Raw genomic sequence first — 69,525 nt, 5'->3', positions numbered from 1 at the left:
TGGCGGAAGAGTACGGAGCCAGCATCAAGCAGTACTCGGACGACACTGCTATTTACCTCGAATTTGCTCGCGGGACTGTCTCGACCAGTTTGACGCACTTACGATCTTGTCAATGTGCGCTGGCGACTTTATCGACTAGTTTTCAAACAACTGGGTCAAATTAAACCCACAAAAGAGCGAAGTCCTCTACTTTGCCCCCTTTGAACTCGCCAACAGGCTAATCTCGCTTCCCCTACGTTTCGGTGTTAACCTCTTCGAACCTTTAACACCAGCCAGAGTCCTAGGCGTTCAGCTTAGCTCTGCCCTGACAATGGATCGACAGATTTCCGCCATCGTGAGGGCCGCCAACTTCAATCTCTATCGGTTGGGCAAGGTAAGAGGTCACCTGACAACCGAAGCCACCAAGATTCTCGTTCACTCCCTTGTCATCACTCACCTGGACTATGCCAACTCCTTGTTGGCCGGCCTTCCACAGAAGAAACTAAGACCACTTCAATCAGTACAGGACTCTGCTGCCCATCTCATCTACCGTGGCGCAATATCCACAGAGGTATCAAGATTCCTCCTTCATTGGCTCCCCATTAAATTCAGGGTCCTCTTCAAGATCCTACTCCTCGTCTTCGACTGCCAGCAAGGAACAGCACTAGGTTAACTACGGAAGTGCATTAAACTCCACGTCCCTGGTCATTCTGGCATTCGCATCGGGGCCAGAAGCCTTGGCGTTATGTCTTCAACCACGAGAAGAAGGAAGAAGAAGAGCACCACACCAAAGCCGGCCTACCAGAAGAGGTCTTTCACAACTTACGCCCCGCACCACTGGAAAAAACTGCCACCGGCCATTCGCTCCACAAACATCAGACTATATTTCAAGAAACTCCTCAAGACACACCTTTTTACTTTGTCATATCCTGCTTTACTGCACGTCACTGAGTCATAGCTCCCCTTGTTTAACCGTCATTTGAACGTATTTTAGTAAATGAGAAAATGCGGTATTTAGTGACTCCCAATTAAATAACACATTTACTACTTTGTGATCAGAAATTTTTATTTTTATATAGAGGAAAGACAAAATATTGACTCTGGCGAGTGTGCTGATCTTGAAAATTCACACGAAAATTTCGATGGAAAAATAAATAATTTTGAAAGTTCAAACGACAACGAAAACGCTACGGTAGTCGATGGAACCACGGAAACTGTACTTCATGCAGGGACAAATAATTGTGGTACGCTAAATTTCTTCTCCCTTGTATCCTATTGAAATATTGACACTATTACTGATTATTTTTGCGTTGTGTGTACAAATCGTTACTTTTTATTTGCAATGATATTCTTAGGCAAAGATGACGACGAAATGCAGAACATTCTGATCAGCAGCAGAATCATTTTTGTGAGGAAGAAAATGCTAACGTTCACCCAAATTTAGCATGCACTGAAGGTCAGCTATTTTCTGTGGTCATTGTGTTCTTCCTTTTCCATAATTTAAAAGAAGCTGCGCTTCAGAAATTGCATTTCGTGTTAAACATTCTTGTTCCAAACTTTATTTCTCGGACAAAATACTTCATAGAACGTTACTTTTTTTAATGAGAATTTGAATTGCGATGCTCATTTCTACTGTCCAGAATGTGAAAATTATTACGGAGTCAAATCAAAAGAAACAACTAGTTATCTCTGCTCAATCTGTAGCAAGGAAGTTAGAGTCGAAACTTGCTTTGCAACCGCGAAATTCTTTCTTTCTATTAAGATAAAAGTCCAGCTCGTCAACTTTTTATAAAATGTGAATTTATTTGATCGCATTTAGGCAAACAAATCGAAACCAGCGAATAGAAATGTAAAAGGAGAATTTTTCTCTGGTGATTCCTATTTCAAAGAAAAAGTTCGTTCATTTTTAATCCAAAGTGAAAATAATTTTACAATGGGATATGTACGGATGGCATAAATGTATATGAATCTTCTCCTTTTTCTATTTGGCCAATTTTTTGTTCTATAAATGAACTTGATTTCTATGAAATTTCAGTGAGTTTAAACTACAGCTTGACAATATTGTTCCCGCTCGCTCAGCTTGACAGAAATTTGGATGTGGAGCTTTGACCCCCATTTCATAGGTGTCGTACTGATAAGAGTAACTTTCCCTTACCCACCCTCCCTATCGCTACGACAAGTAGCTTTAGGCCTAATAATGGCGCCTTCGAGGGTGTGTGTGAGCTGCTTCGCCAAGCTGATTAGGACTCCCGTTAGTGGACGATGATTTGAGCTACTCTCCCCGATTTTTTCTCGTGTTTAAGTGTTTATTGTCCCTAAACTTGCGTGTCAATCAAATTGCTTTGAGTGAAATAAAATAGTTAAACCTGAAAGAAAGTGATGTCATATTCATGCTCGCGAGAATGAACAAATATATACACGATATTTACATATAATACAGATCAGTAAAGGGAACTTGGGCATATCAGACGATTAATTTAGCGTCAGTACAGACAAGCCTCGTGGTTGCCTATACAATACTTCTTTTGCCTGCCAAAATTGGTTGCACCTTCGAGCCTTCGCTTAGACCTTCAGATGAGGGACTTAGGTATAGCCACAAATCAGCCTTCAGAAAAGTCAGTAGGTTAAATGTAAGAGATACAGAAAACTTAAGTCAAGAAAGCAGCATCACATACCACCACACCGCCTAATCTTTATGAAACACATCATGTTTCCCCATATAGATCCCCATATAGATTCAAAATATGGCCATCGCGATGGGTTGGTTCGTTCTACTGAAGCAAGTCAAATGACTACGTAAGGAAAAATTCTGCCAGATTTTATCCAATTTCTCATAAAAATGAAGTCCAAAACAATCATCGATCGCGATTTGGCCCAAAGTAAAATTTCAAGACAGTTTGCGACTGAATACCTTAACTGAACTGAAGCATTCTGGGCGGTTTCCATGAAACACTGGAGAGCTTCAAATGCGGCTAAAAGCTCAAGGAACTTTTAATGTTCTGATCCGGAATCTTTCACGTGTTTTTATCAAAGTTTGCCTGTCTGGCTAAGGTAATCTAACCTTAGGTCCTGGCAAACTGCGTTTATTGTATGCATAGTGAAAATTAAGCCAAACGTCCTTTCTATAAATCATTCAATTGACTTTGGGTCCGAATAAATCTCGGTGTGAATAATCTTGAACTCGCATGGTTGCGTGTGTGTGTGGTGTCGGGAGGGGGGTGTAAAGTGCCTTGCAGTGGTTGATAAATAACAACGGATCGCTTCCGGCCACTGAATTTGAAGCGTGCAAGTGGAATAAAATAGAAATGTGAGTTTTCCCCCCTAACGGATTAGGAATCTCATGGAGATGAGCCCAATGAATTAATGAAAGCTTATGTGAATCTTGTTTGTATTTTTTAAATTCTAGCTTTCATACTGAAATTTTATTCTAAATGGCTAAACTAGCAGTTCTTGGGCAACAATTAAACAATCGTTTTATGTTGCATTACAAGGAAAAGTAATAATTGAAAATACGTAACTTTACGATTTAAAATTAGAAGCATTTCGATTATTCATTTTTTATTTTTATTTTAGTAACATTTTAAAGACAAAAATCTACTTGAATACAAATGGGTTTCTTCTAGATATAAAGCTTGAAGGCTTTTTAAATGCAAAAAACCTGGGTCAAGTCCAAAGTAGAAAAGAAGATAGGTTGGTTAGCTTAGATTTTCCTTTAGACAGCGAGTTACCATGAATTCCTGCAATTTTATTGGTCAATCGATTCTTCACAGGGTTTTCTTATTTTACGCAACAAAATTAATAGACGTTGCCAAACTAACAAATTAATTGATACTTTTTCCCAATTCTACTCGTCATCAGTGAAACATTCTCAAAGATCATGGATCACCTCTTCAACTATCTCATATTTGATGACTACGACGCAAATATACCTTCATAGTCATTTTAATTTCGCGGAATCAAACATTGACGTTTGGTTTCGAACAGAACGGCAACTGTGAAATCTTTTTTATAAACATATTCAAGCTAACCACTATGGAAGAAAAAAAGTAGGGTAGGTTAGATACCATAAAAAAGTGAGAAGGGACAAAGGAACGAAAACTTTTTAAATGATTTTCTCTTCCCAATCCTCGTGCAATATATGCGATTTATTATTCTTGTCTTCTGGAATTGATAAGAGTAAGTAAAAACATAATTTTGTTTCGTCTATTTGTTTTATTTGTACAAATATTTTAGACGGGAATTTTGAAAACCATTGGTTCCTTAAAAACGATTCAAGATTTAGAAGAAGAATGTTTCGATGGAATAACGGGCACACCATGAAACTGTGGAGTCTTACCAAGTAAATAAGAATTGTGCATTGTATATATTCGATTTGTTTAAAAATGAGATGAATATCTAAATATTTAATTCAGGTTGAGCCAAGGGCTAAGCTTTCGAACTTTACGGAAAATACCGTTTCTAACTTGTTCGGTCTTCATTAATAGTTTCGATACTCCAAATAATACATTGTCATTTTTTCTGAACGTCATGGAGCGAACAATCCAGAAGTAGTTCGACGATCGAAGTGTTATGCCCCAACAAGGATTTTGTCAATAAAAGTTTGTTTTGGGATGAATTCTATGGTAAAATCCTGGCGTCCTCACAATGTTACTTCATTCAATTCCTACACACTTTTAGAGTTGAGTTATAAATGGAAAGTAATTTTCTTAATTGATTAGATTAGCTGCATTTAAAAAAGGAGTTTTCTTTTTTATTTGAAAATAGTATCTTCTGTTATTGGCTACGCGACTTACGTCGACAGGTTCCCTTCGGGCTTCTGGAAGGAGAGCCAGAGTCCAGAGGGAGGCTTACAACGACTCCTGGAGTTAATTGGCGACATCACCAAGGTTTCACGTTCCATTAATTTAAATAGTAGTTGCTTGATTGGTAAGTTTAAATTAAATTAATTACACGGCATGTCGAATGTCGATACTGAAAGATCGAAGTGATTTTTCACCAGCCTGGTCGAATTTGAGCTTCGTGACGAATGACTATCAAGAAAGTCTAAATCCCAAACAACTTATCGTTTATGTTGTCTCTTGGTTTGTACTTCTTTTTTCTGCACACAAATTAAAACACTAAATAAAAAGACAGTGTACCGGATCCGGAGGATCAATAATAAAGGTAAAAGATGTGCTGAAACTTGGCGTGATTTTTTTATTTGTTAATCATAGGCATTCTAATATTCTATAGACTTGTCAGTTCGATCTCGGATCTGGTACGGCATTTTCTTTATTCAAGATTCTGCACACAATTTTGTTTTAATCACTTAAAATTATTTTCGTTCAGCTGAACATTTTGCATTCATAATTTCACAGATCACATTTCAGTTTACACTTTACAGCCAGACTTTTTCATTTGGCTGATGAGCTCTTTGCAAATTGCAGAGATGCCAGATGCGGACGTTTTTAATTGCAAAACTGAAATACATAATCTGGGCTCCCTTATTCAGTGGCCCCGTTTCCCTAAATAACCACTAACCAACGCCCGCCGGTGGTCACTCATTCGCTGCGACAACCAGAATATAGCCCTAAAACCCTAAACCCAATAACCCCTAACAGCTGCCAAGTTTTCTTAATTATGTGGCTCAAAAATTTTAAAGTCGGCTAATGACACATGCTGAAATCGTCACGTGACGAACTGGGAGCTAGCTGTCTAAACGCACACATAAGCTTACCACCCTAACTATTTTCTACTTTAGACGCGACACTGCTTACGTTAAAAGGACTGCAAAACGGAAATCCACCAATGCCATATGCTTCTTCGTTGCTCCAAATAATGAGGTCATTTGAAGAAGATAACACAATTTTTTTTTGTTTTTTTTTTACAATGAGGATAAACTGCCCTAAAAACCCGTGGATTTGGTATTACACTTTTTCTTTTAGAAATAAAGCGTTAAATTGATTTTTTTAAACAGGAATTATCGGGTAGGTGTAAGAAATTTTGTCTTCTTTTGCTTTGGATTGGTTGATAAACAAATCAGCTACTACTTTACTGTGGAACAGCTGAAGAGAGCCATTGTCAGAAAAATAAATCTTTTTGACGGGAAACAGTTATCCGCATATTCATAGTTGTGATATAAAAGTATGTTTAATTTATAGTAACTTTCAGAAAATCTTTATCAAACTAATTATTAAATTATACAACTATGTTAGAGAATAAACAGCAACAGTAGAATCTGATGGAAGAAACTGAGTGGTTCTACCTAAATCTGTCTCTTTACTACCTCCAATTTCCAGGGGTATCAACTTGTTATGTCAACAGAATTTGAACGTCCATTCTGTATCGAGGTAGTTGGTACCCCTGTTGATGGAGCTGAACTTAATTAATTACCACATTAATAACTTTTGTATATATTCGTACAAAATTCCTATAAAAATTGATTGTCTGGCTAAATTACAAACACATAAAATAAATATGTTGTGTGTATTTTGTGTGTTTTTTAGAAATGGATATCTAATTGAAATAATCATATAAAATTGACATGCAAATGATATGCCTTCGCTACCTGGGGCCGTTGGCACAAAAACTTTTTTCTAATTTTCAAATTTCAGAAAAATAGGGTTTAACTACTTCTCAAAAGAAAAGTGGTGGAGGCGAAGGGATTGCTCTAGTTTATTGTAACTCAATCTAACCTACCTCGCTTCATGCTCATCTCACTTATTATCCGTCGAACATATCTCAACGACTCCCGTTGTCAACATGTTGCCGTCAAATTCGTAGCTATTGTATCGGACCGATTAAATTCCTCTGCCAGTGATATCCTGTCTTGCTGACTACTTGCTGCTTGGAAACAATTAGAATTTACCTGAATTTTGTTAACTGCCTTCTTGGCTCTGCTGCAAATTTTTACACATTAAAATTGAAATTATCTTTATTGTTGATAATTAAAGTTACCTTCTTTTGTTGTATGATATCTTTTTGTATGTAAATTGATACATTTATTTGAAAATTTAAAGTTAATCAAAAGTTTTGTTTTCTATAAAGTACCCAAGATTCTGGTTAGGGGTGTATTTCGAGTACGTTGACGGTAAATCGTTGACCGGTGTTTTGTATGCTCTATGGAAAGCCTAGCTCCGCCCCTTAAAGGAAGGAGCCAACTCTCGTGGAAATTTCGTGTGTTATTTCATGAGAATTTATATCACGGAATTTAATTTTTCTTTTCTTTTTAAATACTACCTAAAGCGATGCAAGTGCACGATACATCGTGGAATGTAATATCGAGGAATTGTTCATCTAACCCTAGTGTTTTAAAACCTCCGCGATGCACGTAAACGAAATACCGGGGCACTGAGAGCACGGTAGCATTATATCTATATTTTAAAATGATTATCAACACGCCCTTGCGTGACAGTAGCTACCAATTTAATATTTTTTTAAATAATTACGTAATGTTTACCAAAGTGTAAACAAGTATGAAGATGTGGAAATATTTCATATTTTCTGATGAAGTTTGTATCGATCCCCATTTCGTAGACATTATACTGATCATCGAGACCTTCTAATGTTGTTGCAAGTGCAATTTTTTGCAATTTCTAACTTGTTCTATGTTCTGAGATACTTCAAAAACTTTAATTTTCATTACTACGTGTGCAGCATCCATAATATACCCGTGAATTTTGGAAACGGACTCGTTTGACCTCGTTTTTGAAGTCTTTAACACAGATGGTGCCGACCGAAAATACGGTTTGTAATTTTTTTATGGGTTGAATTTCAGTGAGGATAGCTTTTACTCGCCATTTTTTCATCGCCAACATAAATAACAAGCACGAGCAACATAAATTGCAAAGAATAGTCTATGGGACTAACACACAAGCTCCAGCTGAGCTAAAACTATTCATAATTATCAATTAGAATTTTGGAATGAACAAAATACACAACCACACTCACGGTATTCTTATAATAACTTTTGGGAATAATAAAAAACAAAAGAAATTCTTTTGAATTTATGTCAGCCTTATCAATAAACATAGGACATAGTCTTCCACCGCTTCACAAAAGTCCCACTCTGCTCTCACAAATTATTGGAATTTTTCTTTTGAAAGAAATACATATTCGGAGTTCGAGGAGAAAGTAAAGGACACTAGATCGAAGAATTCCGCCTATTTAACTTTGCAGCTAAAGAGAACGCCATCGCTTGGCTGATCAGTTTTTATGTAATTGAACCTCCATCGGGATGAAAAAATCTACCATGGTTCCAGCGAAGGAGAGAAATATTAATTGGCAATCTCGTCAATTCAAAATACACAACATTTTACATGACACGGTATTTTTACACCAAATAAATTTAGAATATAAAAGATCTCTCAACTCTCCCAACAACGCAGATACTTTTTCCGTTGAAAGTAATTTGTCATCAAGTTTAACGCATTTTTCTCGTGGTGTCGCTTGTAAAGAAATTACCATCATTTTGATTAATAAACTCATGAGTATGTTATGTTTAAGTTACGATCTCAACTGCGCATTGAACCCCTTGGGGATCAAATGAGTGGCGGTCCAGAGAAGGTTTAAGACAGGTGCTTCAATGTATCAACTGCGTGCGTTCCATCCGGTAAAGTGTTTAATATCTCGCACGAAATTTGTTTCGATAGAAACCTAACTATATTGCAAAACTAAGCCTTTTAGAAAACACACAAAAGTTATCAACACAATTAAGGAAACAAATATTCTAGAATGCAAAAGTATTGGATTGCATTGAAATAAAATTCATAAGCTTTTCAGTCCGATAAGCTATCTCAAGGGGAAGAAGTTAAGGTTATTTTATTGGAAGGTCAAATTTTCTTAATTCGAAAATCAAAAAATGTCTTTTTTTAAGGTATCACGATGTAAGAAGGTTTAATTTTTTAAGTCCATACAAGAAAGAAAAAAAATAAGGAAACAATTTATTGATACCGTGGCATAAGAAATTCGTTATAGTGCTCCCAATGTCGACATGAACTACAACGGACAGAGGATTCGATGTTGGAAAAGTTGGAAATGTCATAAATTTTATTTTTACATTTTTGTAATAAACCAGTTGGTTTCAAAGAAGCAGTTTATCATAACTTTTATTATATGCACAATTATTGAGTATTGTCGAGTTTCATTATTTATCACAGGTTTCATTACTTTATGATGTAGCGTCTCCATTTGTAGTTCGGTCGAAACATCCGGTTATAAAATGGCAGGGTTCACATGGACAGGGATTGTTCTTGTCAGTTATTCCTTGGCTGAAATTGATAAATCAGAATTTGCAAATCTGCATGGTGACGTAAGAACCACTGTTGATTAGAAATAATAGAAGGTTAAATTAAGATTTCCTTTTAGACTGATATTTCATATAACACTCATCCATTTCTTCTCTCGTTTTCCCAGAAAAGTTTTTTTTACATTCACTAAAGAATTTATTAATTTTTAAATCAATTTTAATGTTAAGGAAATCAATAAATCATGGCGTTCATGATTGATTCAGACACTGAATTTATAGTAGCCTACACGTTATCGTCACAGAAAATAGATCCTAACTTGTGAACATTCCAAAAACCGATAAAAAAAAATTTTTAAGTTATTCACGTTAACATTTTAAATAAATGCCTTGTTTCAGGAGTTGAAGAATCAGGAAACACCTCCGATGCATGATTTAGTAAAGAAAATTTAAATTTTTTTATACGGTGGTAGGCTCGTTGGTCTTCCACCCGTTATGTAGAGTGCTTAACAAATGATTACGCCCTTGCTAAGAGCAGAAAGCATTGAACTGTAGTTATAATTATGCAGGAAGAAGGTTCATTTACAGACTCAGAAATTTGGGTTGCATTGGGTAATAATGCAACAGTAGCGTCAGAGTAGACTGCCCATCAAGAATAGGTAGGCAGCTTTCCATCTACTTTATCCGCCACAAAGAGCATATGTAAATAAGGAATTTGTCTGGATGAAGAAAACCAGAAAGAACAAAGGTGTAGGTTTCTCCAATTTCGTTTGGTTCAGGTTCCATCCATGGGTTAGGTAATTACGCAATGATGCCAATCTCAGTGGGAAAATTGATGTCAAAACGTCCAGCTTCTTCTTAGTTCTTACTTGATGAGGTTATATCTGGAGAATGTAACCATTAAGCAATTTTGGTTTGAAACTCTAATGCCTGTAGTTGAGGAGTCTTGAGATTGTCAACCCTGTGGGCCTTTTGTTTATGCCGATGTGAATAACACTGAACAGTTTTACGACACAAATGTAATGCTGTCATTGTCTTTCCCATGTTGATAATCAAACTGAAAAACTAAGAAGAGACCTAAGAACTACATTTTCAAATATAAAGAAATATATTCAACAATAGAAATATACTCCGCAACAGAAAACATCTACGAACTAACGATTAAAATTAGTTTCAAGTCTGAACTTCTTCTTATATTCTTCTTCTCTTCCTCTTCCCCTCCCATTAAGTATCCGGTTGAATCCACTCGTCGACTGAAAAGCTTACAACAGAACGAAAATACACCCTTCGAAGCTTTTGGAACGAACACGAAGCCCGGTACCTCATCCTATAAAGCCGCATTCGTTGATCATGGGATGAGCAGCCATGGAAGCTCACTACCGGATCACAACAGCGGAAGAGAAGGACGTAGTTTACGAGGAGGTCAACTCCAATTTTTAAAAAATGGGAGATCAAAGGATCAAAGGTCTAGAGATAATGCATCCTGCTCATACTGCAAGAAAAACCGAAATTACGTATTCGAAAGTTGAAAACGAATTTCCGACGAAGGGGAAAACCAAGGAAACAACAAAAGAGCCAACCGGACAGATTCGAGTGGTGGAAGAGAAAACGACCGAGATTTTTCCTTCGTGTCGACGGAATGCCTTCGAGCTTCAGAGCCTGACACTTTCTATCTAGATTCCGGCTGCACCCAGCACATGTCCGATCAGAGATCATTCTTCACCAACTTTCGACCGATTGGGGAATATTAGCGAACAATCGATGGAATCGGGGGTACAAAACTTTACGCATATGGTATCGGCGACATTGTAGTAAGCCGATGGACAAATAGAATTAAGACAGACGGGTGGCTCAAAGATGTGCTATGCGTCCCTCAACTGACAGTGAACCTGGTGTCAATCGGTTGCATCACGGAAGGTGGATATATGGTCGTTATCTCCAAGGATTAAGCCAAGATCATGCAAAAAAATGACACCGTGATGGAAGGATCGCGAATGGGGAAAACTCTGTATAGACTTGACATCTCGGCCAAAAAGAACCCGTCACAAGTCCAATGACTAGTACAAGCTCTGCAACACTTAACTGTTGAAGTTAGCGAACAACCCAAGAAATCCAAAAAGATTTGCTGAAACCCATACTCTGTAGGTTGCGCTTTAGCAACACCCTTCTCCCTCTCCCTCCTGTTAACTCCCCCAAGTTAATGACGCTAGAGATTTGACAAGAGCCTCACTTCTTCTTTATCTGTTCTCCTGAAGACTGTGGTGCTTTACTAAGTATAATCTATACATATCCTTATATTCTGTGTCATATCCAAGGTGCTCTAAGTTAAAATAAAAGTCAGTTAGCAAAGTATATTTATCTTAATTTATTATAAATCACAACATTAACGTGTGGTACGAACGTCTCGCCCATGTCAACCATGATATTGTAAAGAAAATGGCGACCGGTAATCACATCATCGGAATGGATATTGAGCCCACGAAGGAAGAATGTAGTAGTATCAGTACTGTATTTCTTGTATTTTGGGTAAAATGCACAAACTGCCCTCCTCCGCAAGCAAGCACGTCACTACCCGAGTTGGAGAACTTATTAATACGGATGTGGTGGCCGATTAAACCGATGCACATCTCATCACCGAACGGAGCCAAATACTACGTAGTTTTTAAAGACGACTATACAGTCGTTACAAAGCAGTATATTTCCTTAATTTGAAATCCGAATGGGCTGACTAATTCAAATTATTTTCTAAAAAGATTTTTTGTGAAACCGGAAAGCGGATTACTACACTACGCTCAATGGCGGTGAATTCACCAGTCATGACTTCCAGAAATGGCTCACAGAAGAGAGAGTTCAACAAGAAATGAGCGCACCATACACCCCCGAGTAAAACGGGAAGGCGGTGTAAGAATTCACGCTTCACTTAATTAAATCTAGGCCCTACGTTGTGTGATTTTAAATTAACTAGACGCAGAATATAAGAAAAGAGGGAGAATCTGTATTGGGAACTGGGGAAACAAATTGAGCCAACTAACTGAGAGAGAAAGGGGGAGAGAGAGACGAGAACAGTGCGTCGTCTCTCGAATCAGAACTTGAACTGCCTCAACTTTAAAGATGGGGTTGAGACAAAGAAAATATGAGAGGAAGGTTAAGCAAAAAGAGAAGAGTTATCGAGATGATGAAATGTAGAGGGGAAGGGGTGAGACAGGAAATGAAGATGTAAAGAATGGTTCGAGAAGTTGCAAAAGAGAGGTGGGGAATACGGCGTGGGAAAACAAGATTGAAAGAAATGTAATATAAATTTCAACAGGCGGAAAGAGATCACCGAACCACTGTCGAGGCTGCACAAAGCCAAATCCACGAGAAAAGTTTACCGATTGAGATGTGGCACGGAACCAAATCGGATATATCCCACCTAATGATCTTTGGGTCCGTCTTGTACGCCCTAATACCGGATTTGGGCAGACGGAAACGGGAACTGAAAGCCATCAAAGGGCTCTACGTCGGCGAATGCGAACAGCAAAAGGCATATTCATTACAGAGACGGGAAAACATCTTATATTGCCACGTCAAGATATACGAAATCAATCAAAACGTGGAAGCAACCACCTCCAACAGAATGCACGATCAACCCGATGCCGCTCCAACCAAAAGGGGAAGTAAGAGCTTCAGCACTTCACGCCACGACAATGTCACTTATGGATCGTCCAACAATTACCATCCATCAACCCATCCGGAAATCAGCACAACATACTCCAAAGAAACGAAACGGCAACGGCCCATGGATTCGTACGTAGCACTACTGTCGCCTCATAAAAACACGACAAAGAATACGGTTTTCATATATAATGAACCAAAATCATTCGAAGAAGCCATGGCATCGTCGGTACGCGATTGTAGATGGATGCGGACGAATAAATCCGATCTCAGCAAAAGAATAACATTTGGACTGTAATGCCTCCTCTGCCCGACAGATTGTCAATTCCTAGTGGGTAGAATTTAAAAATAACAACTGACAAGGACGGCCACCCAAGCGGAGGAAAGCCAAAAACTTCGCAAACGGATATCGCCAGATAAAGGGTATTGATTTACAAGAATCATTTTCCCCAGTCGCTATGATTCACTTAGAGTATTGATGGTCATATCGCCGTCCTATATTAGCACTCGTTCAACTCGATGTCACCACCACGTTTTAAAATGACGAAATCAAAGAAGAGATATACATGACGCAAAACGTAAAACTGAATTTGGTGCTCATCGCAGCTGGCATCCGACAAAGTAACGCCGATCTACGTGCATATTTTTGAATCGACAAAGAATCAACCGTAATTTTTGCGGTATGGGTGGACTGGCTAGCAGCACCTCAACTTAAACTGCGTGCCAAATTGAACTCGTTTGGGAAAACCACCGTGATGATTACCTACACAAGTCAGAACAAGATATTAGATATTGAAATGTCTTCGCGTGGTTCTCTGCCAAGATATAAAAATTTACCATCAACTTAGACGGTTGAGAACTCGTTCCATTACCGCCATGTAATTGGACAAAAGAGTTCGTGATTTTTGTCAACAAACCGTTCGGATATCATAGAAATACATGGGAATTAACGAAACAATGATACCACTACAAATCCTAGCACATTCCTTCCGATACAACGAAGTGAAATACTTCGATTATGCACACCAGAGTGACCCATGTACAGTGATATCATAATGGACCACATGATTATCATGACCAACATTGCAGCCGCCATGAACGAACATTTGGCCGGGAATTATTCACCTGCCCACATTCCAATTACCTCAACAGTGCTAGGAGCAGTGGCCGTTGCCACCAAAACATCGTGGTTGAGTCAACTGATGCAATAATAACAGTAACCGTCGTCGTTATTCGAGTCTGCAACGCTTGTGGATATGGTAGCTTCATTTGGGAGTTTGGTAGTCTCCTGTGGATCCCTACGACAACCACCGACAACCGTGTAGTATACATCGAACGTGGGATTATGTCCGTAATCCCAACGGCCCTGGAGACGATGTGATTAATCGTCCCTCCACACAGTTGATGATGCAGCAACTTAACGTCGAAGGTCATCCAAAAACCATACATGCTCTACGGATCAGTGCCCCATGTCTTCGCTCTACGTTCTATGGGTCACGTCACTATCCTATTTCCAGCTTGTGAGAGTGTCCAGCATGTCACTTTCTCAGTATCTCATGTCTGTAGGCCTATGACTTTTTTAATGTAGGGGGGGGGGAGGGGGGCGGTTTTTATGTTGGACGCGTCCAGCATTGGACAAATGATTCTTTGACTAAACTATTTATTAAAAAATTAAAAAATAATTATTTTAATGTGAAGAATGTTATTCCTTATCCGAGAATGTAATTTGATGTTTCCATCTATTTCATTTCTCAAGATATGAATAAAAGTAAGAGAACCGCTATATTTTTTCTTTTTTTCTACAGTTATTTTTGTGTTACGACCAACTAATAGCTCAAAAATTAAATATTTAATAAAATAAAATAATAGCCTGCCCATCCCTTTATTAGTTGCGATCATTTCAAATTATAAATGTACATAATTAAAACATTATGGCAACTTTCCTAGAGGGCCATTGCTGGGAGTTTGTTTGGACAGACGCTCGGGGGCGAAATTGGGCGGCAGGGATTTTTCTGAAAACCATAGCCTACGTTAGTTACGGCCAGTCAGTGTACATTGGCCCCTGCAAACGTTGGGGAAGCCAGAAAACATAGCCAGAAGGCATCCTGTCCTTCTGACTTTAGCATGGGGCAAGCTAAAGTCAGAAGGACAGGATGGGGCAGGACTTTAGGGGGGGGGGGGGACTTGACTTTAGGATGGGGCAGGACTTTAGGGCAGGACTTTAGCATGGGGCAAGCTAAAGTCAGAAGGACAGGATGCCTTCTGGCTACGTTTTCTAGCTTCCCCAACGTTTGCAGGGGCCAATGTACACTGACTGGCCGTAACTAAAGTAGGCTATGCTGAAAACGCCCCCTTTTTCAATGACGTCACCCCGAATCATCCCGGTTTGTCCAGTTTTTACCCCCTCTAGGTTTAATTTATGAAATTCTGTTTTTAATAACCAGAATTCAACATTTTTTTTCACAAAATAAGAGAACAGACATTTCTCTACTCTAATACATTAAAAAAAAACAATACAACTGAAGGATAATATTTTTTTTTTTTTTGTCTAATTAATCACCCAAACCGTCCTGTTTTTCCCCCCGTTTTTTTTATTTATCGTAACTTTTTACGATTTTTCTAAACTCTATAACTCGGAGACTTCTCAATAGAGAACTTTGAGAAAAACAGGGAATATGAGGGTAACTATAAACTATACTTTCATAATTTTTTTTTGTCAAATAGTAATAAATTTCGTATTAATGAATGAAATACGAAATTTGTCCAGGATAACCCCGCCCTCCCCTATGGCCATTTATATGGCCCTACGATAGATGGCAGAAAAAACTGACCAAAAGGACTGTAAAAAAAGGCTGAATGGAGAGTGGAGAGTGATAGTGGGAGGAGCGGGGGACAGATAGCATAGCTAGATTACAAGGTTGGGTGATGCTTAATAGCTGGGTGGGGGGACGAATAATGGCACTAAGTACTTGCCATATGGCACGTTTTAGTGCCATAAGTAGGACCTCAACCCAGCAGCTCAACCCAGCACCTATTTTCTGGCGCTGTTTTTTCAAGCTCTTTTTTCAAGCTATGCTGACATCTATCGCAGGGTTAATTAAGCGACCCCATCGAATGTACAGACCGGCGTTTCTCACTCTCTCAAAGGAGCCAGCGCCAACGGATAATCACGCCAATGTATCTTTTATTTGGGGTGTTTAAGCAAACATTGCCTGACGTAAGCGTAAATTGAAAGTTAAATTAAAAATTCAACAAATTAAATTGTCAGCGGAATTATAATTAAGGCAATTATAAACAAGGCCTCTCATGAGGGTGCAAGACGATGTATATAATGCATAACCAATTAATTACAAATAGAGAGGGAAACAAAAACTTATAATAACCCATCGAATCTAAAAATGTTATTGAATTAATTCAAAGGTCGCCATCAATTCAATTTTTGGCCAACGACATTTATTTAGGTTCTTAATCAGAAGTGATACAATTAAGGGTCTGGGACTCTGGGGTGTGCACCTAAGCCGCCCTAGTTTTCAGACAGCACCATGACCATGTATATGGCGTAAATCTTGATTAATCTTTAATAAAATTTATTTTTATTCGTAAAGTCTGGTATGATCTGTGTAAACTCTGAAAACTTTAACTTAGGATGTCACATTAAAATGGAAGGTTATTTGTTTAACGGAAGGTGTAAAAAAGACTAGAATTGCTTGGGCGCGTAGTGTAGCGAGGGTCCAGCCCGCTGCACCTAAGTCGCCCTTGCTACTGACATAACTAATCAGATAAAAACAAAGAGGGGAAAAATATGTAACTATAATAACCAATGAGAATCTAGATTTGTTTGTTAAATAATTTAAAATATAATAAAAAAATATGTTGAAAAAAGGGGGGACCTAGAGGGAAACTCGCGAGCGAAGCGAAGGGTCGGAAAAAATTATTCAATTGTAACGTCGGGTTAGCGCTCTTAAAAACAACACGGTGAGACCAATCTAATCAAGCACAAATCGCTTGAATTTTTTATTATTATTATTTAGGCCTATAAGTAGATTCGGAAACCGGTGCTTGTTTGAAATTAAATAATCTGAAGTTTTTTTCATTTGTATATTATAAACATATTCAAAAAAATTGCCTCGTCATACACGCCAAAGAATCATATCAATTTGTTTTTCATGAAATTGGTTTCTCATCTAATCCGCATACAGACCAGACTGTCGAAATGACCAATCAATAGCCGTGTCCAATTTTGTAATTAGCTTCATAGCGCATTAATTGAATTACCCACAATACACACACAATTAAAATTACAGTGAGCGACCAGCAGCACCGCTAGTTCTAACTAGCGTATGATAAATCAAAAATCTGATTTTAGAGATTCGGCTATTTCATTCGTCATGTGGTTCCAATCCAGTATCAAAAAAATCTACCACGTAATCGTAGACCCGGGACGGTAATATCCTAAATAAAACGCCATGCAAAATAAAATTTAGTAAAAATTACGGGAAAGAAACTGGTTGGACTTTATTACTTGATGAGAAGCCAGAAGTAATAGACATATTCAGGCATGAATACCAGTGTATCTCCACGTCTCACAGCTCGAACAATGATACTAGCCGCGTCTTTCACATTTGTAACACGCAAGAAACTTGGAAATCTATATAAAATAATCAAAAAATTTAGGAATAATGTAACGAAAATATGTAATTGTTATTATTTTACTTCACGCGCGGTCTTTGGCAAAGTCCCGTGTCTGCAAACAACACAGGATTAAGATGGAATAAGTAAATAATATTGACAGGTACACGTTATTTGTTGCTTGATTGTCACTTACCTACGACAAAAGGGCATATGGTCGTGCATTTTATATCTAAATTGCGGCTGTCACGTCGCATTTCTTCTGTCAATGCTTCCATCATTCCTCGTACGGCAAATTTGGATGCACTATATGGAACAACGTTCTCACACCCCATTGCACCAGCAATGGAGGACATAGAAACCAGGTGACCTTGCTTACGCTCTATCATACCTGGAAGAAACTCGCGGACAACCTACCAATAGAGTATCACATATAAATCATTTGATGAAATACCATCAACATAGAGAACCAGAAATAAAATATGTTTTAAATCATTCTAGCATTAAAATAAAAGGAAAAGGGAAGAACAAGCAAAATATTTTTTTACCCAGATGCAACCTTTCACATTGATGTCAATACATCTATCAATCTCTTGAATGCTGTGGCTGAGGAAGGGATGGCAAGGCATAATGCCAGCATTGTTGATAATAATGTCTATATGTGGAACAACATTCTTCACTAGTTTAGCTTTTAATTCTACATCTTTTTGTTGTGAAACATCACAATGAAAAGCACTTGCTTTCCCCCCTATAGCTTCAACTTCTGTGGCAGTTTCTTGAGCAGCCTCTAGATTAATATCCCAGCAAACAATTGTGCATCCAAGCTGTGCAAACTGTAATGCAACTTCTCTTCCAATGCCCCGTCCTGCACCTGTTATCTAAATAAAAGTATTCGTGTATAACTCATTTTCACAATAATAAACTTAAATCTCAAAGTTACCAGGACAATTTTTCCACTGATGGATTTCAGTTCAGCTGGAAAAAGAGTGCGATAGAAGATACAAGCCCACATCACAAATGCTTTACAAACCATGTAGCAGAAATCAAGGCTCATTATAATCAGAGAATAAAGCTGCAAAATCACTAAAAAAGAAAGGCATAAATTAATTATTGATATTAAGAATTTCAAAATCAAACATTTTTAATATTGTGTTGTCACTTACTTTTGTCAACTTCTGTTCGTATCGAACTCCTTCTTAAGACAAAACTGACGCTATTCAAGAAAACTACGTACAAGGAATGGAAATTTTGAACAACACTATAACTGAGGATATACTAAATTCTACTACTTTCTTATATTTTCCCTAGAACTGATGAACACACCTGTTGATCCTATCTACACCACTCAAAACAGCCTACAACACCCAAGGCCAACAATCGTTTCTGAAGTGTCTGCCCTTCCGGCTTACACAGCCAATCAGCAATGAGCCAGCGACTGTACGGCCTGAATACAGCATAATTGAAATATAGCAAATGTTTTATTTGTTTCTAAAACTATGGCAATCTGTCTGAATCCATAAGAAAACGCTGTGGAAACCTGCGTGTTTCCGCCATAAAAAAAAAGAAAGCAAAACCCTCGTGGAAAAAAAAAGAATCGTAAAAATCTATAACACTGCAATAACATTTTGAAATCCTCGAAGCAATTTAATCTTTTTAAATAAAAAAAAAATTGTCTTTAAACAATTTTGAAAATTTCACTAAGATTTACTCGAGGTTTTTTAAATAACTGTGATTTATTTTTCCTTCTTACATTTTCAAATTGCAAATAATTTTCTTTGAGAAGAATTTTCGCATGGCGTGATATATGCATGTATGCATCTCATGCATTTTAAAATATCATGGGCTGTTCTGAGGCGATATTATTATAATAAGAGTCCACCAATTCTAATTTTCCATTCGGATGCATTCGATTCGATCTTCGTATTATAACACGTAGTTCCCGCGATTTTAATTGTGGAATATAAGGTCGTTTGTGGTATGACATCGAGTTGCTTATCCATAGATGGCCGTTGGGTTTTCTAATGGGAAAAAGAAAAGTAGCACACCTGCTGGTCACCTTGGAAAATACCTGAGCCGTTCTTTTGGTCGTTCTTCCGTAGTCTCACTCTTAAGCTCTGTGGTTGTGAGTCGAAGGTAGAGGATGGAAATAAGCCTGTGAGGTGTTTTACTTTTTGGAAGCATTTGCATTTCCCAAAGAGAATCGTGTCCTGTTGATTTCTTTTTCTACGTCCATTTCTGTCATATTTTATATGAATATGCGAGAAAATTTTGGACGGTGCAATTCGAATTTATTGATGTCGTATACGTTTAAGAGCTTTATATAATACAACGCCCATGTTATTCGAAAATCAAAAGGGAATAACCTACTTCAACGCGACATGTCCGAGTTTTCTGAATTTGCCTGGGGAACGGCTGAAGTTAAAAGAGATCTAGACATTTCACTTCAAACAGCCAACTCATCACTCTCACCGGATGTCGCTTTAGCAGCTCTCAGAGCCTTAGTACTTGCTCGCCCCGATGCCGGTAAGAGAAAGTTGGTAGACTAAATACATTATACAAAAAATATTTATCGTTTCACTTAAATTCCTTGCACATGAGACATGTCTTAATTTACATGTAATTAATTAGATAGCCAAGGTCAATTGTAAAATGTACCCCGCCACACACAAGTTGCACAAATATGTCGAAACACAAAAAAATGTCGCCACAAAACGGTTTTAGAAATAATTAACAGAGAAAAAGAAAAATCTGTATAGGCTAGCAAAAAATAAACATGTTCTTAACAGTGGGCTACAATGCATATATTCGTAGGAACTCTTCAAACTGACGATGAATTCCTGATGCGATTTTTGAGAGCGAGGAAATTATGTGTCAAAGACGCGCTCGAAGTGTACGAGAATTATTTTCGTTTCCTGCATCGAAACCGCGAACTTTGTTTTGGCCTAAAGATCGAGGATGCTGAGGTAAGGATTATTCTTAAACTTCGTCTATTAAGAAGCTTGAATCTCGTAAATCATTGTCAAATATCGATATCTTTCATCTTAAGCCAATAAAATCCCTTCATTCAAAATTTACCTTTTTTTTGTACACCTTAGTAAGTTTACTGATTCTTCTTGGTATCATCATGTAATACCGTACCCAAGCGCAGAAACAAAAATGTCCATATGTACAGCATATATATGCAATCAAGCCATAAGTAAGCTTTAAAAAATCTTAGCACTTGGTAAAAAAAAACAGAAATAGTGCAAATCTGTTTCGCCATATTAATCGGGGGTTATTGAATGTAAATTTTATTAGATTTTGCAACACATGTAGATCTTTATTTTAGTATTTTAGTTTTTTTTTTTTTATTTATTTTTTTTTTTTGTCCTTAATTAGTTAACTTTGTTTAGTTTTTGATTTTATTATTGCATTACATATATATACCATAGATAAAGCAGGCACTAGAGGACGGTCTACCTGGTGTGTTACAGCGGCGAGACAGTCGGGGACGACGTATCATGGTTTTGTTCGCTGCTCAGTGGGATCCGTAATATTGTTCAAATTGCTTAATTAATAACTACATGAACTTACTTTATTTATTTATTTAAACAGAAGTCGTTACTCAATATCCGCTATCCACAAGGTTCGCAACATGCGATTTTGGTGTTAATACTACGTATATTTAATATTCATTTTACAATCACAGGCATTGTATTTATCTCTCGATCTGCTTCTTCAAGACTGTGTGGTTAGAGAGAGAGGCTTAATTCTCGTGATAGACTGGAGTCAATTTTCCTTTCAACAGGTTGGTGATGATGAAAAAAGTGAAAAAATAAAATTTGGAAAATTGTTATCAAAGTAATTTCCATTTCATTAAAAAAAGTGTAGCAAACTTCAACCCGCTGCATTACGTGAGATTGCCGAAGGATTAGAATATTGGTACTGTACAATATTCAAATAATTTTTTTTTTTTTTGTTTAATTACGTTCTTCTTTATAAATGTGTAGTTATCCCGTCCGTTTCAAGTCTATTCACTGCGTCGCACAACCTGTAAGTAGACTTGATTGAAATTATTTTACGAAGAGTTCACTACTTACTGAGTTTGAATAAATTTTTTTTTTCTTACTAAAACTATTAAGTAATACATTTATATTTCTTTTTTTGTGTGTGTTCGGGAATTTTCGGTACTCTTGTTCAGTGTATTTCATTTATACCACACATTAAGAGCTAGAACCTAAAAGAAGAAAATTTGCGCAAATCGAGCGCAAAATTTTCCGTCATGGAGGTGTGTTAAGTGGTGAACTCCTTGTTAAATCGTATTGCAGAAATTTTATACAGTATCTCAAATATTTATGTTTATTTTTAGTGGTACATTGAAGCTGCTGTATCGCTTCTTAAACCCTTCCTACGTGGAACGTCAAGAGGAAAGGTACACCGTGTAATTTAAAAAAAAATGAAATGTTTTATCCAAAAAATTAGACAAAGATAAGATAGTGCTATTCTATTAAAAGTCTAAAGATTAAAAACTTTGATTATCGTAAGCGTATTCCTTGAAGGACGGGACACAATATGAGTTGTCTAAAATTTTAAGATTTGCTTTGTAAATTTCTGACTCAAAATGAAAAAAAAACTAATTGGCCAAACCTGTTTATGTTATTTATAAATGAAAGAAATCCATATTGATGTTATTGTTCTTTAAATTAGATTTTCAGTCATGGCAATAACCTGTCCAGCTTGCATCAAATATTTTCACGAGAAATCTTACCTGCGGAACTAGGAGGAGAACAAGGACCATATCAGTCTTCCCTTTGGATCGATAACTTGATAAGAGCGAGCCATGACACACCGGATCGAAATCAGAGTATTGATTGACTATTTTAAATGTCTCCTCGTACTAACGGATTTTTATTTAATAAAACGAGAAAAAAATGTGTGCTTAAAATGATTTTGTTATTATTATTATTTTTTTCCATTATTATTATTTGGAAATGAGATTGCCGTAAACTCTTATCAAGTAGGCTACGGACAATACGATGAAAAATGTCTGGATGGAGATGAGCCTTATCGAGACTTCTAACGTTTTTTTCCGGTTTATGAAATGGTTTTTACATGGGAAAACCAGTTTTGCCCCTTCACAATACAGTTGCTGGAAATGAAATACATTATACGTTACATTAAAAAAAGGTTTCGATCTGAACAACTTAAGTTTTGAATACCATTAGGATTAGGTAGAGGTACCATACCAGGTTAGAATGGGTAGCCAAAATAAAGCCGAAAATGGAAGAATATTTTCTTGCATTTTGAACCTTTAAGATCTCGGCGAAAAAGCCTCGGATAATAAAACGACTGAACAAGTCTGTTGAAGGAGAACTGATCTATCATGTTTCCGGAAAAACTAGTTTTTTTTTTCTAGATTAACTGAAAGCTAGTGTCGAAAAATCAATTTTTCGTCAAAAAGTTGCACGGACTCGTTCTTTTAAAGGGACAAACGTTTGACTCAGATCACTACCATACTGGTTCTTACAAATATCATTAGTTTTAATCAATTAATTAACATTTAGTAAAAGATGCAGAAGTTTTTCTTGCATAGTTTGTTATTTAATGTTGCATCATTTTTACTTCTCAATACTTTTAGCTCACAAACGTTGGTTTACAAAATTGAAGCAGGAAAACCAATCAGAATTATCAATACGGTTAATTTCGACGAGTCGCTGGGCAGCTATGGATCAAGGCAGCAGCAAGCGTTTCGACTGCAAAGTAGAAAAAAAGAAAACACAATGTAAACAAAATGGAGGTATTGCGCTTGATAACTGGAATCAGGATAATTACCCAGAGGAAGCATGGAATGTGCGCTATCTGTTTCAAGGACGGCTGCTACAAATTGGTGATGCTTTACGTAATTTTCCTCTAGATTAGTCAGCTTCTCCGACTCTATTCCATCCTTCCAAGCATTCGCTACTTCCATTGAAATCGAGAGAACCTATCATACAGACAACATTGCATTAAAATGGTAAATGTTTCACAATTCACAAATGTCCAGAGCTTTTTTAAAAAAAAAAACCTCGTTTATAGCATCGCGCAAGAATGCACCCGAAGGCTGCTGAAGACACTGTTTGTGAATAGAGCAAACGTAATCGTGGTGGCTGTCAATAATTTGGCCAAGATGGACCGCACTCTCCAGTTGCATGTCCAAGCGAATGTGTGACGACTCCAAAACGCATTCCATTATGTAATTATCTACACTGGAAACAAAATAAAGTAGCCACGCCCGCAATAGTTGTAATCGGTGACGAAGAGCAGCAGATGGCAGCATTTCTTTCTGTCTTGGGCGGCCGCTTTTTTCAATGTCCATACTATTGAGCGCTGGATAAAAAGAACTGAAACTAATATAAACGTTAAACGGAAAGCGTTTCTGAAATTTTGTTTACCTTTGAATGACAAGCGTTGAAGTGAAAACATTGCCTGTTTAATTTTCATCAGGAAACTGAGCACGCTATTGTAGAGAACCATCGATTCTTGGGTCACAACCAAATTGATTGGCCATGGAACTTTGTAATTGATTTGTAGATCCGATAGATTTACGACAGACATTTGTTGGTTGTTGCCTTTTCTTATGTTTACAAAAAGGTACGGAGCAGATTGACTCATTCTAGGAGATATACAGTTGAGAAGAGATAAAGTAAGGCTAGATTCGTTGTCCCACTTGTCACCGATTTTGAACTAAATAAAAAAAAGTAATAATGATAATCTCTCTAAATTCTAACATTTTAAAATTTTAAATACTTTTTGGAAAAGCTGTAGACAAAAGCGACCCATTAGGTCTCCAGCCTGCATGAAGTGAATTTGGCGAAGGGTCCGGATATGCTGTCCAAGGGCACAATTCTCAAACAAGGTATCGAGAAGAGCCTTACAAACCAGGCGCTGGCGACTTCGCATGGGTTCCAACAGGCTTTTCTCCAGTAAAGGTAAAAGCGGATAGAATTCCGGTGGCGTACTTAATGTTTCCAATCGAGTCTCTTGACCTTCAGAATATTTGTTTCGGCAGAAATCGTTACGAAGACATTTAAAGGCCTTGCTCAGCAAGGGGTTCTTGGAATTAATTTGTTTTGGATTAGCAGTGGCCGGCGCAGAAAGAGTAAATGATTGAGAAACGGCGCACTGGAAGGGGTCTGATGAAGCAAGTCTATTAAAGCGTTCTCGAAAAATTTCCGCCAAGGTTTTTGAGCGGCAGGTGGATGCTGTCACACAGTTCATATCAATAAACTCTCTTTTTAATTTGGTAAGGAGTTCCACCGAACGACCCCCTAGTAAGATATCGTCCATCAATGGTTTAAGAAAGTTTATGGAAGGGATGCTTGGACGTGACAAGAGAGATTCAAACCAGAACCGCTCATCTTGAGGTGAAATGGCTTCGTTTCGAATAATGCCGAACTCCTGAAAAGGATCCACAATTTGTCCTTGGCTAAGCCATAGATCAACCATATTCAAGAAAGGCTCCAATGACGAACACAGAATTTTCAGCAAAACCGGATAAAGTGTGGAGTAGTTAGCGACTTGTGCTTTTTGAGTTGAATCGAACAGAACTGACAACAGATGGGTGACGCGCGTATTGTTATCGGTTGGAGCAGAAGACGTTTGCATGATTGATTTGTGCATTGCAGAAATACTGGAAATAGTTGAGGCCCATGGTTTCAGAAATAGCAAAAGATGACTTAAGGTAAGTGTGGTCTTTTGTTCGGCAACACGCTTTTCGAAGTCGGAAACTGATTGTTTAAAATCAGCGACAATACTGGCGAGTGCAGCTGCGTACGCTTGATGTGTCAACGTGTAAGTTTCTTGTGAGGATGTCTTGTTGGAAAACAAGTTAATTTCTCGTATCGCTTGAAGAAGTTGTCGGAAAAAATGCAAACTAAGATGTGGAAGGCCAACCAATCTAATGGCTTTAGTTTGAACACTAGAATTTGTAGTTTCGGCGGACACGAAGAATGAATTACTATCACAGGATTGTTGAAGAGCCCATAAAACTTCATGCAATAGCTGGAAGTCCGTCCAAGTTCTTGATGTGGAATCACTACTATATCTTGTCTGAATTAAGTCATTTAAGGAAGAATTTCGAATGACAGGTTTTTTGAAGAAGCAAAACAGTGGAATATTCGGATTAACTACACATGATGTTGTCCAGTTTACATCTTTATTGTCTGTTACTTCAATGTCATCATCCTCACTATCTGTCCATGTACTTAATATAGTGTCAGACATTGAATGTATCACTTCTTTATCAAATTTCATAAGGTTTCCAGTATCTTCAATGCTTTTGTAGTCACTTTTCTCGTTTTCAATATTCAAGTTTTTCAGAATAATTCCGTCTCTTGCTATCCCCATTCTTTCAGTAGGTCTATATGCTAGCCTGATGAGCAAGTGAAGAATGGACCATGTTGGATGTGTAAGTCCTGTGGGTGCAGTGAGTTGGATGTAATCAGCAACAAGCTTTTGGAAATGTCGACTTTTTTCATGTTCTGCATGAATGTCAAACTTATGTTGAAGTCCTTCAATGGACTTTTTAACTTCTTGCTCAGTAATATAGTCATAATCTTGCTTTAGCTGACGGATGACTCCATTAATAGACGAACATTCTTCACTGATTTTCTTGTGTGTTAATGACTCCAACAATGCTCTACAAGCATTTCGAATTTCAGGGTTTAATTCCATCTCAATTAAGGGTGATAACTTATGCTCACTGTTGTCGCCAGGTGTTCATCGTTTGCTTTTCTGTTCGATTTTGTTCAAAATAACTTGTCATGCTGCACAGCTGCAGTTCGATCGGTTGAAAGTTATTGAAACTGTCGCAAACTTTTTGAATTGTTGTTCATGTAAGCATTCAATTTTTCTTCTGCTAGTTTCTTCCAAAGAGGCCGCTAGATAGCGTTGGTTTATGAAAACAAAACATGGGAAATTTTAAAATTTAAGCCATTTCCCGTAATTTCCTTAATAAGGCTTTATGTAATTATAACTATCCTCCTAAAACCCTCCGTAGAGTATTTGAGTTTAGAGCCATTAGTTTATTTTACAAAAATTCGCTTTTCCCCCTAAAAATGAAAGTTTTTTAAACCACATCTAGTCCCATCCCAATCCGCATCGAGCGACGTGGCGTTTTCTTTGAAAATGCCGAAAATGTGAACGCCGCGTCGCTCGATGCGGGTGTGGTGTCTTGCTAAACATAGTAGGTAATGAAATTGAACAAAAAAGGGGATTTTCTAAATTAAGTATAATGTTGAATCCCCTCCTGATAACCATCAATAGGGTTTAAAGAAAAAAGCGAGACTTCCGGGAAAGGAGGAGATTTCAGTTTATTCATAGTAACGTTCTACATAGTACATTCAAGTTGTTTTCAAGCGCCATACAAAAGGCGGACGTAAAATTTGGTTTTACATACATGGCTGGTAATGACTGTGTACAGAGAAAAAAAAACTCGCCGCGCTAATAGCAATAGGAAAACGAATAATCTAAAGAGCTCCTTTATTACAATTTGGGTTTTCGTAGATAACTATTAATTATTAAAAGATATTAATCCTTTTTATTTTCTATTAATATTTCTCTTGAAGCAATTGTTTAGACATGTGATTAATGACACTAAATTGTTTTCGGGGGCAGTTTAGAATTATTTTGTAGTGTATTGACAAAGCTGACGAAGAAAAATATTTGCAGAATATTTGTTGCAATTCTTCCCGGTAACCTCCCTGTTTTTGCTTGCACAACCGGATTGTATTTTTTTTAAATATAATCCCGTAAGCAAGCTGCTATCAGAAAAGGAAATGTGGATATTTAACACTGCATCGGCCGCAGGGAAAGCACGTCACGATTCACGAAGGCTTCGAAATTTTATTTTTCAAAAATAACGTTTAGTTTAAATAAATAAAAATTTGCAGGAAATTTATTGAGCGAATAAGTCTCATTAAGCAATTATTACCACCCGAATAACGATTGAAAACAAGCATAAGTAAAACTTTTTTCTTTTTTATACTATCGATGTGTCTTACATCGGTGCGAGACGATATATACTAACTTTTTCCTGCTAAACAAGTTAGTTTGTTTTATTTTATTAATTACTCTCGATTTCACGAATATTTAAGATCTTATGTGACGTATGTAATGACGAACATCATACGGTTACAACACGTCTGTGATTTATTCCACGGGATTTTGTCAGCGTAGTTGTAGTTGCACCTTCATCAAGCAAGAGTGAAGCATTCAGTCATCAATGCTGAGTCCGCCATTTTGTGACGCGCTTGACGCATGGTGTAGACCGAGATCACTTTTCGAACAGGAATACTTGCGGTGTATTTTACAAACCCCTTAAAGTATTCGGAAAATGTATGTGTTATTGGTGAATCAAGGTGATGGAATCAATCCAGCTGATCCATCATCTATTTGGACCTGCAGGTAATTACTTTTTTATCATCTATTGCTTGATAATGAAATAGTTCATTATCCTAACTTGAAAATGAATCATTGTTTTGCATTTTTCTTTTCAGGCTATGTGAAAGGCTAACTTGAAAATGAATCATTGTTTTGCATTTTTCTTTTCAGGCTATGTGGAATTCAGATGTACAATCCTGTGTATTTAAATCTTTTTTCTGAAAATGGTGAAAATCCTTTGGTCTCTACGATTAAAAGGTATAATGATATTTGGATTTTCACTGCTTGGTCTGTGGTTTATTAACTTACTCTTGGGTTGCTTAATAACGTTTTCTTATTGGCAGATTCCTTGATATTAAGATTGAAGAATGTGACAAATTACCAACAACTCTTTGCCAACCGTGTACCAGTAAAATTGAAGAGCTACAATGCTTTTACCATCATTGTCAAGATGCTCAAAAGATATTGGCAGTCCAGCATGGTGTTCAACTTCATGATGAAGCAGTTATAGAAGATCAAGCCATAATTGTTGCTCCGAATCAAAACAACATAACAAACAATGTAGTGAAGGAAGATACATCTGAAGCCATCCCTATTACTACCACAACAACAACAACTCTCAGTGCTGATAAATTACTGGAGACAGCTATTAAAGATACCTGCATTTTGTCAGGAGAAGATTCGGAAGAATCAGATTCATCTGATTGTCTTTCAGATGACGATGAAAATCAAACTGATGACCAGTCAGCTACAGAGGACAAAGTTTGTGTTTGATATAAAATTTCATTTTGTTCCAGACTGGTTAATCTTGTAGTTATTATCAGGAGGAGTACTCCATTGGTAAAAGAACTCGGTCTGCAATGTTTGCAAGAAAATCTGATCCACCTGTACCAAGGAAAAGAAAGAAACTGGTTTTCACCATTGAATATCTTGAATCCAAGCTGAATCGCAAACTTGATGACGAGGAAGCAGGAAGACTGAAAGAATATATACAAAAGGGCCAGAATACCAAGATTTTTGAAATGCTGGTGGGTGGTGGCAAAGATCAGGTGTGGAAGTGCCAATATTGCACTGAAGAGATAAGAGGTAGCCCTAAGGATGTGAAGGAACATTATGCCACTCTTCATGATGCAGTTCCCATTTTCCCATGTCAGCTTTGTGATAAAGTATTGATTTTTAATTTCTTACGATTTCATACATTTTTTTTTTTTTTTTTTTTAAGTAAAACTGCAAAAAAAATTTATTTTACCCAGGTTTGCCGATCAGTAAACTACTATCGAATCCATAGACTCTCACACCTGGCTGAGTATTAAATAATAAGTTTGAAGTATACTTACACATAATAATGAATTTTGATTTCTTTATTTTTCACAGATATCCATGCGAAACTTGTGGAAAAATCTTCAAAGATAACTCGAAGCTTGTGCTTCATCGCCAAGTTCATTCAAACAAACGTCCGCATGAATGCGATGTATGTGGGAAGACATTTAAACGAGCCACTACGGTTCGTGTCCATAAAAGAACTGTTCATGGTTCGAAGGTATATAAAAAGAATGACCAGTCAATCCTAGATGTATGGTATACATGCATTTTTTGTGTGGGTGATACAGGATGAGCAATTTCTGTTTACGTGTGAACTTTGTGGCAAAAGATTCAAAACTAATTTTGAATTGAAGAAGCACTTGGATAAGCATCCATCGGAGGATAACCCTCTACCTTACCAGTGCAAGTAAGCTTTTTTCAAATCATTGTTATTCAAAACTTCATTGCCTTACCTGTTTGGTCCTTAACTCATCAGAAAATTCGACCAGAATTTTAAATTTTAAGATTTTTCGTCAACTAATGCGAATCCTTATATTTCCTTCCAGGTATTGCGATTCACGTTTCCCTGATAAAGCTCAACAGATCACACATAGCAACACACTACATGCTAATGAGGGTGAATACGTGTGCCATATTTGCGGGAAAAAGGTAAACTGTTAAGTTTTATACTCTCATTGAACATAAGTTTATTTATGTTTCTTATGTGTAAATTCTTAAGGTCAAGACAGAAACTGCCTTAGAAAACCATGTCAAGTCCCATTCTGGGATTCGTGACCTTAAGTGTCACATTTGTGATGCAGCATTTGCTAGTCGTTATACATTGAATGCACACGTTAAAAGACATGCCATCACCGAGCCCCTCTTCTCCTGCCCCTACTGTGGTAATAACATTTAAAAGCATCGTCACAAAGCTTTGTTATGCACTGAGAATAACTTTATTGAAACTTTAGGCAAAGGTTCTAAAAGCAAAGCAAATTTAGAACAGCACATTCGAATTCATACGGGTGTCCGCCCATATTCATGCACCGTCTGTAATGCCGCGTAAGCTTTATTTTCAATTTTATATTAATTGTTTACATCCTTATTTTGTCCTGGCAAACCAAGTTTTTTTCAAAATCTTGTGTTATCCTATTTCGTCGTTTAAATTAAGCTTATTTGCGCCATTTAAATTATGCATTCCTGAAGATCATTTAAAATGACTAGTTTATTTCCCTTTTAGGTTCAAACATCGATCCCACTTGAAAGTACACATGACGATACACACCGGCGAGCATCCATTTGCTTGCCATGAATGCAATAAAACCTTCCGAACCAATAAACAACGAACAAGTCATATGAGTTACGTACATAATACAGTGCGAAATTTTGCTTGTGAAATTTGCGGCAAAGCCTTCAAAACGTTGAAAGATTTGAAGGTATTTTCATTAATATTAATGTTGAATCTTTATACGAATTTATATATTTTTCCTTTCTAATTTAAAAAAATAAATAAATAAATAAATACAATTTCAGATTCACAGTACTCTTCATACTGGAGAAAAGAATCACGTTTGTCCCACGTGCGGCAAGGCTTTCCGGGTCCGTGCCAACTACTATAAGCATAGAAAAATTCATGAGAGAACATCAATCGAACAGCATCAGCAGGAGCAACAAGAACCCGGTGAACCAGTTCAAGACCAAGAAGAAGATCCACAAACCGAGATCCAACCTGTCAGTAACGAAGTTTCAAACGTTTCCGTCACGTTGCCGAGTTCATCGGCTGGGTTACTCGAAACCTTTAATGTAAGCCATTTTCAAAAATCGTTAAAAAATTATTCATCATTTCAGTTCGGTTGTTTTGAAGACAAAAGTATATTTTGTAATTATTTTTATAGCTCGAAACTACTCCTGTACTGCAAGTTCCTGCAACAACCATGAGTACGGCGTCAACTGACCATGAGCACATAAGTGTTCATGGAACCAGTACTATATCGGACGAAGGAGTGCTTCTTTTCCGTTCTGCTCTTCCTCCTTTAACAAATGCCAAGGAATTCTCAGGAATGTCGAGTTGAGGAATCAACACAGAATATTGAATGACATAACATCACATCTATTGTGCTTTCATTTTGGCATGTGATTCTTTGGAAATGAACATCAAATCCGCAGTTTCCGAATCTACCAAGTTAACCGATGTGAAACAGGAAAGCCAAGAGAGAAAAGATGATATCGGGAAGTTATGATGAACCTAGATTATTTAGAATTAACTAGCAATTTAAGGAGACCTTTCAACAATATGTTTTAACAATGAGATGTAACCATGCCTTACCGAAGTTTTAACTCATTTTGGTTTGATCTAATAAAAAGTGAGTTGTTTTCCTGTACATTTCGTTGTGCTTCATTTGCAGGTTCGTTCATTTTTGTTTGCGCATTTCACGAAAAAGATGGGAAAGCAGAATTTGAGAAAAATTTCGTATTATGGCCCAACTGTTCATGGGTGCCTATTTAATTGCATATTTAAATAATTTGAAAAACAGCACAAATTTTCAATCTCACTGCGCTATATAGAATCTCTAGCTGACTGATAAAGGAAATAGACGATATGTATACGTACATGTGTAATAGGACACCAGGTTACGTCCGGTGTAACTTGAGCTCCATGATCATTCATCTTAACATCATGAAGGAATTTTATTTAATCTTGTCTGAAACTGAAAGAAAGATCTAATATAATAATATTGTCAAAGTATCTGTGGAAAATAGGATTTTTTTTTTGCGTATTTCAAAAGCATCACGACTAAATAATATAAAATGGTAAAAGGACGTAAATTAGTATGTAGCCTACAGATTCTGATTTCTTAGCTTACAAAAGGGGAAAAAATAGTCCATGGCGATATTTAAACGGTTTGACGAGGAAAGCAATAAGACGACTAGGATTCAGGCGGATTTTTCAATAATTTTTAACAAGTCAATAACTTGGTTCGTTTACAGCTTTAACGTTTTTTAACGAAAACAATATATTTGGTGATGAATTAGTCTGTAAACTAACCGCACAGCAACGTCATTTCCGAATCTAGTCAGGATATCTCAATGCTTTTTTGCCATGGAATTCATGCGAAATGAGACGAGTTAACCACAATGTCCACACTCCACAGACCTAGTTAACGGTTTTCGATTGAGAAACTAGGTGGACCAAGAATGTTTAAAAGATGTGTGGGCACCTTTTAACTTCTAGCGGCACCTTTTAACCAGAAGGTAATTTGTATTCATGATGAATTGAAATTATTAATTTCTTATATCATAGATGAGATTAGAGATTAGATTACTCGATAAAATAATTTATCGACATCATTTATCAATTTTACAATTTAGAAATTTATTCAAACTATTGTTCACAAAAAGTTACTAATGTTATGAATACAGTTAGGTTTCGGCAATGTTTATTCTTTATTTATTATTTACTCAGCAGTCAGCATATTGATTTAACAGTGTGAAAGTAGCGTACCTATTTACCTAACAAAGAAACAAGATATAAAGACTCAATTCCCAATTTCCCATGGATTTTTTTCAGACGAGAATTTTTCATGTTTATTTACTGTGGTTAAATTTCCAGCAATGTGAAACCTTGAAAAAAAAGATGCTATGAAAAAGTAGCCTACATTGAAATTAACGCGGATTAGTCTAGGACGAAAATTATGGTTCTGAGATCTTCGTTAAAGAAATACACTGTGAAATTAAAATTTTTTATTGTAATTTTTTTTTTAATTAATCATATTTGAAACGGCGATGCGAATATTTGCAGCAGTTTGGAAAGTCGTGTCTGTTTGAATTTCTCATATTATTTAATTGTTATCATTAGAAATAAATGTGCAAATACAGTTTCCAAACTATCGGCGGTTATTACGCAATGCTTGGAACAGCAGGCGATGAAAACACGAATTGTAACGAAAAAAAGCTGTGGATAGACGCAGCAGCCGAGATATAAGCTAAGAAACGTATATACACAGTTCTTTTTTTCTTTCTTTTTAACTTGAATTTTCTTTATTTTCCTTCTTAGATGTCTAGAGCTCTATAAATAGAATTCTAAACGTAAAGGATCCTGTCTGCGTGAGGCCCCGGAGGAAGGAACGACCGCCCATAATAACATCCGGAATCACCAACTACGTTGGATTTTTTTTAAACATCCTAAGAAATTATTATTCCAAATCTCTGTCTTTCGAGATCGGAAAAACAAATAAGTACGGCCAAGGATATAGTTGCATTTGTTTCGAATCAGACATGGACATGCTTTGCTAGTTACTACATAAAAGTAATCCACCATTTTTCGATAAAAGAAAAAAATAGTTTACGAAACTGATGAACAAGAAATTTGGTAGATACAACGAACATGTCGTGTGATGTGTTGACCTGATGACGAAAATTGGGGTAGTCTAGCAAAATCCGGCAAAATCCTTGATTGAAGGGCAATGAAATTGGGTAATACGGGGTAATAGTAGTTTCCGAGGTTGCACACCGCAAGGCTTTTTTAGATACAACATCAGAGTGGGAAAACGCTTCGTTTAAATATAGATGCTCCTGAGTAGCTGGCTGGCCGTTTCAATGAGTCGCTGCAGCTCCACTTTATTCTCTGTTACAGCCACCACGAAGACTTTTGTGAATATTTCATGGAAAATACAGTTCAGATATCGTTATTTAAAACACAGGAAATTATATTTTACAACAGAATTAAATGACAAAATGAAACGTATACAACTATACATCCTGGGGCTACGTATATAATAACACAATAATATTTATAAGTGGGAAGTTGAAATAAAATTACTGTTAACTCAAATGTGATATCATCACTGCTGGTCATTAAAAAAATTGACTACAATTATTGTTTGAATGCATGTAACACTTCTTTGTTCAAGAAACCCGTTTTAATGAACATCGCGTGACTTAATTAAACCAAATTTGGTTATAGTCGCCATTCGTTCTACGAGATTTGAATGTCTAGGTTAAACTAGCAGTTAAATGAAGTGTTAAGTGTGTTAGTTTAATAATTTACATAGATTTCGTCCTTTCAGTTAAAAATCTACTATCCAAGGGGAAAATTTTGCTATTGAATATATTCCTTGGTTAACTTTTTGTGTAAAAATTTAGAACTTGTATTTTTGTATACATATAATATAATAAAAACACACGCATATTTAATAAATATAGATTATGTTATGTTAAATGAAGATTACATTTTAGCAGCGGATGTAATGATTCTAGTTCAGCTTCGTCTCGTGTAGCGTTATTTAGGCATAAACTGCCTTTTACATTCGAATGGTTTTTCGCTGTTTATCGTGGACATTTTTTGTGCGAAAGGAAGGACTCGACATTCTATTTCCATCCTGCGCGAATCTGTTTTGTTTTTCTTTCTTCTTTTTTTCGAAAAGCTGGCGCTATTCGTTACACATCGCTACGTCGTTAGCCAATAAAAAAACCCAAAAAACGTCCACGTCGCCTCAGTGATTTACGAAAATAGTTGCTCGTTAATAATTTATCATTATTAATTACCAGTTGATCCAGTTGGAAGCTCAGCGTTCAAAAGAAGCTTCCACATCTTGTAAATAATAATAGAGAAAAACAACATGACTTCAATCCCCTCGCATTTCGGTGAGTTTTTATGAACGTCACTACCGTTAGTGAATTCCCAATTTTTCCTCAGGCATCTTTTAAAAATATAACGAGGCATACACGCAAAGATAACTCGTTAAAAGTGGAATAAACCAATTTGGAGCACGTGAAACAATTACTACCGTATCCACTTCAATATCTTACGAAAGAATTGAAATTCTGTCGGAGAACACCTTGGGATCTTGGACATGGCCATCATTCCATAGGACAGTTGATAGGGAGAGGCGTTCGCACAAAGAACTCAAATCTTTATTCTCTGTGAGTCTAACTCTGCGCCATGATGGAAGCATGTGATGTTTTTCCCCCCCACTTTTGCTCCGGCAGCTGTTAAGGTGATGCCTAACTTTTAGTGAGACCACAATTCTGAATTTTTGTTTTTCCCCTACCGTCTATATAGCTTGCTTATACTACCTTGGACTACTCCATCTGTCTGACGTTGACGGACACTTTGACTTTTTTTTCTTTCTTTTGAAATATTTAAATATCAAACAAATCTCTAGGTCGTAATGATGGTTGACTGGATGCTGGATTAATCACACATGTTGCGGTGAAGAATTTCAATTATTTTCGCCCATTGCCTGATTAAATACGTTGTTGATACTGTAAAGTCTTTTGTCCAATATATCAGGGAAGACGCTTTTAGCCGATGACTGAGAACAGGCCATAAATCCATCGGCGATGTGGGATGGTAAGTTAATTATATATGTACTTTTAGAAGAGCGAAGGAGGAGCTATTTCAGTGTGGGGACTTCCTCTGTGAGGGATGAGAGAGAGTGAGAGAGAGAGAGAGAGAGAGAGAGAAGACGCGGGGCTTTCTGCGACTCCGCAACCGGAAAGGTACAAAACTCTTTCCATTTCTTTTTTCCTCTCCCGGTGACGTCATCCAACAGCTGCGCCCCATTCATTTTCGCTTTTATCGACTTGAAATCCTTCTTTCGTTATCTTAATTCTCTAGGTTTTAAACATCTCGGAAAATGGCATGGAACATTTCATTTCCTCGAGCGTCTTTTCTTTGTTTTGGAGTTGCTGGTATTTTTATTTCACTTCTCTGACTGTTGCATCTTATTCAGTACATTGACATGGGTGGACTTGAGTCAGATTTTCACTTTCGCCAAGCAAGAATGACGCATGCTGCCAAGAGTCAACTAGAAACCGCTTTGAACAACTGTCATGTATTTTAATGATTAGAAAGTGTGCACTAATTTATTCGTTATAGTTTCCAATGACGTGTTGCATGTTTTTATGAATTTCGTATCAATAGTCCATCAGAGTAGAGATGTTGGGCTTGATTATTATCAATACCAACTTAAACGTTCCAATAAATTCGTTTTTTCTTGGCGGGTGCGGACAAAAATGGATTTGTTTACATCCTCCCAAATCAACCGAAAAAGAAGAGCACATTTAAGGGAATCTCGAGCGAAAAAAAGACGAAAAAAAAATTTAAAAATAATAAAAAAAAAGAATAAGTTTCGGCAGGGCGGCGACAAGGGATGATAGAGTTTAAAGCGTACAGGGGAGGAGCCGTAGCAACGAGGGCGTGTTGTTCAAAACATGTCAGCGGCGTGCAGCAGCTGCGGCAGAACCTCCCTGAACATGACGCGTTTCAACTGCTACCGACCGACCGACCGACCGACCGACCGCCAAAATAAAATATCAAACCCTGAGAAGAAAAAAACCAAAAAATAAGAAAAAACTCGGAGACGCGAGTAGTAGTTTAAATATAGTTAGAAGACCGACGTGTTGTAGCCGTCGTCGTAATCCGTCTCGCAATCGCTATCCGCGCGCGTTGAAACACTTTTTGGCGTCCAGGGTTCGTCGTCGTTCTTCGATTCAACCACTAGGCGGGAGGAGATGTTTCTGGAACGAGCGCCATCTTGTTCTCTCTGCATTCTGTTAGCCGAGTCTTGCGTTCAAAATGTCCGCCCTGTTTGCCAGGGTGTGTCCCTCATCACTTCATCTGTCCGTACCTAGAGCCAAACCTATACGACGACCAACTCTCGGCACGTCTTGGGCTTTTTCAAAGCCTTCAATAGGGTGGAGAACTTTATAACTCGAAATGTTGTTTAACTTTAATATCGCTCTTTTTGGGCTTTTTCAGCTATACCTTGACCAATCAAAGATCATTTGACTATATACGACTTGTTTGTTCTAGCGCAAATATTTTGTTTTTGTTCAGCTGTTCTTTCGGTCATCATTAAAAAAATTCCGTTCGAATTCATTCAGAAATTATTTCCAACATAAAAGTAGCTACAACACGCATGGAATTTATATATTCAATCGTTTTGATTCTTTTCCCTATTTGTTCTTCGCGTCGCTATTCAATGCCCGTAATTAATCTTTTATTTTTCTGCTATAACATCACGTATATCTTATAAGCCAAGCTCACTTCTATGGAGCGAGAATCTATTTCTGTTTGCATTCAGCGACTGCATTGATGCCCCTTATTTCTATGCCCAAGGGTCGATGCGTTTAAAAAATTCTGTTCAATTCCCACTTGTTGTTTATTGTTGAGGAATTTAACATATACTCCGCTGCCGTTTAAATTCTCCTGATGGTCAGCTGACAATGTCGAATGGATTGTTAAGTCCAACTGCTGGCTATTCGGCGTTCTTCTACCTGGGCGCAATGGTCAAAGTTTAACGACGGGTGCCATCGGGGAAAATTGAGATTAGGGTGGGAGTATAAAAGTAGCCTAAAAAGAAAAAAGGGCCTTTTAATATTTTCTTGTTTTAACTTGTAAAACCCACCTAGAGAAATGATAGGAGCTCCACCTTTGGAATGAGACCCTCCACCCTGCCCAATTGACTGAAAAAAAGCCGTTCTCCTTATTATTATTATTATTTGTTTTAGTTTCTATTTTGCATGCCATCTAAGAGAGGGTGGAGCTGCAGTTGAGTGCACAGCTATTGGACAACTCTTTCTCCGTCACTCCGTCTCTCCCTGGTCTCTCCCTGGTCTCTGCCGTGTGTAAATGTTAAATGACGGGGTAATCTCATGCTGCCTACTCCTCCCTATTGTGTCAGATGAGACTTGCCATCCATCCGAGTGGCGAGAGAATAAGAAAAGAAGTTTGCGTCGTAATAAAGGCGACACCCTTTTCTTTTTCATTCTTTGCTCGTGCTAGATTCGGGCTAGATTAGTGGAACCGTGTCTTTTCTCGGTGATGTCACACTGCTGATCTTTTTTTCTCCCTCTTTTTCTTCAAAAATAAATAGTTCTACGTGGCATTTGCAGAAATCCCAAGGAAAAACCATGGTCCTCGTACGTTCTCCTTTTTGCTTTTTCTTTAGGATGAAAGAAGAAACGCGAAATGTTTGTGATACAGTGAGTTGTGTGTGCTCATCTGTTGATAAATGAAATCGCCTCAATCAAAAGATTGACGCCAAACTCTTTTACAAGTCTAATAATACATAAGCCATGACGAAAGAGAAGGAAAAACTAACAAGAAAAAAAAAAAAGACGTAGCTATATAGTGGGAGAGCATTTCGTCTTATACCTGGCCTTATATAGGCAGGAACTGGGCAGCAATGGTGACTTTGGCTCTTAGCTGGGCTACGTCATTAAATAAAAATAATATTGCGTGCGGCTCTCCGGCGACCCGAGAAATCTAATCCCAAACATGTTGTCTTTTCATCTTTTTAGCCGTCGCTAAAATTACAAAACGGCCAGAGCTTAGAGCGAGAGCCGACCATTCGAGTTTCGCCCGGCGTTCGTTATTACGTCGAGACTCTAGACGACCACAAGAGACAATATGACTATATGAGTAATGAGTGGCGATAGGTAATATTTCCCAAACGTTGGAGGTTTTAATTTCTTTTTTGTAAGTTTCTTTTGCCCCCAAATGAGATTTTCTAACTCCTTCCACCCACCCACACCTGTACACAGAAATACACCACGCCAGATGATGATCATTTATACACGGTTTTTGACACTGAGAAAGTTGCCGTATGCTCATTCCATCTATCCGTATAAATTCGTCATTTATAACTTTTTTCCTTTTTTTAATCTTTTCGTTAGACATTGGATGACTTCACCGACAACGCCTACCACAAGGCCAGCAGCAGACTCCTGCCGGGCCGAAAGATTTGCTGGCCGCCGCCGCCGCAGCACAGTTCAATATAATGTCAGCTGGGAGTTTGATTGAAGAAAGAAAAGAAGCTGTTGGACGCAGGTGAAAATCCTTGGCGGGATTGCGAGGGTAAAGAAAGAAATGATCTGTAAACGCAGACAAATTATCTTGAATTCAACGAGAAAATCATTTGATTGGGGTGTGGGGTGTGTGGGGGGGGGGGGGAGTTGGACTTTTCAGGTTTAGATTCATTCCCGTGTGTGTGTTGCGTGTGTGTTGCATAGTCGAGAAAAAGAAAAAATAAAAACAGGTCAGGTCATGTGGTGGGCTGCCTGCGCCACTAGTCGGCGCATATAAGACACACACACACATGCAAGGCGGTACCAGCTGACACTTTGCGAGGCCTTCCACCCTACAATTGAGCGAATTAAAGGCTCGAAACTAGTGTCATCTCGGCATTTGCATTGGAAAATAACGATTGGTGTCATTGCCGACGAAATTCGGCCATTATTTCGTCGACATATAGTCGATTTTCTCCAAAGGTGGCGAGCCCGACGCATTCCTTTACCTTCCCACTCTTTTTTTTATTTTTATTATTATATTTTTATTTTATTTTTTCGAGATTTTCTCTTCTCCTTTTCTTTCTTTCTCTCTCTCCCACTTTGTAACCATTCCCTCCTTCTCCTTCCGCCTTCCACCTCATTTTGCAGGTGAATTAGCTGTTGGGCATTTCCATTCCTCCCCCTTTTCTTCTCAGCGTGACCTTTCTCCCATACCCCTCCTAGCCTCCTATACCTTCCACATGTGTGTGTGTGTGTGTACTGTGTACGGCATTTTTTCCTTTTTCAACCATATAACACAAACATGACTGTTTTTTTCTTCTTCTTCTTCTCTTGATACAACATTGGAATAAATCTCTTGATTTTATTTTGATTGACTGAAAGAAAATATTTTGTTTGGGAAAAAAATGTGGTGGAGAGATCATGTTTGCTTGGCCGGTAATTTGATAGCATTACTGACGAGCCAACATCGAAATTGTGTGTGACCATTTTTCAATCAATTGGCGATTAAAACGAGCCAAGAAAATTTATTTACAACTCTGAAAAGAGAGAAAAAAGGTGCTGTGTTGTGTGTGTGTTTTTGGGATTTCTCGCTTGGTTGATTCGACTCTGCTGACGAGTTGAGCCAAAAGTCTGTTGAGACGGAATCAATGCCGACTACCAGGGAAGAATAAATGACGGTAAACCTGGAAGAAGAAGAATAATAATGTGAAAAAAGAAGAAGAAAACAACAAGAAAAAAAAAAAGGATAGAGGCTAGGAGGGCTTGACTTTCGTGCTCGGGAATGCACCGACAACCGGAATGGGAAAGGGCACACAGGCGCAACAAGTACACCCCTCCCATCGGTGGATAGCCGAGCAAGCAGCACTTGTCTCGCACTTTTTTCACGACTTTTCGCCCAAAATTCAACACATTTCGCAATATCATTAAACGACGCTCTCATTGACCAATTCAATGATGGTTTAAAACGAATGCATTGCCAATAAAAACGCCAATATCGGCGCATAAGTTGGGTCGAATTTCAATCGAACGTGGATTGGGTTTGGCGCGGAGTGTAGAGTGGGTGGAAGAGGCGGTAGAATAACGGCCCACCCCTTTTCTTTCCCCTTCTCGATTCTCACTTCAGGGCCAAGGATGTTGTCCGACATTCTCCTTCTTCTCCATTTTCTTCCAAGTTTTTCTCTCCCCCCCTCCGTCTCAAGTTTTTTCTCTTCTTCTTCTTCTTCCATTCGAAAAGATTTTCTTTCTCTCTCTTCTCCTTCACACACACACACACACACACACACACACACCAGTTCACTCGAGTCTCCAGGTCTGGCACTTGGGTTGTTGGCTGGTTTGACGGACCAGTTGAGTCTGAGCAGTCGACGCGGTTGGTACGTGAAATTCGGCCTTCATCCACGTGTGTACTGCGACTATAAGCTTTTATATTCGCTTTGGCAGACGGAAACTGCGTTCATCTTCTCTCTCACGAATCGACCAACAGATTCTTGCGTCAACATTTCTTTCCTTTATTTTGGGGGGTTTCTTTTCTTACAGTTGGTGCTAGAGTTTGATGGGTTCGACTCCGACGAGTTGATGAGTGTGACATTTGAGTTCAATTCTTTGTTGGTTTTGTATTAACGTGGGAAATTGAGATAGAATCGCTAGTGTGGCTAGTGAGTTGGGTTCATTTCTGGTCCTGCCGACGTTTCGTTGGTTTTCGCAACAGCCATGACTGACGTCATCATGGTGGATGGCAGCGTCGGAGCTTCCAATAATACCAACAACAATTTACCTCTCAACATGAACAACAGTGTCATCAGCGTGACTATGGCGGCAGCGGCAGCGGCGGCGGCAGCAGCTGCTGCTGGCGGCACAACTTCGCCAACGTTGGGAGGCACGTCGCCCGTCTCTGCCGCGGCCGCGGCCGCCGCGATGATGATGATGCAACCGCCAGCCTCTTGTTCCTCGTCGTCTTCGTCTTCGTCGTCGACGTCGGCCTCGGCGGCCGCCGCTGCCGCCGCCGCTGCAGCGGCCAACACGCAAAGTGTCGCCGATTATTTGGCGCAGCTTCTCAAAGACAAGAAACAATTGGCCGCCCTGCCCAACGTATTTCATCATGTCGAACGACTGCTCGACGAAGGTAAAAAATCAAAATCTGACTCATTATTTTCTTGTCTATCCCTCGTTTGATTTATGCTCGACAGCGTCTCGGACGCAGCTATGTGGCGTGATCGATTAGCCATCTTGAGAGATGTTAGACTTAATTTCAGGGTGGGTTTTTCTTTCCAAAACTCTCGTGTGGAGTAGGTCTCTCTCGCGTGTTGAGACGGGCGCCATTTTATTTTATTTTTAGCCCCTGACCTCCCTTATTTTCTTTTCTCTCTCTCTCTCTCTCTCCCTTTTCCTTTTGGCTCTGGCCGTACCCCCTTGTCTTTCCTTTCGTCTCTTTTTTTTTATTTTTTGTGTGTCTTGTGTCGGATTTCCCCCGACAGCGTCGACGACCGACTTTAGTATTCTCCGCTGTGCTGTCTTAACTTTGTATTCTTGTGCGCATACCAACTTCATACCAGGCTGCAAAGAAAAAGAAAAAACGAGAATCTCAATTTGCCTGTGACTCTGGTTTCTTTTTCCTGTTTCCATCCCTGCTTTTCTTTCAAGTTTCGTCGTGTTAAGTTTGCTACACCTAGACACACCCTTCCTTTGTCCAGTTTAAAATAAAAGAGCGCTTAAACATTCAGCCATTTCTTGTCATTCACATCAAGTGCAAATATAATTGGGGCTTATCGAATGGCTTGGGATGCGTCATTATTATCTCGAGGCGTTTTTTTGTGCTCACGATTCCCACCTTATTTGGTAATAGGACCAATAGATTGAGAACGTGCAATTCATTCATACCGTGTGTGGGAGATTCTTATTCATTAGCGACGATTTTTTGGGTTTTTTATTCGTTTTTTCTTTGTTATCTTGTTTCACAAATGCGTGTTTGTGCTAGGTCTATTTGGGATTGGGTTCTATTCATATGGAAACTCGTAACTAAACCAACGGTTTAAAAGGTACGCGTGCTGCAACATTTTGGGGTTCCACGAGACCGGACAAACATTTTCTCTTCTTGGACATACTGACCTGATTTTTTCTCTTTTGTGCCCGTAGTTTTTCCACTACTGGCAAGTTTAGCCGGCTTTCTTTTTTTTTTCTTCTTCTTCTTCTTCTTGTTGAATCCTACAGTTGGGAAAATAGGGAACGCGGAACCATAACAGTTTGTGATAGTTTCAGAAGCTATGCGTATGTCTGCATTCTTTCAGAGCGAAAAGATTTCAACGCGCTAGTAGACGAAGATTCCCGTTACTTTGTTCTAAATAGACCCATAAAAGGACATTTTTGTTTGTTTTTAAAAACTCGTTTCAATCGACCTTTAGAGTTGAACATATTCTTACATTGGATCCCCCAACGCACTGGTTAATCTATCAATGGAATTGAGTCTATTCCGCCAGCACGTTAATTATGAGCCAACAACACACTGTATCCGGACGAGGAGAATTGAGTTGCTACCCGCGATTTAATTTTGTTCTCGTTCCCACATGAAGCAGCTACGCGACGCTTTTAGATTCACGTTTTCCCCCAAAGTCTCCAAAAACACTTGGGCTTGTTTAATTTTGTCTCAGTTATTGTGCGTCCTTTTTTTAAGTATCTACCAACCGTTTTCTTTTATAAAGATCTAGAAATAGTCTTAGCACAGCGACAGCTTTTTTTTAGGTCACCGTGATTTATTTTTATTCATTTTTCATGAATTGTCTTGATTTATTAGAAATAGGAAAGGTGCGCGGCAATCTGTTTCAAATCAATGGGACTGAGAAAAAACCCATGGTGCTTCCGGATGCTGTTGGTGCCGCTGTGAATCTCTCAGAAAAAGTCTACGTTCCTGTCAAAGAGTTTCCCGACGTAAGACAATCTTGCCACTCAACATTTATCAGTCGACTTTTTTTAATTGATTTGTTTTTTTTCTTTCTAATGGATTTCTCCCCCTTGCAGTTTAATTTCGTCGGCCGCATTTTGGGACCACGTGGCATGACAGCTAAACAACTTGAACAAGAAACGGGTTGCAAGATTATGGTGAGGGGGCGTGGATCTATGCGCGACAAGAAAAAGGTACAATGCCCGTTTCTAGTCTTCTACAAAAAGTAAATCCGTAATTGTGATAGTGTGCTTAAACATGACTCGGTGGTATTGTCACAATTTTAATCAGCTTGTTGTCTCACGATTTAACTGCAATTATGCTGGTTATACTGGAGGCCGGTAACAATGTTGGATTGCAATTCTCTGCACTCAGGAAGTCGATGGCACGATAACTTTGTTTTGTACTGTTGTTCTCGTTCACATTTCCTCACGGGTTGAGGAAATGACCAACCTTTTCACATATTGAAGAGTCAATTTTGAGTTAACCACAGACGAGATTGGTTTGTCCTAATATTTCTTTATATATTAATCCAACAGGAGGAACAAAATCGGGGCAAGCCAAATTGGGAACACTTGAACGACGAACTTCACGTTCTCATCACAGTTGAAGACACAGAAAACCGTGCGAAAGTTAAGCTGCAGCGCGCCGTGGATGAAATAAGAAAGCTTCTTGTTCCAGCCGTAAGTCAAACACTATTTCATTTATCCATCCTCCCATTTTCAATTTTTCAATGTCCGGTAGCTGCACTGTTTTGACAGCTTGTGTGAGTTCTTCTTTCGATAAAAGACAAGTTAGCTTGCCACAAAATTGCCTTTTGCCATCGTATTATCCAAACAAAAGTGCCGTAAATTTGTGCGGCAGTCGATCCCGAACCACAAATGAAGTATTTGTTGCTCTATTTTTTTTTTTTTTTTAATTCTCGATTGGTTGACTGATTTCGCTGTTGTATTTCATTATTTTAAAATTTCAGTCTCCATTGTTGATTGTTATCTTCTAGTAAAAACTTACGTACATTCAGGAATTACGTAAGAACAGACAATAAAAAAATATATAGGTGGTAGGTAAAACGGGAAAAAAAGTTCTTGTGCTGTAGGATACGGAGCACACTTGATGCTTTAGCTATATCAGAAATAATAATCTGAAAATTTTTTTTTAAATATTACACCAACCTGGTAAAAATAGATACAGCCCAAGCTCGCAACCGCCATCTGCCATTTAAAATTTGTACCAATTTGAAATGCAACGAATCTCCGAGTAGACCACAAAAAGAAATGTTTTTTTTCCCAATTTTGTGTTTCTATTTTCATTCAGCGTTAAGACGTAGTATATCTTTTTTTGTTTTAAAAATTGGCAATTATAAATTGATCATGGTTAATGTGTAATTCAGCTAGAAAGAAGCGGATCAAAACGTTGAAAAGAACTCATTTTGCGGTTATTTTCGCTAGCAAACTCGAAATGTTTTATTTTATTTATTATTAATGGTAAAATAAAAAGTTTATTTTTCGGGTATTGTTTACAAATGTAAAGTCATTGTGATATTTCATTGAATTCTATGATATAACTGTTCTGTCGGTAAAAGACGCGGCATTTGAATTTCATTCTACGTTAATACTGACGCTTGAGTCTTATTGGTTTAATGAGCAGGCGGACGGAGAAGACGAACTAAAAAAACGACAGCTTATGGAATTGGCGATCATAAATGGAACTTACCGAGATCCATCAGCCAAACTTGGTCAACCTGGAAGTGGTGTTGGAGGAGGGGTCGTTAGTGGAGTTGGCGTGGGAGGTGGCAAAGGGGCTGATCTGCTCAGCATATGTAAGTCTCAACTACTTTTGACTACAACTCATTTTTACTCGTTTGCGTAATTTAATGTAAAAATTCAATTTAACCGTATAATATGCGCTTCAACCATTTCTGAACAACAACAACAAAAAACTAAGCTTACCACATTACCATACTCGTCGATTATTTCAAAATACCCGGTGATTGATTCTAATTCCACGGCTATGTATCACTAATTTGCCCAAAATCAATCTAACCATTAAAACTAAACTGTTGATGATCGTTTAAGTATCTATGAGAGATCCTAGGTTACCTTTTCTCGAAGAATTTTTCTAAAATACCATTTACTCCATTGACGAGTGGTAGGGTTCTATGAGACACAGATGCTTCAGCAGTTCGCGAGCCGTCCTCCTTCTCCCGCCATCAATTCGTGTACGATTTTCTTGCATTTGAGAATTCAATAACCCCTAACTTGAACATTTTTGAACCATAATCATCTGTGTATCTTTAATTAGAAAATTAGCTGTTCAGACCAGTTCAAAATCGATAAACTTTGACCACCGAAACTAAGAGTCTGATGTCAATGTTGTATTTAAAATAATCTTTTCATTGTATCAACCCCTCGGCAGAAACTGTAAAAAAAAAATATATATATATAGATAGTGTCCTACAGGGATGAAAATAATCGGAGGATTTTTCTGTCGTCGAATCAGTTAACTCTACTTCAAGAATTTGATTTAGTTTTTAGGAAATAATTGATTTTTTCGTGATAGTGTATTACGTGGAATAGGATTCATAACTTTAAATTTGTTCACAATTTTAGCTCATTCGTTTTTCCTTGTCGACTGTAACTTTATTTTATTTATTTGTGTTCTAAAAGTTCCCGCTTCGTGTTTTTCAGATGCCCCTCGTTTGTTGCAGCCAGGAGTTGGGCTAGGCTCACCAGGTGGACTACGAAATCCTTCAGCGGGTGCCTCACAGCTTGGTAATTCTTTCGTCAATGCTTTTCTCATGTTCTTCATGGTTGCAACATACTAACGCAGCTTTCTGTTTGTTCTCTTCGTATTACAGAGTACTATTTCAACCAAGCGTCATCGAAAGGTACCGTTTAATGATTGATTTTGTATTAATTTTTTAATCCCACATTTATTATGTTGAACACAGATTCGTGGAACGGTATAGCTGGAGCTCCTCTCATTCTCTCGCCACGAGGGATGCAACATTCTTCAGCCGCTTCATCCATGGCAGCTCTTCTCAATTCAGCTGCATCGGGAGGACCACCTCCACTTATCAGTGCTGCAGACGCCGCTGCTGGATTGCTCTATTCACCTTATGCTGCCGCTGCTGCCGCTGAATATTCCAACTACGCAGCTGCGGCCGCCGCCGCCGCTGGCCTGTCATCTCAACTGTTGGCAGAATACCAGACGGGCGTGCCGTCATCCAACGACGGCACCGCTGGTGGGTTGTTTGCCCGATAGCTTCTTTCACTTTCCCTAAATTTTATAAGCATTATTGATTTCGAAAACTGTTAGATTATTATTTCCATGTATGCTATTTGATTTGTTCAGAGCTATTTTTAGTCTTTAGATTATGACTTGATTTTTTAAGCTTAGGGACTTGATTACGTTTTAGTTATAGTTGAACTTTGGCATATTTCGTGCCTTGTGCTTTAATGCAAGCAGTACGATTTATTTTATTCTATTTTATATAGATATATATATATATATATTTTTTTTTGGGGGGGGGGGGCAAAACCACGTCAAATCATAGTGGCACATAAAAAAAATAATTTTCTGGTTTCTTTAGCTGCGTTATTAAAGTGTAAGTTCGTACTTTGCTTTCTCTTGCTGCGTGGATATCTAAATAGTCGTAAGAACAAATTTTCATCAAGTTCAATTTGTAGTAATGGACTTGCAAAAGAACATTCCCATCCATTACTGCGATTTTTTTTTAAGGGAATCGCAAAAGGATGTACGTCTAGCAATTTTCTTAAAAGTCCTCGCTTTTCTTCAGTGAGCGTTTTATACAATTGAAGTTGGATACGTTTCAGGAGTAAAGTGTTAATTGAAAACAATCGCCCACACTAATCTGGTCTTGAGATGCCATCAAGGTGTCGTGCCTGCTGGTTGATTAAGTGCAACAATTTTTTTGGAGTTGATTGAAATCTCGTGTTTTTAAATCAACTGACAAAAAAATTGGTCAGTTTGGTTCAAACACCTTTCTCGGTCAATTGTTTTAGCAATTGACTGATGGTCCGGTACTCAATCCTCGCAGGCACGACGCTTTAAATCAGCTTACTTAACATAATAGGATAAATGACGAATTGAATGTTTTAAGAACCAAATGTTTTGTCTTTTGTTTTTATGAATCACATTATCTGTCTTTACTTCTTCAGTGTATTTAAACATAAACATACTAATGAAACACCGGCCGCTCCGCTCCCTCTGTCTGGCTGATTGTAGGAGGCGCTAGTGGGAAGCTGAGACGCCATCTGGGCTCGCAAGGGCGAGAGCATCCTTACCAAAGGAACGACCTCAACTAACAAGCCAACCAACAACTACCACCCAAAAACAAACCAATCAAAAACAAACAAAAATCCAACCCAACCATCCAGCAGTTGTCCCAGATATTCAGGCCAGGTGCGTTGCCTCTTCCAACCAAACCTTAACTTACTAATACTAACATCTTATATATATATATAGACATTTACGCACAAAACCAATTGTGTTGTGTTTTAAACGTGAGAGTTCGTGTAAGCCAAGCGTCGGAGCTAGGTGCGAATTACTGTTGAAATGTCGCTTTGATCAATTTGTCGGTAAATTTGCCTTAATTTTAAAGCTATCAATGCTGTTTCGTGCATTCAAGGCGAACGTTCTGTGTAAAAATGATTTGGCTCGTCTCTGTGAAGTTAGGTTGCGTGTTTCGTTACTTCAAATGTTTTATTGCTGTTTGCAATATAACGATGATGACAGATGCAGTTTATCCCGTTATTAAGAACTTCACACACACACACCAAATCCGGTGCCCTACACGTTCATTCGCTCGTGGCCATTTTCTCATTTCACTACCGCCCGTAAACAAATCCATCTTCAATCTTGCAAGTTGTTAGGGCGAGAGTGCAATCATTGAACAAAGTTCGTGCTTTTTCCTCAATGTGTTAAAGGCTCGCTAAAGGGCGAATTACAAAAAGGACAGTGGAAATCTGCTTCATAAAAATGTGCAACATGGCATATGTTAAATTCAGGCCGGCAAGCTCGCTTTCTCGTTAAACGAATCAATTATTTTTGGATTTTTTAAAATTATAGTATCACTGATATCTTACTACCGAACTGAATGAAACAACATACAAATGGTCTGAACTTTGAATGTACTTGTCAACCTTGTAATTTTCCTCGAAAACTAATTCATTAACCGGCGTTAATTGAACGTTTATTAGCTGAAGATTGAAGCAGGTGGCAACCAAGAATCAAATAATTTCGACAGCTAAAATTTAAGATCTGTTTGTTATCCGAGTGTCGTGTTATGTTTCTCGTGTTTCATGTACAGTTTCAAATTGCATTTAAGTCATTCTATTTTCTTTAAAACGTTTTTACTACTTTCAGTTTAGCTGTATCGCATTCGAACTCTTGTTGGACCGTTTCGAGTGTTTTTCTTTTTCTTTTTTTTTATGGCGAAGACCATTGTTTGTCTTTCGTGTCATTTGATTTGCAGAGAAAACATCCGAAGTACTTAGTGCCAATATTTACTATTATATATATAATGAATATATATATATAATTGTTTCAGCCAAATACAGTGGTATGCCTTTCTAAAAATCATTTGCGTGACTTTTACTTAGTTTATTACGGTTTCCTATGCGATGTAGTCGCATCCCTTCTACCATTGCTTCCTTTGGTTTTGTATGTGAAATGACGTATTTGGTGTTATTTCGATTACTGCGTTTGCGTTTTAACTCAGAAGCGGAAACCTTAACTAGCGACTCGCCTTTTCAGTGGTAGTGTTCCATCAATTGGGACTTGTTGGTCTTAGGGCAGGGCTTCAATTTCTTGGCTGTGCAAACTTAAATTAGTCTACTTTATCCTGAGGCCAAAAGAAGCGGTTGACGAAGATTTTACGTATTGCATAAGGATTTCATATTACTAACTCTTCTTGATCTAATCCATGCCACTTAATCAATATCGATGGGACCATTTGATACTAACGATTTTTTTTTTCTTTTTCTATTCGTTCTTTCAATATCCCTTACCTGAAACTCCCTTACCTTTTCGTGACTTTCTTGCACCTGGTAACACCAATAAAACTTGCCACCCAATTATTACCTTCTATCTCTTAAACACCCATGTAATTCCCCACCTTTGGCTCATCGTTCCCCATATCCTATCTACCTGTAGGTGCTTAACGGTGTGTAGTGCTCTACTTACGAAATCCCGCGGCCAATGGCCTGCGAAGAACATTGGCTATTGATCTGGAGACCCTGTCCTGCATCAGCAAGTCGCTCTTACAACCGCCGCTGCAAACCGCGTAATACTTTGAACAAGGTCTACTTCTGCTAGCAAGGAATAGTAATTTAATTTTATCTGCTTCTAATCCGAACGTCTTTTCTTTATAAAGTTATCGTGAGATTTCGTGAACTTGATCGTACCCCAAATGTGTGTTTTTTCCCATTTATCATGTAAATATTTCAAACGTTGCCTTGACCAGCTACACCTTATTTGATTTTTCCTACCTCAGTATCTTAAAAACAAAACAAAAAAAAAAAAAAACTAGTTGGATCTAATTTATATCCAGATGTACTGCATTACTCTTTAGTTGAACGATCAAGTTTACTCGATCCTTACGATTCAGTGTTTTTGAACCTGTCGAATTGTCAGCTCCTGAGTTGTGAAATCGACAATCTAGTTTTCCGGAAGGCTTCGATTAATTACTAAAAATGCGGGCGCAAACCAAAAGACAATAGCCGTTTATCAACTTGGGCAATTTGTTTTTGACCAATGACCAGTTCATCACTGAGTCTGTGGACTAATATGACAATAATTTTAAAAGGAGATAAATTAAATTTCTCATCAATCCGTTCTACATAAAATTATACGTTATTTACATCTTCGACTGTTCTTCACTTGTAGTAATTGCAAGTCAGCAAAAGTAACTTTTTGAAATCTCCTCTGCACACTGTTAGCTGTAGTATGAACCCGTATTTCTTATATGGACGGTGTTTTTTTTTGTTCTATTTACCGTCTTTGCAACTGAAATCAATTAAGCGACCTTCCCAAACTATGGTTGAAATACAACCAGCAAATATTTCCCATCAAGATTTATCTGTATCTTCGCCGACTCCTTACCTACATACAAATTATTATTTATAACACCCAATAATAATTTTGCAAAAAATGTGCCTTGTTTGTTAGATCGGTTTGATTTATCTGCAAAGTGAAACGTGTAGCTATTTTTCTACGTTGGTGCTCGTAATAATGCTGATTGCAAACGCGTGCCTTTACATACACTATGTGCCCATAAGATTGCTTACACCTTAAACTAGGCCTGCAGTACTTACCACAACGACTTTGTGCCATAAACTTGAGCCATTTACCCTTTGTATGAATTTATCTACTGTATTTGTTACATTTCATATAAATAAACTTTTCCTTTTCCATGTACTATGAATTTTTATTCGTTCTCAGATAGATTAGTCAGAGTGATAAAGAGTATGGTGAAGGGACGCTGTAGAAATTCTCCATGAAGCCTTATGGAGAATTCCTACAGCGTCGCTTCACCATACTCTCTATCACTCTGGATTAGTTATAAGAACATGATAATGTTTTAGTTGGAATGAATCAACTATTTTCTATTTATTTTGTATGGTCCTGTCCATCTTTAATAAAAAATTTCGGCGTTAAGTGGGATTTTAGAAGTACTTGTAGTATCAATATTATACGAAATCAAAAGCGCAACTGATGTGAATTTAACGCTTCCTACAAAGGAATCTTCGCAACTACACATCAGCCATATAGCGAAGCTGACTTATAAAATTTTAATCAAATTTTTCTAGCGTACTCATTAAATTTTTTCTCAATATTGAAAAAAGTGACCGGGATAGAACCTTAACGTTCGAGAACCACCCATCATCATTTTGAAAACTATGGCATCAAGGCATGAATACAGACCGTACTTCATGAATCATGACTATGTCTGTAGGCCTACTTCATGACATGACTATGGCACGCGAAATCCAGCGCTATAACCCACGCAAGTCTAGTGGTCAGATTTTGAACTGCATATAAATATTTCCCAAAATGAAGAAATTTCCAGCTTATTCTTTGGTACGTGACTCAGAGTTTAGACTTAAAAATCGCTTGTACACTTGAAATTGAATCTCAACATAGTCCTATTTTGTAGTAAGAATATGGAACTTTTAGCATACAGTTCAAAATCTGACCGCTAGGGGTTTTCGATTGTCGGCGTAACCCATAACCAAACGGATGCAAGTCACACAACTACACATTACATTAGGACGGATTAAGACGACAAGAGCTATAGACTCCTGGTCGCTTCACGGCTGCGTTGGCTTCCCTATCCCGGTTTTAGGGTAACAGTAAGCCGATTTTCAGAGATTTTAGGGTGGGGCCTGTCAGAATTTGTGAAGTGGAAACGTTAAAAAGAGCCATCTAGGCTCTCTAAAGTAGCTGAGCGTAGCAGCTGACACACTCACTAGAGGCGCTTTTTAAAGTTTCCAAATCGGCTTACTTTTACCCTGAAACCGGGATAGGGAAGCCAACACAGCCGTGAAGCGACCAGGAGTCTATAGCTCTGCTTATACTAGGACAAAGCAAGCAGACGATATTATTTCGTGCCCCGACCATACAAAAATTCTAAATGGCAATTCAGAAAGTTTTTATGAAATCGAGTGCATACCTTACGTGCCTAAGTCATGCGTTATCGACTGAAACAGAAGAAATTATGGGATTATTATTGGGTTGGTTGTGAGCATTCATATTGTATGAAGAATTTCTATAACATGAGTCTTTTTTTCAGGTTATGTGGAACCTAATTTAAATTTTTCAAGTTCAATGGCAGATGTGGTTGGGCTATCATTTATTGAAAGTGTCGTCATCCTCCAAAGAAGTGTCCGGTAAAGATCTCAATTATTGTGGCAACACTAACTTATTGCATAAATTTGTATCCTGCTCATATAGTCAGGCTGATCGAGTGGAAATATCACCTTTACAATTATCTGCAGCTACCCTGAAAGCAGAAAAACTATCAGTTAAAGTGAGTAAACCAATAAGAGTACTAGGATGGTATCATTCACATCCCCATATTACAGTTCAGCCATCACATGTTGGTAAAATATAAATTACACATTTGTTATTTGCTTTCATATTATAAACTGTTATTTTGTCTAGACATACATACACAAGCCAACTACCAAGCTATGGTAAAGATTTATTACCCCTCTAATATGCAAGGAATATCAGACATACAATATATTAAATTTTGAATAACTTTTTGTTATGTGCAGGATCCAGATTTCATTGGGTTGATTTTTTCAGTTTTCCAACAAGAGGCTAATGAAAAGGTTAGTTGGTTTCTTGTATCTTCTTCATCAAAAGTTCTTAAGTATTGGATTTTATTTTAATTATAAATTCTTCTCTATTCACTATGTCCCTTAGTTTGCTAATTCTTCAATGATCTGTTTCCAAGCTGTAGATGTTGATGGTATATTGAGCAGCAGAGAGATTGCAGTTAACATTGTTCCACAAAATGTTCCTGTGATTATTGGACATTGCCTCAAAGTAAAAAAAATTACAAAAATAGAATAAAAATTAAAGATAACTGAAAGAATAATTCCTACAAGATTACCTATGTTAATAATGTGTACATTTTTTGTTTCAGGCATTAACTAAAATACCACTAACCTTATTCAATGAGGAGAAAGAGCTAAAAGAAAAATGCTATAGTGGTGACTCAATTTCTAAAATACACAATACATCAGGTATAAATAAAACACAAACTTATGTATTTTGTATTTAATGTATAACCTTTTAATTCAATATAGTTTTCACACGAGCCATGTGCCAGCTTATTGAGTGTTGTGAATTGCCTTGCATCAGCGCCGTTACTGCCTATGAGAAATCTTTATTCAATCAATTGCATCGTTTGCAATTAGCAAAGGAAATTCTTGAAACGCAATAATAATTATGTGTAAGGAATAAAGTGAAACTCACGTGAAACGTGATATGGTTTACTCAATAAAATAAATGAAAGAAATACATTTGTGTGTGTGTGTGTATGATGTGTATGATGTGTATGGGTATCTCTGTATTTCAACTTCATCTCGGTCGTCGGGGCGAACCCTACCCATGGACTACTTAAAGCTGGGTCCACACTAGCACTTTTTACAGACAAGTTACGGTCATACAGACATACAGACTTACAGACACGCTATTTCAGTTTTTCTTTTTCCGTAACGCAATCTACGCTGCACATAGGTTTTACAGACATCATACGGAAAATGGGCGTTGCAACTTGCAATTTACTTAGACAATTTTATGTTATATTTTATATTTATTTAAATTAGATTATATTTTATAATTATATTACATTTTAACTTATACAATTTACGTATTTATTAATGTTAAGTTTTAAGAACGCACGAAGACTGTGGGAGTGGGACGAAGATCAACAGACAAAGTTGTAGTCATGTGTGGTTGTACTAATAACAAGTATTGCTTTATTTTCATTGGTTGAACCTGATTTTTCAGCTTACAGAAAATCTCGCTTACGGAAAAAGCAGAGCCATTAATAAGGGAGAGGTCAGTCAGCTCCATAAGACTTTTTTCCATAAGGCCACGATGCAGAGATAGCTACCAGTACGCTGCTGCCTCTTGTGGGTGTGTGGTGAACTACCACACGGGGAAAATCAGTCTTTCTAGTCTAAGTCCTTGTAGATTATCGCACTAGTGTTTTGCGAATTAGGTTACTGCAGATACGTAAACGACTCGTAAATCACAGTAATTAAGTATTATTTTTTCAGCTTAAATTATTTTCAAATTAAAATATAAAAATTTGAATAAAAAAGAAGTGTACAAGTCAAGACTCGAACCTCTGTAGGGGAGACCGGACCCATATTGGACACGGTTCCAAGTTGGACAGTGATCTTAAAAATAGTAAAATAAGTTTTAAAAATCTAATTTTTAAATTTTATGTTAGTTTTAATGCATTTTTCATGTGTATAAATTTTCATGCATTTATATATATTATTTTGTGTGTTATGATACAAAATAAAAAACACACTCAAAATTTACAAATTTTTTCTCCGCTTTTACTATTATTACTCAAAAACAAACAATTTTTTGACTAAGTTTTTCATACTATTGCATAGGCAAATCAATTGCCTATAATACTGTAAAAAAATTTAATTTTGTATCTAACGGTTAAGCCGTAATATTGATTTTAACGGAGGGTAGTAGTTTGGGGTTACTTTGGACGAAAACGGGGGGTGATATTGGACCTGTTAAGGGTGCCGATAAATTTTTGCCGATCGTTGCCTTGGGCAAGCTCCACCCCTCTGCTATACAAAGCCTGAAATTCCTTTCCCTATAAGAAAACTTTATCATTTTTCCACTTATAGTTTCCAAACTTTCTACATGATATTATCATGTAATTCCCTATATTTTTAATTTTTTTCAAAATTTTTGCTTGATTCAGTCCCCTTGTAAAGACCCCGTCTAACCTGGTACAGGCGCCTGTCCAATATAACCCCAGTTTGGAAAAAAAACACCGAAAAATTCGAGTTTTTTTCTCATTTTTTCTAAACAAGGACTTTTCTTTGTCAAGGACTTAGAAAAAAAAAAAAAAAAAAATTCAGATTTTGTTTAAAAAATGAGAAAAAAACTCGAATTTTTTACAGAATCTAGGCATTCCATCTATTTCGTTTAAAAAATATAGAAAAAACAAGGAAAAATGATTAAAAACGGTAAATGACCTACACAGATTTGAACCTAATACTACTCTTATGAGAATCTACCGCTATACCAACTGAGCTACCACTTGCTTACTTTCAGTGAATCGTGGTGGAAACAATGGGAAGATTTTGCGGAAAACAGAATCATACTTTCGTAAAATGGCAACGCATGTGGCATAGGTATAACTGCCGCAGGCAGCTGAGGGTCGGTGGGTGGATCGAACAAAATTGACACCCAGGGTAAATCACAGGTCTGTGGCCGTAACTGTAGAAGGCTATGCTCTCCTGCTTGAATGTAGGGGAAACCGGGGCTATGTGGGACACGGGGCTAAAATGTACAGGGCAATTTTTATATGTACAATTTGTCTCTAAATTACGACATACATACAGCGTATGTTAAATGATGTTTTATTTATAATATAAAGTTTTTTTTCCTGAATTTCCGATTTTTTGTCGAGTTGTATGGGAAAAAAATGGGAATCGGGAAAAAAATTTCCGACGTTTTGTTTTTCATTTTAGTAATATTTTTGTTTAATATTTTTAAAATAAAACCCAGATAGCTGTTTGATAGGGTTTTTTCCTAGTTTAAGATAATATTAATATTTATAAAAAATGTGTTCCTAAGTATGTTATATTTTAGTTTATTTGATGTGGTTTGGGTTCGGGTTATTGGGTTAAACGGGACATGGAAAACGGGGTAAAACAGGTATTGCCAGATCAACGTTATTTCCAGAAAAACGCCCCCTGGCAACAACAACAAAGGAAAAATGATCAAAAAAACTTTTTTGATAGTATCTCCACTTCTACTTTACAAAATAAATTAAAAGACAGCACTTCTGAAAGGGAAATGAATTTCCTTTTCAGCAGTGCATTACTTCCCGTACGAAACTTTTAGCTAGTTCTGTACTAGAAATAGCTACGAAGTTAGGAGAATTTAGCTAGGAATTTTGAGATCAAAATTTTTAAATTCCACATTGGGAATTTTAGGGTAGTTTTAGCTTTTTTTTTTCTAGCTGGGAATCTTAGATTGAGGGTAGCTTGAAATTTTCACAAAGATTTTCAACTAAGAGATAAAGATTCTTTGCGCGCGATTTCCCTTTGTATGCAGGGTCACCCATCCATTTAGTTCTTCAGTCATATTTACTGCACTTACTTACTTATGGTCGCTGGTTCTCCGGATCTGGCATCTTCTGATATATATATTGTTAATAATTATTTGATCGTATTGTAGTTGTGTTCATAATTCTTCACATAGACTGGTGAATAAAACTAATGAAGAACTAAAATAAACCATTTTTAATTAAAAAAAGACATATTCAAATTTTTGAAATCTAGATTCTATAAATTAATTTAATTATAAATTTCTGCCTAGTTTTTATTTGGTTTCGTAATTAGTTCAAAATTCTATTTAAAAAAACTAAAACTAGCAAAATTGTTTTTGTATGTGTTTTAACTATTTCGTAGTTCAAACAATATCTTCATCTAATCTCCAATCATATAATTTATTCGAAGTGAATATTATATATGTCATTTAGTAATTATTATAAAAAATGATAAAAATCTAAGCTAAGTTGAACCACAAACAGGTTATAAAAATAATAATACCCGGGCGAAACCCTAGCTTAAAAATTTCATACTAGAATTAGCTGAAAAAGCTAGGAAATATATTTAGGGGGGAAATTCGAGCTGATTTCAAGCTTAATTATTTCAAGCCAGATAAAAAACTCCCTAGCTTGGAAAATAAAAGCTGATATCTGCTAAGCAAAGTGGAGCGAAACCCTAGATTAAAATTTCCATACTGGAATTAGCTTACAGTTAGGAAATATATTTAGGGGGGAAAATTCAAGCTGGTTTAAAGGTTTATTTTTTCAAGCAAGAAAAGAAATCGCCCTAGCTTGGAAAAAAGCTTATATCTGCTAAAAAAAGGTGAATTGTGTTAACTTGAATTATTTCGAGGTGATTGCAGGCTTGCAGCATGATAGCTGCTTTTATTTTTTAGCCTAGCACCGCGCGAGTTGTTATTAGCAAACAGTTCAAAATCTAAGCTTAAAGTTTCGTACGGGTTAATAAATATAATTAAGCCGTTGCAGAGAAAATTGATATTCCATTTTTCCCCCGGCTCTGTTCCGTTTAACCCTAAATTTTTTGTTTTTCGGTATTTTTTCATGTTGGCATTTCATCATATAACTATTAAATGATTCAACGAAAAAAATGAAAAAAATTGCCAAATGTTAATAAATGCCAGGGAATCACCCATATACTTTTATTTTTTCATAATTCTTATTTTTATTTAAATGGCAGCGAAAAGAAAAAAAATGTCCCACATAGCCCCGGTCTCCCCTACACCTGATGACACCGATGATGGATGAACTGTGTTTGACAGGGGAAGCTTTAGAATCAGTAACCGTAACCTTCCAAGGTGAATCAAAAGGTGAGCATGCTACATTGGCTAGTAAGCCATGCTTGGCGTCCCATTTATTAGTTTGAACTGCCTTGCTTCGAACTGGTACACCCGTTTTAAAGTGTTAAAGTGTATAAATACCAAAAGATTTCAGCAATGGAAATCTGTGTGAAATGACATTTTTGATCATCACAATTTTTTTGTGGTGTCCACTTTTGTATTCTGCCAGGTTTTTGCAATCAACTTCCATGTAATATTTTAGAAAATAATAATTTAGTTCTTACGTTTTACATAGATAACTTTTGTAAAAACTTACATTGAAATGGTCTTCACAAACGTATACATGACTGTTCTTAATTTCAGCTGGATTACGTCCACAGGCATTAAGCCAAACACTTATTTTATTTTTTTCTGCAGGGGCAGGCACACTAATGAAAATCTTGTTAGTTGAATCATCACTTTCGTTGGGGCACTACTTTGCTACACATAGCATGTTTCGTGGAATTTTCTTAGACATTTTAGAATTCAGATTTCACAGACACAGCTTGACAGTGACAGTGCAATAGGAAAACCAAGCCAGACCAAGCTGTCATTAGGAAAGCCAATAGGAAAGCCAAGCTGTCAATCACGTGATCTTTTCCTATTGCTTTTGAATCGGACAACCGCTAATGCTCTAAAGTCACGTGACTTTAGGCCCCTCTTCGTTTTCGGAGGAAAGTCACGTGATTGAAACTTTAAAGTTAAATAACTTCTAAAATAAATTTTTCCGAGACACACATTAAATTTGAAATATTTTTTTTTCTCTTAATTTTAGTATAAGTCATTATCTTTTTGAATTTAATCGGTCCTGACCCTATTAACAGAACTTTAAAAACGAACTATAGCCTAATAAATTGTTCCTATGCGGAAAATGTTTACTTTTGGAGATTTTCGCGTCCGAAATTGGAGGGGTCAGGATAGGTGGTCGTTGGTTGTCTCCACCTAGCGCTCAATATTGAAACTTATTTCACCCTTTCAAAAAAGAAACAAAAAGTTTTTCTTCCATCTTCATCAAAATATAGCCCTGAATTAAGAATAAAACTAGTAGAGCTATGAGGAAATAAATAGAAACATTAATAGAAGGAAACGGCGAAACGAAATTGTTTGCCAGAAAAGTGAGAAAAAATAGGCACGTGAAAAAGTAGGCACAAATCAGTGAACGTTGCCAGACTTCTTATTTTGAATTTTGGTTTTCATACTTTCATTGTTTGTTTTCCTTGTTTTTCACCCCTGTAACCAGAGCTATAGATGCCTGGTCGGTTCATGGCTGTGTTGGCTTCCCTATCCCGGTTTCAGGGTAAACGTAAGCCGATTTTCAGAGATTTTAGGGCGGAGCCTGTCAAAAGTTGTGAAGTGGAAACTTTAAAAAGAGCCATCTAGTGATAAGACGTTGACTTTCAATGAATGATTTCGTCGGCCATTTTCGTGTATTATGTGAATTCGGCGGCCATCAACATTCAACGTGTATTACGTGAGCCTATCCAGATTTTCTGTAAAAATGGTTGGCAGGTGTGCTGTTCCTGGTTGTAAATCAACATATTTCAAAGGAAATCAAAGAGAAAACGAGGTTACCCTGTTTGGGATTCCTAAAACTTCATTATCAAAATGGCGAAAACTAATTCCATGTAGTAATTGACGAGCACCTCACATATTTGCTCCCGTCATTTTAACGAAAGTGACTTTCAAACAGGGATTGAAATTTTGAACGTGTTCCATCCTTACAAACGGTGGACTCTTAATGCTGGAGCAATGCCCTGGAAACCAACATTTTCTGTTAAATGGTATTAATATTGTATAACTGACAATCTTTAATGCGCAGAAACTGAACCATTTTAATTTTAGATACATCTAGTCAACAAGCAATGCAAAATGTTGATGTTTTCAAATGGATAAATAACCTAAATGGTATTTTTAAATATGTTTATTTTGTTTAATATTAAATAACAATTCTTGAATATATATTGTAGTGGAAGCAAATGCTAGCAATGCATCAGTAAAGGAAACAAACAAAAGTAGACTTAATATACCTACTACGTCAAAGAGAAAAAAATTTGACAGTACAGGTATTAACAATGCATCAGTAAGGAAACAACCAAAAGTAGACCAAATTTACCTACTACGTCAAAGATAAAATTTACAGTACAGGTATTGATAATAGTTCTCTTTATATTTTATTTTGAAGAGCAATTGCTTTAAATTGAATCTTATAGCACCCTCCATGGAGTTACCTCTACTATTCAAGAATCAATCAAGATTCCCCAGGCTGCTGAAGAATGAATTTTTGATCCATTTCCTGATTCAATCAAAGAAAATCTTGCTGTTGTCATTGAAGGTACGACAGTTGCATCACCTTCTATGGGAGCTACCTCCACTATTGAAGAATCAATCAACATTCACCAGGCTGCTGAAGGAGAAATTTTTGATCCACTTCCTGATTTAATGAAAGAAAACGTTGCTGTTGCTGTCGAAGGTTCGACAGTTGCGCCGTTACAAATCTGTTACGAATCTCTTCGCTGCGAGGAACTGGAGTTGCCAGAAGCCTTCACTGCAGATCATTATACTCGAATACGCAATAAGGGGTGTTTGATTTTTGTCACTGTAAATATGTTTCAAAAATTCAGAGTGATAGAAAAAGGTAATTGAGGCACATTTTGAGCCAATTGGCCAAATGTATGAAGAGGAGTCACTTCAAGAGTGCATCGGTAAAATTTCAACTTATCATTGAGTTCCCATTTTTTGTGATTTTCATAGAGATGAAAAGCTGCCTTACATAATAAGAGAATTTGTTGGAGTTGGATATTATCCCTGAGGTATATTTATATACGAAGGTCCTTAACAATATAGGATGTGGGATATAGGGGGTAGGGTAGTAGTAGCTAGTAGTGAAATTCAGAGGGTTTAATGTCCATTTAGTTATCCTTTATACGTTTCTTCCCTGAATGACCAATCGTCACCAAATTTTGTACATAATTCTGTCAAAATTTGATACATGCCCTAACGGGGTTTTCATTTGTTTTTATTACTGTTTTAGAAATATAATTTGCGTATTTGTTACCTAGCTGGTTGCCGAATCCTAGATAGTGAATTCGCTTTTTTTGCGTAACCTTCCAACTGTCAGTGCATGCTCAGCAAAGTAAATAAAAAGAAAAAAAAAGTTTGTATCTTCCCTAGCAAGACAAGTTTTCTGCTATGGGAGTGGAGAGTATTAATTATTTGATTTGGTTTTTATGTTCGATTTCGATTTCGTCTTTATTCTTCTTTTTACTTTGTATTTTCCCACTCTTATTTTTTTAACCCTTTTTGTTTTATTATTACCTCTTTTTGTTTACTATTTTTTATCTTGATTTTAATAAATTTGGTTGTCCAAGTAAAATTTCTTTGCCTCCTTTTTTAACAGTTAGTCATCAACCAAGAAGTTGAGGAACATTTAAAAAATGTTAGATTATATTCATTTTGAAGCTCTGGGTCATCTCTCCCTTCTTCCTCTGTCCTCTCCTCGGTCATCAAGATCTTCTTGCGGTCGTGAAGAGTTACCACCGATCTTCCACTTCCATTTATCTCCGATAGCTTTTTTAAGAGGAATTTTTCAAACATTACAAACTTTGTTTTCCTTTCCGACTTGATCGAGATTTGAACCTCGTACCATGCGAATGGCAGCCTGGATTGATGACCATTAGACCATTATTATTATATTATTGGAAGGGAAAAAATGGGTATGATGGTAGCTTGCTATCTATTAGCCAAGACTCATGTAATGCAACATGTGACCGCATGATATAATTGTATTGTTACTATAGTAATAAGTGTTACTTTAACTTAATCTAAACATGAAGTGCGACGTTGGGTGGCGGGGCAAAGCCTCCGCCTCACCTAAGTCGCACCACTCATAATTTTGACAGATTATTAGTCAATTACTTAATAAGAATCAAATAATTTAAGAGAATAAAGGGAAACAGAATTTTACAAACATAATAATTTATACTATTTACTTTCTACTATTTAACCTTGATTTTCTGTCTCTTTAACGTTTAAAAAAATTCCCGAAGGACATTACCGAAGGAATCTTGTTTTGAATCGAAAAGACTAAAAAATCTTTTGTTAGCTGTAGCTTTATCAAATTAAAAAATAACAAGTAATTGGAAAACTTGCGTAGGTACCTCTGTATTCATGAAACATTGTATTTAAATAAATGATTCGTAAAATGCATACCCATTTGTACCTAAACTAGTAATACAAAAGAGAACAAAATTCAAAGTAACTAAGGTCTAAGAATAAAACGTACCATGTCATTACATATTTTTTTTACACAACCAAACTGTATAATTTATAAATGGTAGGACACTTACAAAGATAAGACACTTAGAATATTTACATTTGACAGTGAAGAGGTTTAATGCTGCGTTAGACACTTCAAAAAAATACAGTTAGACACTTCTACCTTTTTATTATTGTTCAGCTCTTGTAGAAAAGTAAGCTGTGATTCGCCGATGAGTTTTTCATAGACCCTTCTAGCTTAAGTAGTACCAACTTTCATGGGTACGACGGTTAGGCGGTAGGGTTTGCCCCCCTAGGCACGGTAGTGCTCGTGGTGGTGAGGGGCTACAACACACTGTCAGTGTGAACACGAATAGGCTAATGTAAACACAACCTACGTGCTAATCAGTAAATTTTGTGTTATTCTCTTCTCTACATGAAGTTCTGGATGGTACAAAAAAATTAAAAATGGCTTTAGCTCTATATACCTTTATATTTATGTAGTGTAGGGCATACATGTTTCTTTTATTTAGACTTTTTATTACATCTATATTCTATTGCAGTGAACAGAGAAAAAGACTCGGAATGGAATGCCCATCACCAGGAAGTAGAATCTCAACGAAAGAATAAACGTGTGGAAACAATTTACGGCAAAACTTTTGGTTGTTCGCGGTTGTTCGGCCGCAGCGAGGACAGATGCCGACGCTTCTGAAGCCAGTCAGAAAAATTATGGATCGAGTTTAAAGAGTTATTTTTTAAAGGTTGCTTTGAAATGAATCCTTTAATACTTCAAAGTCAAAACTTTTCTTTTCAGATTTGTAAGGAGATGGAACTCGATACAATACCCCTCCTCCTAACCAAAGTGATGTCGATCACGTTCATCAGCGTTCTAGTAGTGTCCTTCAATTAATTATTTTAAAGTTTAGTCACCATCAATGTGTTTACTATTGAAACTTAACCGGGGCCACTGCAGATACTCAGGAGTCATCTTAGGGATTGAACTTCCCAGAGGATGTGCAACGCATCAGCGATTCTCAACACAACCATGGTAGGGGAGAGTGGTGTTATTTGGACCGGTTTTTGTTTTTATCGTGTAGGACCTTTCCTAATCATCTGATTTGTAAATAAATGTTTTATTGTATATTTCTCACTTGTTTCTATCTTTTTATTTTAATTTAGAGTTGTTAGTTTACCCGCTACCGATTTTTAAAGTTGGGGAAAAAAAGGGAAAAAGGATGAGGTGCCTGAACAGTTTTTAACTGGTCCTTACCTTCCAAGAGAGGATTTGTAACAAAACTGTAGGTTTGCAAATATTTCTGATAGCTCTGCATAGCACTGATAGCACTGTCAGCAAAGTTTTCCTTTTATCAAAGTTCTACTTTTAGAAAAGTTCTACTTTTAGAAAAGTTCTATTTTTAGAAAAGTTCTACTTTTAGAAAAGTTCTACTTTTAGAAAAGTTCTACTTTTAGAAAAAGTTCTACTTTTAGAAAAGTTTTAGTTTTAGAAAAGTTCTAGTTTTAGAAAAGTCCTAGTTTTAGAAAAGTCCGACTTTTAGAAAAGTTCTACTTTCAGAAAATTCTAATTTCAGAAAAGTTCTACATTTAGAAAAATTCTACTTTTAGAAAATTTCTACTTTTAGAAAAGTTCTACTTTTAGAAAAGTTATACTTTTAGAAAATTTCTAATTTAAGAAAAGTTCTTCTTTAAGAAAAGTTCTACTTTTAGAAAATTTCTCCTTTTAGGAAAGTTCTACTTTTATAAAAACTCTACTCTTAGAAAAGTTCTAATTTAACAAATTTTTTACTTCTAAAGAAGTTCTACAAAAAGAAAATGTCTACTTTGACAAAAGTTTCAATTTTACAAAAATTCTATAAAAGTTCAAAAAAGTTCTAGTTCTAGAAAAGTTCTACTTTAAAAAAAGTTCAACTTTTAGAAAAGTTCAACTTTTAGAAAAGTTCTTCTTTTAGAACAGTTCTATTTTTTAAATTTCCACTTTTAGAAAAGTTCTAGTTTTGAAAAAGTTCAACTTTTAGAAAAGTTCTACTTTTAGAAAAGTTCAACTTTTAGAAAAGTTCAACTTTTAGAAAAGTTCAACTTTTAGAAAAGTTCAACTTTTAGAAAAGTTCAACTTTTAGAAAAGTTCAACTTTTAGAAAAGTTCAACTTTTAGAAAAGTTCAACTTTTAGAAAAGTTCAACTTTTAGAAAAGATCTATTTTATGAAAAATTCTACTTTTAGAAAAGTTCTACCTTTAGAAAAGTTCTACTTTAAGAAAAGTTCTACTTTAAGAAAAGTTCTACTTTTAGAAAAGTTCTACTTTTAGAAAGGTCTACTTTGAGAAAAGTTCTACTTTTAGAAAAGTTCTAGTTTTAGAAAATTTCTACTTTTGGAAAAGTTCTTCTTTTAAAAAATTTCAAATTTTAGAAAGGTTCTACTTTTAGAAAAGCTCTACTTTTAGAAAAGTTCTACTTTTAGAAAGTTCTATTTTTAGAAAAGTTCTACTTTTAGAAAAGTTCTACTTTTAGAAAAGTTCTACTTTTAGAAAAGTTCTACTTTTAGAAAAGTTCTACTTTTAGAAAAGTTCTACTTTTAGAAAAGTTCTACTTTTAGAAAAGTTCTACTTTTAGAAAAGTTCTACTTTTAGAAAAGTTCTAATTTTAGAAAAGTTTTACTTTAAGAAAAGTTCTAATTTTAGAAAATTTCGAATTTAGAAAATATCTATTTTTAGAAAAGTTCTACTTTTACAAAAAATCTACTTTTAGAAAAGCTCTATTTTTAGAAAAGTTCTACTTTTAGAAAAGCTCTATTTTTAGAAAAGTTCTACTTTTAGAAAGGTCTACTTTTAGAAAAGTTCTACTTTAAGAAAAGTTCTACTTTTAGAAAATTTCAACTTTGAGAAATTTCTAAAAAAGAAAAGTTTAACTCTGACAAAAGTTTCAATTTTAAAAAAATTCTACAAAAATTCTTCTTTTAGAATGTTCTAGTTCTAGAAATTTTTTTTTGAAAAGTTTCCAACTCCAACGCCTGTTGAAGCGTTGCTTCCCGTTAGCATTCTTCACTCTTACGGATGCAACACAACCCCAGGCCCTCCTGACCGAGAAACCCAAATTGAAGTGGGAGATCTTGAAGGCTGAAAGGCTTGAGAAAGAAGCCTTTACTCTCCTAACCCCGGATCAGAGAGCTCAGTTCGCCGAGGACGAAGCTCTCATCCGTAGGGATAGAGAGGCGCAGAACGCTCTAAGAGTAGAGGTTCGCGCAGCAAAAAAGAGGAAAAGGGACGCAGTGGAAGAGGCAAAGATACGCCTGGTAGAGAAAGAAGCGAAAGACAAGCGTGAGGCGTACGAGCGCTCAAAACGTCGTAGGGTTGACATTCCTATTGTCAGGGCCAACATGGTAGCCCCGGAAAAGGTTCCGTTTGTTACACCAATCGGAGACCCTATTCTACCAGCAGACTTCTTCCACAATCTGCGGACGGCCAACGCTGCAAGATCATTCCCTATTCCGGGTACGGCGAGTGACCCGGGAACCTCTGAGATTCTGGCAGTGCTGTCTAAGCACCAGATTCAAGTGGATCAGCCTATGCCATTGGACTCGACGAGCCAGGTAGGAAAACCGACACCAACGGCCTCGACGAGCCAGGTTCGGACTCTAAAACCGACTCCAAAGCGTACATGAAGACTGACCTGGTTACCATAGAGACTGACCCGGTCATCATCGAGACTGCCCTGGTCACCATAAAAAATTATTACCATACTGGCCCGGCCACCATGAAGACTGACCTGGTTACCATAGAGACTGACCCGGTCATCATCGAGACTGCCCTGGTCACCATAAAAAATTATCACCATACTGGCCCGGCCAACATAAAGACTGACCTGGTTACCATAGAGACTGCCCTGGTCACCATAAAAAATTATCACCATACTGGCCCAGCCACCATGCAGACTGACCTGGTTACCATAGAGACTGACCCGGTCATCATAGAGAATGCCCTGGTCACCATAAAAAATTATCACCATACTGGCCCGGCCACCATGAAGACTGACCTGGTTACTATAGAGACTGAACCGGTCATCATCGAGACTAACCTGGTCACCATAAAAAATTATCACCATACCGGCTCGGCCACAATGAAGACTGGCCCGGCCACCATGAAGACTGACCTGTTTACCATAGAGACTGACCCGGTCATCATCGAGACTGCCCTGGTCACCATAAAAAATTATCACCATACTGGCCCGGCCACCATGAAGACTGACCTGGTTACCATAGCAACATGTCCTCTCCGACTTAAGACAAGGCTTTGTCTGAAACTTTTTCATGTAACAGACAAAGACATGTCTTAAGTTTTCCTTATTTTTATTACATTGCCTCCTTATATTTGTTATACATTTATTTTATCCCTTTTCAATTCACAGCATAAACGTCCAAACGTTTATATTCCCTTTCATAATTTTATAAAAAAAATTCTGTTTTAATGGTATGGGTGACATAAAAAATTTCAGACAAAGACATGTCTTAAGTTTTCCTTATTTTTATTACATTGCCTCCTTATATTTGTTATACATTTATTTTATCCCTTTTCAATTCACAGCATAAACGTCCAAACGTTTATATTCCCTTTCATAATTTTATTTAAAAAATTCTGTTTTAATAGTATGGGTGACATAAAAAATTTCAGACAAAGACATGTCTTAAGTTTTCCTAATTTTTATTACATTGCCTCATTATATTTGTTATACATTTATTTTATCCCTTTTCAATTCACAGCATAAACGTCCAAACGTTTATATTTCCTTTCATAATTTTCTAAAAAATTTTCTGTTTTAATGGTATGGGTGACATAAAAAATTTCAGACACAGCCTTATCTTAAGTCGCAGAGCATATGTTGAGGGTTGCACATTTTGAGAATTTTTTTTCTTTTTATCTTAGCATTTCTTTAAAAAACTTAAACCTTAGCGTAAAGCAATTATCAAGTTTACTTCAAGATTTGAAAAAAACATTTTTTGAAAATTCTTCCCATTTTCATTGTTGGAGCTTGGATACGCTGCTTAAAAAGTCGGTAAATTTTTAATGTGTAGAAGATATTCACATATGGCCTCCGGCGGTAAATTTGCAGGGTAGAGGTTGTGTTATATTGACTCCGGCGGTAAATTTGCAGGATAGAGGATATTAACGTTTTGCCTCCGGCGGTAAATTAGTAGTGTAGAATTTTTCACGCATTGCTTCCGGCTGTTTTTTTTTCAATATGTGTATTCTTTAATTTCACTGTTTAGTTTTGTGTAAAAATTTTTTTTTCGCCAAATTTTGACTTGTCTGAGTCATGGCTAACAAAAGCATCCGTAAAAAAAATTTATCCTTATAAAAAAAAGGCTATCATATCAATCGAACCATGAATCTCTTCATTACCACGCCAGTGCTGTAACCATTTTGCTATTTAAGATTAAATTTAACTATTTAAAAAATATATATATTGTTTTGCGTCAACGCCGTGTTTTTTTGCGTGAAAAATTTTCTATCACGATATATCGTCGGGACCGCACCTTGGCTGCACGTATCCATCCCCTGATACGCCGTTAATCACGATAAACGATGTAAACGGGAGTGGGCTTGAACTACCTTACTTGACATCTTAAAGCCAGAGCCATAGCCATTACACCGTCAGCTGCTAAAATTGTGTAACCTTTGCTAGATTCAATTGGCCTCCGGCGGTAAATTTGTAGGGTAGAGATGTTCACGCATTGCCTGACATAGGATATTCACTCTTGGCCTCCGGCGGTAAATTTGTAGGGTAGAGAAATCCCGCACGACCTCCGGCGGTAAATTCGCAGTGTAGAGCGACATAGCCTCCGGCGGTATCCTTGTAAGATAGATGTGATGACGTATTGTCTCCGGTGGTAAGCTCGACCAATCACAGCGTGCGTTCACACCTACAGACAAACAAACAGACAGAAACACAAACAAACTCCTCCCCATTTTAGCCCTTTGCGCTTTATAGACAAGGGACTATTATATATAGCGCTACTAAGCGAAAGGTAAACGCGAAGATTACATATGTGCGATATATTTTATATCCAGCCAGATTTATTTTAGATATATTTTATTTATGAGAAAATTTATGAATGCTGAAAGTTGTTTTAGATATATATATTCGTTTTAGATCTAGCGCTATATATTAAGCGCGCATGGCGCTAAAAAATAAATTGAAATTATCTTTCGCGCGATGATCTAAATTACGCGCAATTAATTCCATCATATTATAAAAGAGCGATATAAGCGCTAAAATAAATATTTAGCGCTACATATCATACAAACATAACGCGCATCGCAATCAAGTCAATTGCTCTAATAATTTATTTGTACTTAACTTGCGAACGAAGCGCTAAATTCGTAAATTTACGAAACGCACAAGCGCTGAAATAAATAGTTTGCGCTAATAAACGCGCATTGTATCAAATATTATTATGGGCGCGACAAGAAAAACGATTGCGGTGACTTGTCGGACGAGTACCGAACGCTTGTCCGTTATTTTAGTGCTTATCACGGATCCGGCCATCCATTATTTTAGCGCTAAGTGCCGCCCGTCTGCTCAGTGAACAAAAAAAAACAAAGTCAAATATTTCGCGCTAGATCTATATTGCTATCTAAGCGAGCATGGCGCTAATAACGATTAATTTTTCCTTAACTTTTGAGGGATGCGATAAATTAATCGCAATCAAGTTTAATATAGTATAATTTATGAAACGAAGATAAACCGCTATAATAAATCTTTAGCTCGAAAAATTACGAAGTCAAATAGGCTAATTCATGCTAGATCTAGTGTATGTAAGCGCGAATTGTGCTAATGTTTTTTTGATTAACTTGCGCACGTTGCGCTAAATTTATTCTAATTTATTTCATCCTATTATTTATGAAACGCGCAAGCACTGAAATAAATATTTAACGCTGCTTACCGCGCATCATAATCAAGTAAGCTAAATTTAACTGTCGCATTTCTGGCAAATTTCCGGCTGAAATAAATTGCGCCAAATTTTGAGCATCACACGTTACTTTATCGCTAAGCGTCGCCTGTCCACTCTTTCAGAAGCTCGCTCCATGAAAATAATTACGTTAAATATTTCGCGCTAGATTTCTCGCTAATAAGCGTGCATGACGCTTATGATTTAATTAAGATTAACTTACGCACAATTTGCTATTTATTGTTATTTATTATTCTTCGCCATGAATTTTATCATAATATTAAAGAAAAAAATCAATTCTATTAAAAAAATTAATTCATATAGCTACTTAACGCGCATCGAATTAAAGTAAATACAACGGAAGCACATCCCGCAAAGTTTGGGCTGAAATTTATTGCGGTAATATTTCGCCGTTTAATTCCGGGATTGCAGTACTGCCCCTTTGCGACTACATGAACCACATGTGTGTCGTTGCAAGCAAGCGGTAGTCTCACTAGTCTGGCCAGCACGGAATTTAAGGGTAAAATATTATTTTTAGCACTTGCTCGTTTCTTAAATTTTATGATGATATTTATCGTGCGCTATTTAGCTTATCACAAGCAAGTTATCCAGATCATTAGTGCAATGCGCGCTTATGAGCTAGATCTAGCACGATATTTTTGAATTAATTATTTGCGCGGAGTGAGCCGCCTAAAACAGTATAGACAGGG

General features: G+C 37.1%; 6 protein-coding genes and 4 long non-coding RNA genes across 20 annotated transcripts; 6 read left to right on the top strand and 4 right to left on the bottom strand.

Annotated features, from left to right (window-relative positions):
• Positions 1-17,081: 17,081 nt before the first annotated feature.
• Positions 17,082-18,915, bottom strand: LOC124193674 (epidermal retinol dehydrogenase 2-like). The gene is made up of 7 exons (XM_046587591.1): positions 18,649-18,915; positions 18,426-18,568; positions 18,034-18,363; positions 17,682-17,898; positions 17,570-17,600; positions 17,379-17,504; positions 17,082-17,308 (listed from the first exon to the last, which is right to left on the bottom strand). Coding segments are annotated over exons 1-7 (921 nt in total). The 5' UTR covers positions 18,650-18,915; the 3' UTR covers positions 17,082-17,235.
• A 643-nt stretch (positions 18,916-19,558) lies between these two features.
• Positions 19,559-22,409, top strand: LOC124195079 (clavesin-2-like). Its single transcript, XM_046589565.1, has 9 exons — positions 19,559-20,008; positions 20,297-20,448; positions 20,917-21,014; positions 21,080-21,110; positions 21,174-21,272; positions 21,351-21,406; positions 21,475-21,517; positions 21,834-21,896; positions 22,172-22,409. Exons 1-9 carry the CDS (start codon positions 19,864-19,866, stop codon positions 22,337-22,339), a joined length of 855 nt encoding a protein of 284 aa, XP_046445521.1. The 5' UTR covers positions 19,559-19,863; the 3' UTR covers positions 22,340-22,409.
• Positions 22,410-23,043: 634 nt separating this feature from the next.
• On the bottom strand, positions 23,044-26,368 carry LOC124195076 (gamma-tubulin complex component 5-like). Its single transcript, XM_046589562.1, has 6 exons — positions 26,206-26,368; positions 24,251-26,141; positions 23,896-24,187; positions 23,529-23,830; positions 23,297-23,447; positions 23,044-23,217 (listed from the first exon to the last, which is right to left on the bottom strand). Exons 1-6 carry the CDS (start codon positions 26,265-26,267, stop codon positions 23,162-23,164), a joined length of 2,754 nt encoding a protein of 917 aa, XP_046445518.1. The 5' UTR covers positions 26,268-26,368; the 3' UTR covers positions 23,044-23,161.
• A 920-nt stretch (positions 26,369-27,288) lies between these two features.
• LOC124195078 (zinc finger protein 2-like) lies at positions 27,289-31,566 on the top strand. 2 transcript variants are annotated; one of them, XM_046589564.1, is made up of 13 exons: positions 27,289-27,907; positions 28,055-28,141; positions 28,228-28,645; positions 28,708-29,049; positions 29,137-29,189; positions 29,258-29,423; positions 29,494-29,612; positions 29,752-29,854; positions 29,925-30,087; positions 30,157-30,247; positions 30,426-30,621; positions 30,719-30,988; positions 31,081-31,566. In XM_046589564.1, exons 1-13 carry the CDS (start codon positions 27,837-27,839, stop codon positions 31,255-31,257), a joined length of 2,256 nt encoding a protein of 751 aa, XP_046445520.1. In that variant the 5' UTR covers positions 27,289-27,836; the 3' UTR covers positions 31,258-31,566. The 2 variants fall into 2 exon arrangements, with proteins under 2 accessions (XP_046445520.1, XP_046445519.1); XM_046589563.1 differs by having other exon boundaries at positions 27,511-27,907; positions 28,708-29,189.
• On the bottom strand, positions 31,331-31,887 carry LOC124195080. The gene is made up of 2 exons (XR_006875129.1): positions 31,797-31,887; positions 31,331-31,683 (listed from the first exon to the last, which is right to left on the bottom strand). It is a non-coding gene; the product is annotated as an uncharacterized LOC124195080 (long non-coding RNA).
• Positions 31,888-35,213: 3,326 nt separating this feature from the next.
• LOC124194944 lies at positions 35,214-39,112 on the top strand. Its single transcript, XR_006875092.1, has 3 exons — positions 35,214-35,686; positions 35,805-35,878; positions 38,867-39,112. It is a non-coding gene; the product is annotated as an uncharacterized LOC124194944 (long non-coding RNA).
• On the bottom strand, positions 36,000-36,788 carry LOC124194943. Its single transcript, XR_006875091.1, has 2 exons — positions 36,587-36,788; positions 36,000-36,509 (listed from the first exon to the last, which is right to left on the bottom strand). It is a non-coding gene; the product is annotated as an uncharacterized LOC124194943 (long non-coding RNA).
• A 1,643-nt stretch (positions 39,113-40,755) lies between the features above and the next one.
• LOC124194941 (protein quaking-B-like) lies at positions 40,756-50,855 on the top strand. Of its 10 annotated transcripts, XR_006875087.1 has the most exons (11): positions 40,766-41,603; positions 43,269-43,402; positions 43,493-43,609; positions 43,955-44,098; positions 45,060-45,234; positions 45,568-45,633; positions 46,103-46,186; positions 46,273-46,302; positions 46,366-46,659; positions 47,664-47,840; positions 47,904-49,016. XR_006875087.1 is itself a non-coding variant. In XM_046589340.1 (10 exons), exons 1-10 carry the CDS (start codon positions 41,192-41,194, stop codon positions 47,741-47,743), a joined length of 1,536 nt encoding a protein of 511 aa, XP_046445296.1. In that variant the 5' UTR covers positions 40,756-41,191; the 3' UTR covers positions 47,744-49,016. The 10 variants fall into 10 exon arrangements, 7 of the variants coding, with proteins under 7 accessions (XP_046445296.1, XP_046445300.1, XP_046445301.1 ...); XM_046589340.1 differs by having other exon boundaries at positions 40,756-41,603; positions 47,664-49,016; XM_046589344.1 differs by lacking the exons at positions 47,664-47,840; positions 47,904-49,016 and adding an exon at positions 49,593-50,855 and having other exon boundaries at positions 40,764-41,603.
• Positions 50,856-51,967: 1,112 nt separating this feature from the next.
• Positions 51,968-53,466, top strand: LOC124193753 (lys-63-specific deubiquitinase BRCC36-like). The gene is made up of 8 exons (XM_046587716.1): positions 51,968-52,171; positions 52,231-52,327; positions 52,392-52,540; positions 52,602-52,633; positions 52,718-52,774; positions 52,869-52,991; positions 53,092-53,191; positions 53,255-53,466. Exons 1-8 carry the CDS (start codon positions 52,072-52,074, stop codon positions 53,389-53,391), a joined length of 795 nt encoding a protein of 264 aa, XP_046443672.1. The 5' UTR covers positions 51,968-52,071; the 3' UTR covers positions 53,392-53,466.
• Positions 53,467-59,238: 5,772 nt separating this feature from the next.
• On the top strand, positions 59,239-60,456 carry LOC124193566. The gene is made up of 4 exons (XR_006874310.1): positions 59,239-59,383; positions 59,445-59,507; positions 59,570-59,747; positions 59,813-60,456. It is a non-coding gene; the product is annotated as an uncharacterized LOC124193566 (long non-coding RNA).
• The last annotated feature ends 9,069 nt before the right edge of the window (positions 60,457-69,525 follow it).

The sequence above is a fragment of the Daphnia pulex genome, chromosome 5 (genome assembly GCF_021134715.1).
Source record: "Daphnia pulex isolate KAP4 chromosome 5, ASM2113471v1".
Taxonomy (NCBI): domain Eukaryota; kingdom Metazoa; phylum Arthropoda; class Branchiopoda; order Diplostraca; family Daphniidae; genus Daphnia; species Daphnia pulex.
The sequence above is the reverse complement of the archived record's forward strand: the minus strand, read 5'-3'. Positions and strand labels throughout refer to the sequence as shown.

What these genes read in the sequence shown, in the direction of transcription:
- LOC124195079 (XM_046589565.1), top strand. Translation starts at nt 19,864, where the DNA reads ATGTCCGAGTTTTCTGAATTTGCCTGGGGAACGGCTGAAGTTAAAAGA. An exon ending in TAAAGATCGAGGATGCTGAG is followed by an intron (nt 20,449 to 20,916) that starts GTAAGGATTATT and finishes TATATACCATAG; the next exon opens with ATAAAGCAGGCACTAGAGGA. An exon ending in GTCAATTTTCCTTTCAACAG is followed by an intron (nt 21,273 to 21,350) that starts GTTGGTGATGAT and finishes CATTAAAAAAAG; the next exon opens with TGTAGCAAACTTCAACCCGC.
- LOC124195078 (XM_046589563.1), top strand. Translation starts at nt 27,837, where the DNA reads ATGTATGTGTTATTGGTGAATCAAGGTGATGGAATCAATCCAGCTGAT. An exon ending in TTGGTCTCTACGATTAAAAG is followed by an intron (nt 28,142 to 28,227) that starts GTATAATGATAT and finishes TCTTATTGGCAG; the next exon opens with ATTCCTTGATATTAAGATTG. An exon ending in TGCACCGTCTGTAATGCCGC is followed by an intron (nt 30,248 to 30,425) that starts GTAAGCTTTATT and finishes TTTCCCTTTTAG; the next exon opens with GTTCAAACATCGATCCCACT.
- LOC124193674 (XM_046587591.1), bottom strand. An exon ending in ATGTGAAAGGTTGCATCTGG is followed by an intron (nt 17,899 to 18,033) that starts GTAAAAAAATAT and finishes CTCTATTGGTAG; the next exon opens with GTTGTCCGCGAGTTTCTTCC. An exon ending in CATATGCCCTTTTGTCGTAG is followed by an intron (nt 17,601 to 17,681) that starts GTAAGTGACAAT and finishes TGTTGTTTGCAG; the next exon opens with ACACGGGACTTTGCCAAAGA.
- LOC124195076 (XM_046589562.1), bottom strand. Translation starts at nt 26,267, where the DNA reads ATGACAAGTTATTTTGAACAAAATCGAACAGAAAAGCAAACGATGAAC. An exon ending in GTCTACAGCTTTTCCAAAAA is followed by an intron (nt 24,188 to 24,250) that starts GTATTTAAAATT and finishes TTTTTTATTTAG; the next exon opens with TTCAAAATCGGTGACAAGTG. An exon ending in ACATTCCATGCTTCCTCTGG is followed by an intron (nt 23,218 to 23,296) that starts GTAATTATCCTG and finishes TCTACTTTGCAG; the next exon opens with TCGAAACGCTTGCTGCTGCC.
- LOC124194941 (XM_046589340.1), top strand. Translation starts at nt 41,192, where the DNA reads ATGACTGACGTCATCATGGTGGATGGCAGCGTCGGAGCTTCCAATAAT. An exon ending in CGAACGACTGCTCGACGAAG is followed by an intron (nt 41,604 to 43,268) that starts GTAAAAAATCAA and finishes TTGATTTATTAG; the next exon opens with AAATAGGAAAGGTGCGCGGC. An exon ending in ATCCAACGACGGCACCGCTG is followed by an intron (nt 46,660 to 47,663) that starts GTGGGTTGTTTG and finishes GGCTGATTGTAG; the next exon opens with GAGGCGCTAGTGGGAAGCTG.
- LOC124193753 (XM_046587716.1), top strand. Translation starts at nt 52,072, where the DNA reads ATGGCAATTCAGAAAGTTTTTATGAAATCGAGTGCATACCTTACGTGC. An exon ending in AATTATGGGATTATTATTGG is followed by an intron (nt 52,172 to 52,230) that starts GTTGGTTGTGAG and finishes TCTTTTTTTCAG; the next exon opens with GTTATGTGGAACCTAATTTA. An exon ending in AGTTCAGCCATCACATGTTG is followed by an intron (nt 52,541 to 52,601) that starts GTAAAATATAAA and finishes TATTTTGTCTAG; the next exon opens with ACATACATACACAAGCCAAC.